Source organism: Miscanthus floridulus, chromosome 4, assembly GCF_019320115.1.
Source record: "Miscanthus floridulus cultivar M001 chromosome 4, ASM1932011v1, whole genome shotgun sequence".
In the NCBI taxonomy this organism is placed as follows: domain Eukaryota; kingdom Viridiplantae; phylum Streptophyta; class Magnoliopsida; order Poales; family Poaceae; genus Miscanthus; species Miscanthus floridulus.
In genome coordinates, this window is record NC_089583.1 from 112,651,111 (window position 1) to 112,712,058 (window position 60,948).

At 50.3% G+C, this 60,948-nt stretch overlaps 2 protein-coding genes and 1 pseudogene across 2 annotated transcripts; 2 read left to right on the plus strand and 1 right to left on the minus strand.

The window, feature by feature from the left end:
* Positions 1 to 32,425: 32,425 nt before the first annotated feature.
* On the minus strand, positions 32,426 to 34,645 carry LOC136552658 (uncharacterized). The gene has a single exon (XM_066544215.1). It carries the CDS (start codon positions 34,643 to 34,645, stop codon positions 32,426 to 32,428), a length of 2,220 nt encoding a protein of 739 aa, XP_066400312.1.
* A 460-nt stretch (positions 34,646 to 35,105) lies between these two features.
* Positions 35,106 to 39,299, plus strand: LOC136550361 (protein transport protein SEC23 B-like; annotated as a pseudogene).
* On the plus strand, positions 36,089 to 36,777 carry LOC136549100 (protein transport protein SEC23 E-like). The gene is made up of 2 exons (XM_066540399.1): positions 36,089 to 36,412; positions 36,703 to 36,777. The coding sequence occupies exons 1-2, from the start codon at positions 36,089 to 36,091 to the stop codon at positions 36,775 to 36,777; spliced, it is 399 nt and encodes a 132-aa protein (XP_066396496.1).
* Positions 39,300 to 60,948: the final 21,649 nt, after the last annotated feature.

Consider the following 60,948-nt stretch of genomic DNA (forward strand, 5'->3'; position numbering starts at 1 on the left):
GCGTAGGTGCTGGAGAGCGAGGGAGGGAGGATGGGGTGCTCAGAGGGAGTGAGTGGGAGTGGAGGGGGAGCCTCTGGCACCACACCAGCAAGAGGAGGAGATAGGAGCATGAGACACGTAGCAGGGCACGCATCGACAATGGCAGGGCGTGCGGCGTCCATGCATGGCGCCACGTCGGCATTCGGTCGAGCAGGTGGCGGGCGCCGGAGTGGACATGGTGGGGAGCCGATTTGGGCCGTCTCAGGTGCGAATTGGACTTTGGGCCTAAAATGAAGTTTGAAGGCCATGAACTGATCTTCATTTTTCATTTACAGACCATGGTCATTAGAGCTCTTCATCAGTGGGTAATTAAGCTACAAATTGCTAGTGTCAGCGTATTGACAGCGACAAGCAAACATTCAAATTCATGGTGAAAACAAGGTCAAACTGGTACCATCTTTTTACATGCTCTTTTCCATGAACTTAGCTCCAACTTTTATTTTGGTGTCAAGTCAAGTTGCTTAACGAAATTTGGAGAACGCAGAATGCCAATGTCAACGATGAGTCAACGATGAATTCCAGACTTAGAAAATTTCTAAGTACCAAAAACAGCTGTCGATTCAACGTTTGAGCCTCGATTCGCCTTAGTTCTAAGTTTATCTGGATCTTGGTCCAAAAACCAAGTTTGTTCTACTCTACTCAAACTTCAACTTTGATTTAAGGTGCAACTCCATGCAAGCACTGTAAGTGATTGGTCAACATAGATCAAAGTAGCATCACGGTAAAGCTTAAATCTGAGTTTTAGACCGATTGATGTATTTTCTTGTCCTCCGCTCAACACGAACCCTTCATGACTTTTGTTGTAGAGTTCAATTAGAGTCATTTGGGCAAGTTTTCAAAGTTTGGTTGATGATTTAGAATTCCATTCACTTTATAAAACAATTCAGGCAAGAACATAACTTGTCATTTCATGTGACTTCTTGATTCCAAACTTCACGAAACTTTTCCATCAATCAATATAGATGGATATTGATGTGAGATGCATGAAACAAGTACATCCAGCATTACTCAAGCATACTTTTTAGAAAGGGCAACATGTAAGCAATGGTGCATGGTCCAAGTTTAAGTGGTGGCTCATTTTCATATGTTTGACCTAACATCTCTATCACCACTTAACATGTCATGGTTGAGCTCAACTAGTAACAAACACTTGGGGTGTTACAGTACATGTAGGCGAGCTGCTCAAGAGATAACACCTGCTCTGTGTGGATCCTGTCTCTCTAAAGGTCCTCCTCTGAGAAGCCAAGAAAAGCTACAAAGGCGTCGTAGTCAACACTGTACCACTGGCCTTCAAGCATCCAATGCATACGCCTCAGCTCCTCTTCCACAAATAGAGTGGCATAAAACTATGCAATGACTTTAGAGTTTCAATCATGCACAAACTCCATGAGCATGTGTACACCTGTGCGCTGACAAGTGGCAATAACATAGTCAATGGAGGACTTCTGTAGCTCTCTAACATGTTTCTAATCTATCCACTAAGACTTGGCTACCATAGGATTCCTAGCAAGTATCACACTAGTATAATAATCTAGATGGAACATAGTGTGAAAACGATGATCGTACTGAATCCTAGGTAAACCCCTAGGACCAATCCTCCTCTGATCTCTTGCTCTCATAGTCATACCCTTTCCTTTGTAGTTGACTCTAACAACATAGTTGGGTAAAATAGGAGCATGTACTTCAAGAAGGCCATAGTCCATGCCCTGACCTGGGTGGTGCACTGGAGGTGCTTGCTGCTCCTCTATCTCCTCAGAGCTATCACCATTATCTAACTCTTTGTTTGAGTCTCTGTCAGTGCTCTTCCTTTTCCTGTGCTCAAGTCTGTAATCCTCAGTTTTATCACCAGAAGAGGGGCTGCTATCACCATCACCACCCTCTCTATACTGTGGAGCGCCCCTAGTGGCTCTAGAGGGTCTCCTGCTACTGCCCTGCTCCTATTGACTAAATCTAGGATGCATGTCCTGCCTTGCCTTCTTGTGTTTCTCCAAAGCTGGATCATGCCTATGCTTGGACCTAGGCTCCTGTCTTCCGCTCATGATTATTGTCCTATATCCAAAGACTTGCAAGGAATTTTAGATACATGCCCAAACTATAGCTTATTTTGGTTGAAATATAGAAATAAGAATAATTATCCTATGCTTTGAAATCACCTCAACCAAACTAGGTCAAAAGGTTCACAAAATACAATAGACAATTAAACTTAGTCCTAAAAATCAACCACTAAGAAGATTGAAACAAGGGAGCAAAATATGCTCTGTTGTCCCATACTAGACACGCATACCAAACACGTCCAATATGAGTGGACAGCGACCCTAACCAGAATCCTTGGCTCAATCTACAACCAATCCAATCCAAACTATGGACATTGCTAGACAGGTAATGTAGCATCTCTATCGAAGGAATTCCAAAATCATGCCCTAACCGCTTAGATCGGATGAGGTCCGGGATTAGGGTACCTTGTGAGAGTGAATGAAGATGCGATTGGAAATCCAAATTTCATTCACTTAATTCTAATCCCCTTCTCTATTATTTCTTGATCCAAAAACATGTATGTCCTTGATCCAAATAAGGTGTAATTACTTTTCTTATCCAAATGCCATGAGTATCACTTCTCTTTTCCAAATATTTGGCATATATAGATTTTGATTACTTGAGAGAGAGATAGTGAGACATAGTAGATTATGGACTTAAGAAAGCCATGTCATGTATAATTAGCCAATCAAACAATTAAGGGGAGCTATAACTATCACATGACAAGGCTAGGTCACAAAGACCAAGATTCAAATAGTTTTTCAAATTCACACCACCTACACATGCTAGTTATGGGTTTAGAAAAACATCTCTCCTATGTCACACAAATGCACATTCTAACATGTAAAGGGCCTTAGATGTACTTACAATGCATGTATGTAAATACATATCTTTGCCTTGAGCCCATAAGAATTCCACTAAGAAGATATATAGCATGATAGTCTTTATGTTGACCTTAATTGCTAGATAAATTTGTTAGTCTACAAGGTGCAAAATAGAAACTGAGCTCCCCCAAAATAAGTGATTTAAGTAATTTGAATGACTTTTAACTAGCACTTTATTCTATTAAGAATTTGGGGTCAATTTTCTATTTTGAACCACAACCAAATAATTTGCCATATTTAAATTTGAGTTTAAGAGATGCTCATAATCCACTTAGATTTGGTAAACCACAAGCTTCTGAGTAAATTAAGGATATATGAAAATATATGGATCAAAGACTCAGTTGTAATCCTATTAGTGTTCTGGTTTCTACAATACCAGACATGTCCGGAATACGCAAAACAGAAACACTTTCTTTCTGTCCTTGGCCATATCGGACACGTCCAATAGTAATACCGGACACGTCCGATAGGTGCAGGATAGAAACAAATAATTCGCTGCTTGTGATTTTTGGTTTAGCTTTATTATTTATTGTATACCTACATCTCAACAAATGAATTGCTCTACTAGATAACTATTAAAAGCACCATATGGTAAACATGATAATTATCAAGTAAAACTAATTAGCCACTTTTAATTTTTCACAAATATGCCTATTTGTGAGTCATTGAGCACAAAACAAATAAAGTGGCTATCCTATAAGATTTAGGTACTTGTTACCAATGGTGAAGATGAAGTAAATGATATATTCATTAAATTATCTTCGGGTCAACCATATAAGAGATTATGATAAGAATTGGTTGATAGATTGAGTGGATATTTTTAATTTACTTGCTCAACCACACCGAAGGCTTCATTTCATCACCAAGTACCTACATCATTAACCTAAGCACACTTTGGTACCCAAATCTTGTTGGGTCCTTTTGGGTTAGTCAACAAGTGCTTAGGCATCCAAATGGCTTTAGCACTAGTTTGTGGTGAACACATCACCTTGCTAGTGCTAACTCCATTTGTGGTCTTCCTAAGCATATCATTATAAATAAATGTGTTTGGCTTAGGAGTGTTACTATTTGGGCATTCATAGCTTAGATGCCCCTTTCTTCTATAAGCATAGCATATGTGGCCTTTGTTTGCTCTATGCTTGTTTTGCTTGTATGGACATGTATCAATCTTGTGGCCCATCTTATTGCATCCATAGCATCTTCTTGTTGTAACTTGGGCTTTCTTTCTTGCCTCTTTGTACATTGGGCATTTCTTGGTAGGATTCCCCAATTTCTTGCTCATGAGACAAGTGCTTTGTCCATCATTTTTCTTTTGGTTGGCCAACTTGTTTGAGGCCTTTTGTTCGGCCACTTCACACTTGTTGGCCCAACTCTTATGTGGACACATGGCCCACTCATGTCCATATAATCCACAACCATAGCATAACCTTTTCCATATTTCTTGCTCTTGGTTGTGTTGGCCTTGCTTGAGATGTGATTCTTTTGTTAGGTTTTGGAGGAAGCAAGGTTTGAACCCTTCTCAAGCTTCTTCACCATGTTATCACGGTTATCTTGAGAAGGTTGTGCTTTCTCCTTACCCTTCAACCAAATCACATCTTTCTTTAATCTTTCCACCTCTTCTTTGAGCTCTATGTTTTCTATGAGATTTAGCTCAATCGAAGATTGGCTTGCTTGAGGAGCACATTCATTAGTACAAGAAATATTTAATTGAGATGGTGTACTAGTGAGTGAATGTGTGAGAGGTTGAGAAAATTTTACCGATGTGATCACAACCTCATAAGCCACCTCAAGCATGATGCTTGATTCTACTACTTCATCATGAGAGCACTTTAGACGAACATAGTTTGCTTGTAGCACATTGTACTTGCTTGATAGTTCATCTAGCCTTGCCTTGAGCTCTAAGTTTTCCTTCTCTAGTTGTGAAACACTAGAAGAGGAGTTAGTAACTAAAGCATGCTCAATTGACAATTTTTCATACCTTTCACTTAGAGCCTTTAGTTCTTCCATCTTGGAGATGAGAAACAATTCTTGCTTTTGAAGTGATTGCTCTTGCTTCTCAATGTCTTCTTCAAGCTCATCATTCTTTTCAACTATCTTTATGATGATGAACTTATCTTTGCAATTAAGATGATCAAGTTTGTAGTTGTCTTCAACTTTGACATCACTCTCATCTTGATCATCTACTTGTGCTTTCTCCTTTTCTTGATCTTTCTTGTTACTCTTCTTCTTGCTTTTCTTGGCCATGAGACACAAGTGATGAGTATCATGAGATACTGAGGTTGACTCATCACTTGGTCGCCATCGGGCTTGAGCATCGTTGCAAACAGCTGCTTGCTGTTCTGCTGCCTCGGCCATACTGGACACATCCAGTAGGCATACCGAACATGTCCGATATGTGCAGGTAGATAGCAGGTCATGCGCTGCTTGCACTTCTTGCTCTGACTCGGTGCTCTTGAGGTCTTGTGAGGCTTCTTCATTGTGTGAAGACACAATGGACATACTTTCCATTGACTCGATCTCAAGTGCATCGTCACATTTGACTTTTCCATATAAATCAAAAAGTCTAGTTTAAATAAGATGTGCACCCTTCGAAGGTGGTTATCCATTGAAGATTGCCTCATCTTGAACCTCTACACTTAATGTACTCAAAATGACATTAATAGCTTGAGCATTGAGTTGCACGCATATCTCTTCCTCTTTTAATAAATTTTTGTAGTTCCTCCAATCAACTATAGAAAGAGGTATGCCTGCATCCACAATATGCTCAACAAGAGGGCTAATATCTCTAAAAGCATTGAGTACATAAATTGACCAAGGTAGGAAGTTTGAACCATCATTTTGAAGAAGCATCGGCTCCAACTCGATAGGCGTTGACATCCTTTTCTCATGGCGGTGAAGCTTTAGGTGAGAACCTCGCTCTGATACCAATTGAAAGGACCTAGGATGCCGCCTAGAGGGGGGGTGAATAGGCATTTCTAAAAATTAACACCTTTAAATGCGGAAACAATTAGAAAACTGAGTTTCCAAAATGGAAACTCTAAATTAAGAGTAATGCCACCCCTCACAAGTTAGCCACAGAGTAAATAAGGTATAAACAATATATCTAGAAGCTACAACCCTACAACACAAAGCTAGAACAGAAATCAAATAATATTTAGCCCTGAGCTCTAATACCGGACGTGTCTGGTATGAATACCGAACGTTTCTGGTATACACGATTTCTATGGATCAGCCCCGAACTTGCTCCTTTCGATTTCTATCTTCAAACCAAACTGCAGGCGCCTACTAGAGATGACAATATACATAGAGAACCTGCACAAAAGCTGGAGCAACACAAATATCAAATAAAATGCGAATTCAGACATGATATTTATTTTACCAAAATTTAGACTCGTTTGAGTCCTACTCTCCATTAAGGGGGTTATGGGCGACCCAATGAAGATTAGCCCTAGAGGGTACCATGAAGGTCACTCTAGTCAGAGTCTTTTTCAACTCCTTTTCCTCCTTCCACTAGTTGATTCCGAGGCGGCGGAATCGACCGTTACAAACTTTCCAAGGCATACCACAATCTCTCGGGTGCTCTCTGGCGACGCCTAACCATCTAGGACCGAAGAGTCCAAGAGTAACAAATGTGAATCATGAGATTGACAATATGCACAAGTGCTCAAGTGGTTGGATTGCTCTCTTTTTGAATTTCTCTCAACCCACAATTTGATTTGACAAATTTAATCAAACACTCACTAAGAGAGGGTTGGGAGAGTTGGCAAAGCTCAAAAACATGCTAGAGGATTAGCAGAATCAATAACCTCCAAAGGTAGAGGCTTGGGGGTATTTATAGCCCCCTTGAAAAAACTAGCCATTTTATAGCCGTTGCCATACCGGACACGTCCAGTATGACTTACACTGCACCAACAGTAACTAAGTTACAATGTCAATGTGAGTTGTCGGAACTCCTGATGAATGCTAGAACTCCTAACCATCGGAACTCCTGACTCATGTTGGAACTCCCGACCCTCAGCATATTTGAAAACTAAGTAACTAAGTTGAAGTTTGTGATGTGTCAGAACTCCCGACGCATGCCGGAACTCCCAACCCTCAAGACATTTGAAAACTAGATGTTGGCCTCTGGTCATTCATACCAGACACGTCCAGTATGACCAGGATAGTGAACCATCTAAATCAGTTAAGCGCGACACGTCGGAACTCCCGACCATTATCGGAACTCTCGACCGTTGGAACTTCCAATTCACATCGAAACTCCCGAAGAACTAACCCGAGAACAACAAGAATTTTATCGTTGTTGGGCACATACTGGACATGTCCGGTATCAATATCGGACACGTCTGGTATTGCCAGATCAGCAAAACACAGGTTAGCTCATTTGTCTCTCAAACACTCAAAGCTCACATGGGTTGGCTTGAGCACTTATGAAATATTATCTATCAACATGATGCATCCCTCTTAATAGTACGACATTCCTATTAACTCAAATTTAAAAGTATAACAAATTTAAACCTTTTGAGTTGATCTCTTTCAACCAAAGCCATGTATTCTAATCTTCATCAAGTGAGGGTGCCAACATTACAACTTTGATCTTTTTCACTTGAGCATAGCCATCTTGAGCACGTGACTTGATTCCATTCATTAAATTCTTGAATAATCCTAAATGTATCAAGTCACTTTCATCAAACACTCCAATAGTGATTTGATCCTTCACATTAACATGACCATCATAGCTTGATTAGTACCTCAACTAAATGCAAGTACTTCCTTCTTCACCCTAGCTAGGTTCTTTAGCCACCAAGCCATCGCTTGCCCTTGACCCTTGCTTAGTACCTCGAAGCCTTTCCTTGCTATCTTCACCATCTCAAGGCATCAAGTCACATCTTGTGTTGAATCATCCATTCATTTGTATTGTTATCTTTTTTATTTCAATTTAGCAAGCTTCAAATATGAGACCATTCCATATGCAATCCCTTATGTCTCATCAACTAATTTTTACTAGGCTTGCTTTCACATAGTACATGGGAATCCCACAATAACTAAGCCTTTGCATGAATTCTCTTTGCATTGTTGTCTTGTGCTTGAACTAGATTGTTTATACAACAACACATCATTTTGGCTTTCATTAAGTACCTATGAGATAACCTATTACCTATCCACACTTAGCAAATGGGTTAGACCTTTAATCACATTGTCATTCAATCATCCAAAACCCACTAAAGGGCTAGATGCACTTTCACCTCTCCTCGATGTTGATTCCGTCGGTGGGTCCCTTTGAATCCTTCTAGGGAAGGCGGAGGCTAAAGCTCGGGGTGCGGGGACAAAAACTCTGATCGCGCTGGTGAGTAGAAATGCCATAGCTGCTAGGGCATAGGTTTCTAGCGGTCCGACCAGTTTTACTCAGAGTTTGTTTCCGCACACCTTGCCTCTATGTTTTAGTGCGAGAAAGGGGCTGGGCATCGAGAATGTCTACCAAATAGACACTCTTGCCAGCCCCCGAGCGAGACCCGACCCCTTGCCGTTGCTAGGGTCAGGGGCTCGATAGCGAAATTAATGCACGTAAAGTAAGGGTGACCCGTCTCTCGGTATTGGCCCAAATCATTCGATCGACTTGGGTGGCCCGCTGGCATAGGACTTACCTCAGTGGCACGATTGACGAGTTTAGGGAGCTCTTACTGGATATGTTCAAGCAGAATCCAGGTCTGTTGTTCATAACAGGGTCAGCATAACCCGTGTGGGGCATCCTACGGCTCCCTACCTATCCCTCGGCAGCGGCTAAGATGTCCGGTCACTCATATTGCCCTGCTAGGATAGGACTTACCTATAGAGATAGAGGATGAGAACATGTCACGCAAGAATTTAGTTAGGCAGATAAGCCATGCGTCGAACTTGTAATAAATGGACAAGCTCTTAAATTTCGTTATAGCCAAACAACTTTTTAGCCCTTCTCCCCTTTTCGTATAAAAAGGTTGGTGCGCTCCAACCCTTTTCGTCGTTAAGGCCATAAAGCTCGGAGTGCAGGTGAACAAATTCGGATCACATAGGTGAGCAAAGACGTTGTAGCCACCAAGGCATATGTTTCTCATAGTCCGACCAGTTTTACTCAGAGTTTATTTTCGTATCCCTAGCTTCTAGGTCTTAATGTGAGAGGGGGTTAGGCATAGAGAAAGTTCACCAGGCGGATAGACTCTTAAACGTGTCCGACTCTTTTTCATGGCTAAGGCTAAAAAGTCTAGGGTGTGAAAAAAACTCTGATCATGATGGTGAGCAAAGGCGCCATAGCCACTGAGGCGTAGGTTTCTCGCAGTCCGACCAGTTTTACTCAGCGTTTGTTTCTTCAAACTTCACTTCTGGGTCTTAGTCATGAGAAAGGGTCAGACATTAAGACTGTCTATCGGATAGATACGTTCTTATTAGCCCCCGAGTGAGGCCTGACCCCCCACCATTGCTGGGGTCAGGTGTCACTAAAGGTCAGGGAGTTTGATAGCAAAACTGATAAGAGAACATGTGCGTTTATTAAGGGTAAAAGCGACATAGCTGCCCGATGTTCTAGGCATTGATAAAGACCTCAACGTCGATGGTCTTGAGCTTGTAGGTGCCTAGCCGGAGCACCTCCACGACGATGTCCAGTCCCTCCCATGGCGGAGAGAGCTTGTGGCGGTCCTTGATGCTCTGGACGAGGTGGAGGACCAGATCTTCGACGTTGAAGGCCCGACCTCGCACTCGACGGCTATGGTACCATCTCAATGCTTGAGTAGAGGAGGACAACATTGGTGCTTCATCTAGCTGGTCCATGGCATCCTTGAGGGATGCCTCGGCTCCCTATTTGTCATAGGCCCTGACCCTTGGTTCTCCATAGTCGAGGTTGGTCGGGAGGATAGCCTCGGAACTGTAGACTATGAAGAATGGTGTGTAGCCAGTGGCCCAACTAGGGGTCATCCTCAGGCTCCAGAGCACCATGAGAAGCTCTACGACACATAGTCTGCCAAACTTGTTCAACTAGTTGAAGATCCTAGGCTTGAGGCCCTATAGGATCATGTCGTTTGCATGCTCGACCTGCCCGTTCATGCGGGGGTGCGCTACGGCAGCCCAATCGACGCTGATGTGATATTCATCGTAGAAATGGAGGAACTTCTTCTCGATGAACTACGTGCCATTGTCCATGATAATGGAGTTTGGTACTCTAAAGCGATGGACGATATCAAGGAAGAACAGCATGGCTTGCTCGGACTTGATCGTAGAGATCGGTCGAGCCTCTATCCACTTTGTAAACTTGTCTATGGTGACAAGCAAGTGGGTATAGCCCCCGAGTGCTCTTTGGAGAGGTCCAACTAGATCAAGCCCCAGACCACGAATGACCACATGATGGGGATCGTATGGAGTGCTTGGGCTGGCAGGTGGGTCTACCGAGCGTAGTACTGACACCCTTCATAGGTGTGCACAATTTGTTTGATGTTGACTACTACAGTCAGCTAGTAGAAGCCTTGACAGAATGCATTTCCGACCAGGGTTCTAGGCATGGCATTTTGACTGTAGATCCCACCATGGATATCACTCAGCAACCGCTTCCCTTGTTTGATGGGGATGCAGCGCTGTAGGATCCTAGTGTGGCTTCGCTTGCAGAGTTCGCCCTCAACAAGGACAAAAGACTTGGCATGACACACGAGCTGCTGAGCCTCTGTCTTGTCCATCGATAGTGCCTCTAAGAGAAGGTAGTCGAGGTAAGGCATCCTCTAGTCGACCAAAGGGTCAAGCTCTATCGCTGGATCCTTGTTAAGCTCCATGACCTTAGGGTCAGATAGAGCCGATGGCTGGTTAGCTCCCGAGCCCAGGGTAGGTGGCCCGTTATCAGCTTGTTCTAGCTCCTCATAGTGGATCAAGGGTTTGTGCTGATCCTTGGTAAAGACGCCTGTCAGTACCAGCTCTCGGCCAGACGTCGCCTTTGCTAGTGCATCGGCTACCTCATTGAGACGCCTCGGGATGTGATTGAGCTCGAGGCCGTCGAACTTGTCCTCCAGCTAGCGGACTTCTTAGCAGTATGCAACCATCTTGGCATCATGGTAGCTTGACTCCTTCATGACTTGGTCGATGACCAGCTAGGGGTCACCCTAGACGTCAAGGTGTCGGATACCCAACTCGATGACGATGCGTAGGCCATTGATGAGCGCCTCATATTTGGCCACATTGTTGGAGGAGGGGAAATGGATGCAAACCATGTACCTCATGCATACCCCAAGGGGTGAAATGAAGACTAGCCATGTGCTAGCGCCTTTCTTCATCAGTGATCCATTGAAGTACATCATCTTGCTCTCCTGGTCGATGACTGCTAGCGGCATTTGGACCTCAATCCACTCTACAACAAAATCAGCCAGCACTTGGGACTTGATGACCGTCCATGAGGCATACGAGATGCCTTGTCCCAGTAGCTCGAGTGCCCACTTCGTGATTCTTCCCATGGCATCCTGGTTTTAGATGACCTCACTGAGGGGAAATGACATCATGACCATCACCGGATGTGACTCGAAGTAGTGACATAGCTTCCTCTTGGTGATGAGGATGGCATACAGGAGCTTCTAGATTTGAGGCTAGTGAGTCCTAGAATCGAACAGGACCTCATTAATGAAGTACACAGGTGAAAGCTCTAGTTTAGTTTTGGTGAATTGATGAAACCCTAAGTCCTAACCTAGTTTATCAAAGTGATTATGAGATAGGTAGCACTACTCCAAGTGGTGAAGCAAATGAAGATCATGACATGATGATGGTGATGGCATGGTGATGATCAAATGCTTAGACTTGGAAAAGAAGAAAGAAAAACAAAAAGCTCAAGGCAAAGGTGAACTTGATAGGAGCTTTTTTGTTTTGGTGAGTGTGATCACATTTAGAATCGATAGCCGTACTATTAAGAGGGGTGAAACTTATATCAAAATATGGTTATCAAAGTGCCACTAGATGCTCTAACTCATTGCATAAGCATTTAGGATCTAGTGGAGTGCTAACACCCTTGAAAACATTTGTGAAAATATGCTAACACATGTGCACAAGGTGATACACTTGGTGGTTGGCACATTTGAGCAAGGGTAAAGAAGATAGAGTTGAAAAGGAGTTAGTTGCGCTGGTCACAAAGTGACTGGACGTGTCTGGTGTGGCTACCAGACGCATCCGGTATTTTATCCAGACTTCGGGTAGTTAGATGGAAGTGATCGGACACATCCGGTGTGGCTATCGGATGTGTCTGATATTTGGACACGAGGTGAGCAACTAAGTGAAAGTGACCAAACTCTGGCCCAGTGGAGTGACTGGACGCTGATGAGTTACTGTTCAGCGCCAGGTCAAATTGATATAGTCCGAAATAGGATTGAAGACAGTGACCAGACGCTACGACTAGAGCAGCGATCGAACGTGTTCGGTCGCCACACCGAACACATCTAGTGTGAACCAACAAGTCTCGGGTTACAACACTATAATTGATCGGGAGCTAGGAGCGTCCGGTCCGGTGTGACCGGACGCATTCTATCGGCCTAGAGTGGCTCTAGGAGTTCTCTAGACTTGACCAAACATAGGTTGCGTCTCCTACGTTCGGTCAGGTGTGACCAGATGTGTCTGGTTGGCGCAGAGCGGCTCTAGAAGCTCTCTGGACTCGACCGAATGTTGTGTCTCCCACGTCCAGTCGTTTTCTAATAGTGCATTTGATCACATAGTATTATTGTGCGTGGATAAACAATTTGAAAGGGATACATGGCAGTCAGGCTACGATCGGACATAGCGATTGGATGTGTCTGGTCACAACACCGGACGCATCCGGTGCACACGACCTATGTGTCCGATCGTCCCGCAGTCAGCCCAATAATTGAGCCAAAGGCTCTATTGTTTGGGGGTGTCTATAAATATCATTTGGCCAGCTCTAGCTCACTCTCTTGGCCATTTGTATTGACATAGCAACCTTGTGAGCTTAGCCAAAGCCCTCCCACTCATCTCCATCATTAATTCATCATCTTTGTGAGATTGGAAGAGAATCCAAGTGCATTGCTTAAGTATTTGCATCTAGAGGCACTTGGTGTTCATGTGTCGCTGTGGGATTCACTTGTTACTCTTGGTGGTTGCTGCCACCTAGATGACTTGGAGTAGCTAGGACCATCGAGCAGAGGTTGGTGATTGTCTTTGGCTTCGATCGTGGTGATTGTGAGGGCTTCTTGACCTTTCCCCGATGGAGAGACAATAGGTACTCTAGTAAATTGCTCGTGGCTTGTGTGATCCTCATCTTATGTTGGTTGTGCGGCACCCTATTGAGGGTTTAGCGTGTGATGCCAATTAGCACGTGAACCTCCAAGTGATTGAATCGCCACAATGAGGACTAGCTTGCCGGCAAGCAAGTGAACCTCGGTAAAAAATCATTGTGTCATCATTTAATTCCGAGGTGATTGGTCTTCATTGGTATTCACTCTTGTGATTAATTGGTTCATTCCTCAACTCGACGGTATAATCAACTTGTTCTCTCTCTTTACATTACCGCAAACTAGTTATCAAGCTCTTTAGTATAGCTAGTGATGAGAGCTTGTTAGTTTGGTTTGTGTGGCTCTTTAATTAGCCTTTGAGAGCATACTAACTTAGTGTAGTGACATAGCCATTGTTGTGATATACTAGTGATCATAGAAAATAGAATTGAGTAGGTGGCTTGCAACCCCAAGTATAGAGCTAGCACAAAATTCGCTTTGCCATCTTATTGACTAATAATTTGTCTTAGTGTTGTTGTAGAAAATTTTAATAGGCTATTCACCCCCTCTAGCCATTAGGACCTTTCAATGGGGTGCTGTACTTTGAGGGCGTGTCCCTCTTCTTCTCGCTCCACCACTAGGGCGGCGCTGACCACTTGTGTGGTGGCCGCAATGTAGAGCAGAAGCAGTTCTCTGTCGGTCGGAGGAACTAGGATCAAAGCCTTCATCTAGAGCTGTTTGACCGTGTCAAGCGCCTCCTAGGCCTTGGGCATCCATTCGAAATGGTCGGTCTTCTTCAGAAGCCGATAGAGGGGAGACCTCATTCATCGAGGGACGAGATGAAGCAGCTAAGTGCGACGAGACACCCTGTAACTCGTTGTACCCCCTTCATGTTCTGAATTGGGCCCATCCCTGTGATGGCTGAGATCTTCTCTAGGTTGGTTTCAATGCCACACTCAGAGATGATGAAACAAAGCAGCATACCCCTCAGGACCCCAAAAGCACACTTCTCGGGGTTGAGCTTAATGTCGTTTGCTCAGAGTTTTGTGAAGGTCTGCTCAAGGTCGGCTACGACCTGGTTAGCCCATTTGGACTTGACCACGATGTCATCCACATAGGCCTCAACTGTTCACCCGATGAGGTCCCCGAAACACTTGAGCATACAACGCTAGTATGTAGCCCTTGTGTTCTTTAGACTGAACGACATTGTGACATAGCAGAATAATCCGAACGGGGTGATAAAAGATGTCGTGAGCTGGTTGGACTCTTTCATCATGATTTGATGGTACCCAGAGTACGCATCAAGGAAATAAAGGGTTTCACTCCCTGAGGTAGAGTTGACTACTTGGTCTATGCATGGCAAAGAAAATGGATCCTTTGGACACGCTTTGTTGAGACCCATATAGTCAACACATATTTTCCATTTGCCACTCTTCTTTCATATAAGGACATGATTGGCTAACCACTCAAGGTGGTATACTTCCTTGATGAACCTTGCTGCCAACAGTTCATGATCTCCTCGCCGATGGCCCTGCGTTTCCCCTCGTCGAAGCGATGTAAGCGCTATTTCACTGGCTTGGAGCCTAGCCTAATCTTTAAGGCATGCTCGGTGACTTCTCTCAAAATGCCTGACATGTCCGAGGGTTTCCATACAAAGATGTCTCTATTGGCATGGAGAAAGCCGACGAGCGCGTTTTCCTATTTGGAGGAAAGTGTGGTGCCAATGCGCACCGCTTTGCCTTTAGAGCCACTAGGGTCTATGATGACCTCCTTAGTGCCCTCTACTAGCTCGAAAGACCTGGGCAACCACTTGGGGTCGGGTGCTTCCTCGGCAACCTCCTTCTCAATGGCCGCAAGCTCTTTGGAGGCGACGATTGCCGTGGCGTTATCGCAACACTCGACCTCGCATTCGTAGGCACGGTGGAGGGAGGTGCCGATGGTGATGACCCCACACGGTCCTGGCATCTTCAACTTTAGATAGGTATAGTTGGGGACAGCCATGAACTTCGCGTAGCATGGATATCCCAGGATGGCGTGGTAGGTTCCATGGAACTCGACCACCTCGAAGGTGAGGGTCTCCATCCTATAGTTGGATAGATCCCCAAAGGTGATGGGCAGATCGATCTACCCCAGTGACATGGCCTACTTTCCAAGCACGATGCCATGGAAAGGCGCTCTAGTCAGTCGGACATGCGATCGATCAATGCCCATGGAGTCTAGTGTTTTGGCGTACATGATGTTGAGGCCATTGCCTCCATCCATCATACCTTGGTGAGCCACTTTGTGCCGATGATCGGGTCGACCATGAGCGGATATCTCCCTGGTTGTGGGACGCTCTCTAGGTGGTTGGTCCGATCAAAGGTTATGACGGACTCCAACCACCGAAGGAAGATAGGCGTGGCTAGTTCGGTCGTATAGACCTCACAATGCGTGAGCTTTTGGCGATGCTTGGAGTCATAGGCCATCGACCCTCTAAAGATCATGAGGCAGCCATCCAGTGTTGGAAAGTCACCATCCCTCCCCTCGGTGTTGTCCATGGTCGGCTTAGGGTCCTTCCCATGCCCTCCCTTGTTCAAGCCTCCAGACAAGAACCGCTTCATGAGGACATAGTCCTTGTATAGATGCTTGACGGGAAAGGAATGGTTCGGGCATGGTCCTTCGAGTAGCTTCTTGAAGTGGTTTGAGGTACCCTTGGCGGGCTTCTGACCCCCTTTGCGGTCGGCAGCGGACACGAGCGAGCCCTCGCGTAGCTGCCTATTCTTCTTCTTGCCAGAACGGTTGGAGGCGCCCTCGCTAGCGTCTTTGTCCCGCTTTGCCTTGCCTTTGAGGCGGTCAAAGATCACTCTGACCGCCTCCTCGCCCGAGGCATGGCTGGTGGCGATATCGAGGAGCTCCTTGGTGGTTCACGGGCCCTTACATCCTAGCTTATGAACTAGGGACTCCTAGGTGGTCCTAGACAGTGTCGATGAAATATGGTTGGCAGTCTACCTAGGGGTATGCCCAAGGTAGTAGATTATCGGTAGACAGATGCGCAAGCCCCAAACAAGACGGTGACGCAAGACAGACACGAGGTTTTATCCAGGTTCGGCCGCCAAGAAGGCGTAATACCTACGTCCTGCGTCTGATTTGTATTGCTGTATGTCAATGAGAGATATTTTTTAGAGGGGTCCCTTGCCCGCCTTATATAGTCCGGGGGGCAGGGTTACAGATCTGGAAACTAATCCTAGTCAGTTACAATTGCCATATGTGGCCGGATAAGGATTCCTATTCTAACCGACCAGGATCCTGCTTGGTCGCCAAATCCGTCTTGATTCCTTATGCAGGACTCCGACCAGATTAACTAGGCCGCACGTCATCTTTCGGGTGGACTGAACCCATTGATCCGGGCCAGCCCAAGCTTAGCCGTAAGGGTATAGGGGTTAATACCCCCACAGCTAGTCCCCGAGCATCATGTATTATGCTGCGACACGCCATTTTAACCTTCTCCGATAAGCGAGGCTTAAATCCTTGATGCCTCCGACCACCGTCATCATCGGAGAAGTAGGTTGTCCGAAGAATGTATGGTGCTCTTAAGAAAAAAGAAAAAGATTCCTGTCCTGAGAAGTGTGCCCACTTGTATTTCTGAAAAGAAATGTAAGTGGTCTTGAAGCATAGCATCCCTAAACATCAGAAGCATAGGGGTCGAAAAATAAACACATTCACCGCAAGGTGAAGTGTGCCCACTTAGTCCCCGAGCCTAGTAGTAGGTGACGTAGGCACGTGGTGCCAGGGTCTAAAAAAGAAATTCCACTGAAGTTAAGAATCCAATTGCCATACAGGCAAAACAAGATACACCAGCAGGTGCATCGTACCGACGTAGTACCCGAGCTTGCTGGAAGGCAAAGTATGAGCCTTGTAGTGAGGTCTAAAGAAAAGTCTCTTAACTGTATGTGAGTACAGATCACATGTAGCCAAGGAGAACCATTATTCAAGCAGTGGTCGGGGCAGTCCCCTGGCGCGGCCGTGGTCGGAGCGGACCCCGAGCACAAAAGTGGTCTGGGCAGTATCCAAGCACAGTAGTGGTCTGGGCAGTCCCCGAGCACATTAGTGGTCTGGGCAGTCCCCGAGCACAAAAGTGGTCTGGGCAGTCCCCGAGCACAGTAGTGGTCTGGGCAGTCCCCGAGCACATTAGTGGTCTGGGCAGTCCCCGAGCACATTAATGGTCAAGGCAAATCCACGATCACTTGCGCTGCTTGTACTATTATTTGGTGTACTTATTTTTCTCTATTCTCTGCCAAGGCCAATCTGACACGTCTGGTCAAAAAAGTAAATAGGTATAGTACGTCATTCTATCTTCTCTTTTTTTTTGCAAACAGTCGGTTGACACCTGTATTGAGGTGTGTCAGTGTGGGCCCCCTTACACCATCAACGAAGAGGCACGTACACTGTTAACGAAGGAGCGCGTTTATTGGCGCAGATTTCAAGGTTGTGTGAACAACCGTCTGCGGCGCGTGCGCACGACTCCCAATATTCTCGGGCGAACGAAATGACGGTGCTCCTTGTTTTATATAATGCAGATCTGGTAAGTTACTCATACCGTTCCCCATTGTCATCCGCCGCTGCAACCTTCTTCTTCCTCCTGCCGAACCCTATTCCCCCAAAAATCATCACCAATCCCCTTAGTCTCCCGCATCCACCCACTTAGTAAGGACGAACTAATGGCGAAGAGAGACGCCCAGAAGAAAGGCAGGGTCATGGCGAAGGAATGGTGGAAATCACAGAGCAATGAGCAGACCATCGAGGACCTCGTCGCCATGGGAGTGCTCCACAACAAGGCACTTGCGGGATGGCGTGCACCAGAAGGAGAAAGCTTCCCCGATCCACAACCAGGTGAGATTGTGGTCTTTGAAGATTTCTTCAAACGGGGTTTTGGGATTCCAGTGCACCCTTTCCTTCAGGGTCTCTGCTTGTACTACGAGATTGGGATTTGCAATCTGCATCCCAACTCGATTCTTCTTGTCTCCACCTTCATCCATCTCTGCAAGGCTTATGGTGGCTTCCAGCCCCATTTCGACCTCTTTCGCCACCTATTCTGTCTTCGGAAGAAAGGGAGCGGTGGCTCGAAGATCGCCGGAGGCGTCTACCTGAACCTACGTGACGGCATGAAGGCTCAATACCTGCACTGCCCCTGGAACACCTCATTGGACGAGTGGTACAAGAAGTGGTTCTACATCCATGAAGAGCCGAACACCATCACTCTGTGCGATGTGGGACTGATTCCAGAGAAGAAGAGCAGCTGGTCAGAGAGGCCTGAGAACTTAGAGCAGATCACCGAACTGCTCGGGATGATCCCGTGGGGAAGGCTTGATGGCCCGAGCGTTGTCGGCAACTTTATCAGCCGAAGAATTCAGCCCTGCTAGAAAAGGATTCACCCTGGGTTCGAGTACCAAGGAGGCGCTGATCCGACGAGGACCAGGAAGGAGCCGCTCGACAAGATGGAAATCAAGGCCAGGATTGGAGAGCTGTTCAACCTGGCCGATCCCAATTATGTTGCACTAAGCGCCATCGAACACGCCTTCAAGCTGGCTCGACCTCCCCCAAAGGTAAATGATGCCTCCTTTTAACTGTAGAGTCATGTTGTATCAAGAAAATAACTGTCTTTTCCTTCATTTTGTGTCTCAGTGTAATGGCTGTGACCGGGCTACAGTGTTCGTGTCGCCTCCCCCCGGTGTAGAATGGCCGCAATCTACCGGGCCAGCCGCCCAGACCAGCGCCAGGACTGACGATGTTCACTGGGCGGTACTCGAGACCGTAGAGGACGCCTCGACCAGAGCCGCTGGCAAGCGTCCGGCTGCCAGCAAACATCGTCAAGCCATCTTCCCCCTGTCGGACGATGAAGCAGAGGATGCGGACATCTTCCAGCTCATCCCCCGAAAGAGGAGAAGGTAGGTGGGACCGACGGAGCAGGGTGGCTCCTCTGGGCCAGCAGTGGTCACAGCACCGACCACTGCAGCACAGAGGACAGACGAAGGGAACATGCCGCATCATACTCCGACGCCCGTACCGGAGGAAGAACAAGTCCCGGTGGAAACTGCCGAGCAAGCGGAGCAGGGGCGGTCGAGGAGACGTTCCTTCACCACGTCCTTCCGCAAGTCAAAACTGTAAGTATCTATATTCTTGATGCAAGCTTTGCATTTTGCATTGGATGCTATTATCTTCTGAATTTGTCTCTGAATGCATTAGATCAGCGTCCACCGAAAGCCCCGACCAGCTAGCTGGGTGCGGAACGTCCTCACCAACAACGGTAGGACAAACTGCTCAGCAACCAGCCATGGAGGAGCCCATGGTAGGGACTCTGCCTGGGCCTCAGCAGGCGGACGACCAGGCGCCAGTCCCCGAGCAGCTGGTCGAGAAGACAACCGAGCAGAATACAAGTGCTCCAAGCACGAACCCTGATGAGGCAGATACCACGGCACCAAGGGAGCTGGATCCACCTGAGGGGCAGCAGCCAAAAGTTGCCCGGAACATGGCTGCCGACGCGACGGCTCGTGGGAAAGCCCTGGTGGTCGTGGAGTCTACGAACTCTAGACCAGTGCCGCCTCCCAAACAGGAGGCTGAAGAGGATGAAGTGGAAGAAATCCTGGGCCATCCCCAAGATAGGCGACAACATGTATATGTGTCGCGCTATCGGAACGACGAATGGGTCATGCACGAGGAAATCCCAGAGGTCGAAGAGATCTTAAGAGTCGAACGGGCGGCCAAGCGCCTGATGACAGAAGTCCAGGTATATTTGGCTTTAGTCCTTGACCCTGTTGTGTAGTCGAACTGTCTAACGTAGCTTGTCTGTATGCAGGACTTGATGAAAACTGCAAGATACCGAAAAAGGTGTTTCGACCAGATAGAAGGAATCATGACGACCAATAAGGAGCTGACGGCTGAAGTGGAACGCCTACGGCGCCAACTTGAAGCCGCCGACCAGGAGAGGACAGACCAAGAGGCACAGAACCAAAACCTGGTCGGCCAGCTCATAAACAAAGAGCGGGAGAAAACAGGTAAGTTTTCACCGTAACATAGCAAGCGCGGGACTTTGTGTTATTTTGTTCTTGGCAGTAATAGCTGTAATGCAGGTTTAGAAGCTGAAGTGACCCGCCTCCAGGGGGAGAACAGCCGTGCGCTTGCAGAATGTGGTCGCCTGAAGGAGGACAACGAGAAACTGGCACGCCGCCAGTCGGAACTCCAAGACCATACTAACAGAATGAAGGACGACCTGAAGAGTAAGCATTCCAGACCACCATTCTCATTCGATTGCCCACATTGCCTTGTCGTGTCATCACGTTTTATGTCCTGTACTGTTTGCAGTTTTGAAAGTCAATGCCAAGAGGCACCTGGAGGCCGTGATCAAGGAGCGTGACGACTGGAAAGCACAATGCCTTAAGGCCACCGAGGAATGGGACACGTGGAACAAGCGGTGCCAAGAAATGGCAACTGGCATTGTGCCTGTCCTCGACCTTATCGATCCGGCGCTCACAGAGGAAGAGCTAAGGACGCCTCAGCTCGGACTGGTCGAGAGATGCAAGCAAGCATGGGGATGGTTCCAAGACTTCGTGAAGGAGGCGGGTGAGTACACGGGTGCCCATGTGCTAAGCATGGTGCGTGCTCACTACCCCCTGATCAATCTCAAACGCTTGGAAGCTGGGTACCCAAAGGAGATAGACCCAGACAAGGCCGAAGAGCTTCGGACGGCCCAGCTAGACTTGTCGTCAAAGATAATTGGCGATATTAACCTGTGCGGAGGTGGGACAGCACCTGTGCAGGGTATGCCATCGACAAGCCAGCTGGAAATGCCATCAGCTGCAAGCCAACCAACGAAGCCTGCGGTCTCGACCAGCCAGGCACCGGCGGGGCCATCCCCTTCAGCTTGACTAGCTCAAAAGTCCCCGAGACTCGAGTAGGATATCAGAGGCGGCGAGCAGTAAATGCCATGCGCCCCGACCAGCCAATGTAATAGGCTTAGAGCTGTAGAAGGAGGACATAGTTGTGTTATTGTAAACTTGAGCCTTTTCAGGCAAGCTTATAATAACGTAACTGTATATCATTGTAAGCTTGTTTGTTTATACAAAACGCACTTTAAGCTTGAAATTTTTTGTTGGTGTAACTAAGTGGGAACGTGTTAACGTTCTGTTTAGTTGTACTGTTTTGCTCGACACGTCATCCTGAAAAGTTTGTGCGGCCCTAGTCTGGCATGTGGTCGGAGTATGAGGTGCTATGACCTGTGCACATGTGGACGCAGACAAGTCAGACTAGGGGGGACCTGCCGATCACCCGCAACGTAGAGAGCGGATCCCGTGCACGTGTTGGGAGGAACCGGAGACAGGGCCTGCTCTGAAAACCGTAGAAGGAGTGGTGGTCGGCTTGTACTGGCTTAAGTTAGAATGACCATAAAATTCGGAGTGACACATTAGAGTGGTCGGAAAAATCATAGTTGCTTTAGTAAAGTAAATCGAAAATACAAGTAGAGTACATATCTCAGTAGTTAAGCATAGAAGCGTCTAAGCTTGTCGATGTGCCATGAGTTCGGTACGTCCGTGCCGTCTAGATGAGCTAACCTGTAAGACGTTGGACGTGTGACTTCCTTGATCATGAAGGGTCCCTCCCATGGGGTTGCGAGTTTGTGGACACCAGCCTGGTTCATCTTCCACTTCAGGACAAAGTCCCCGACCATGAAGAAACGCTCTTTAACGTTTTTGTTGTAGTACCTGCGCAAAACAGCAAGGTATTTGGCCGTGCGTACGCAAGAATCAAGCCTTTTCTCTTCTGCGCTGTTGACTTCTAGCTCCCGTACTTTGTTGACCTTGCCTTCATCGAAGTTCTCTACCCGTGCTGATCTGAAAGCTATATCTGGTGGGAGGACTACCTCAGCGCCGTAAACCATAAAGTATGGTGAGATGCCGGTGTTACGACTGGGCTGAGTTTAGAGGCCCCAGACAACGGCTGGTAACTCCTTGAGCCATCTTCTAGGAGCTTTATCATTTTCTCTATACATCCTCTTCTTCAATGCGTCCAAGATCATGCCATTTGCCCACTCGACTTGTCCATTAGCTCTAGGATGCGCCACCGAGACGTATTTTACAACTATGCTCCTTTCATCGCAGAAGTCCCAAAAAGCGTTCCCGGTGAACTGAGTTCCCAGATCAGTAATGATGCTGTTGGGCACGCCGAAACGGTGGATGACCTGGTCGATGAATGTGACAGCTTTCTCTGAGGATGCCTTTACCAGAGGCATGTATTCTATCTACTTAGAAAACTTATCAATTAGCACGAAGACGCATGTAAATTTCCCAGGAGCTAGTTTGAAAGGCCCGATCATGTCCAGTCCCCAGCATGCGAAGGGCCAAGAGGCTGGAATCGTCTGGATCTCATGTGCTGGTATATGGATTCTCTTGGAGAAGAACTGACAACCCTCACAGCGGTGGACTAGCTTCTCTGCGTTGGCCACTGCTGACGGCCAATAGAAACCTGCTCGGAAAGCCTTACCGACCAGTGTTCTTGAGGCCGAGTGGTTGCCGCAGGAGCCAGAGTGGATTTGGTCTAGGAGATGCTCACCTTCCTCCTGGGTTATACACTTCATCAAGATTTCCTCCTTAGCGTTTTTGCGCCATAACTTGCCATCGACGAGCAGATACTGCTTACTACGACGCATCAGGCGCTCATTTTCTGTTCGATCGACATAACCGCTACCATCTGTCAAGTACTTGATGAAAGGCGTTCTCCAGTCCGGCTCATGAGTGGTCGGAAGCGGCTCGGTTGTGGTCGGCACTAGAACCGTAGCCACTAATTGCTGGTCTGAAACTTTGTCGGTTGTTGAATCTTTATCTTCAATGGAAGGCGTGAGCAGGTCTTGGACGAATACGCCATGTGGGATTTTGGCTCGGGATGATCCTAACTTTGACAACGCATCCGCTGCCTGGTTCTTGTCCCGGACCACGTGTATGTACTCGATGCCATAGAACCTGCCTTCCAGCTTTCTTATCAATTTGCAATATGCGTCCATCTTTTCACTGGTCGTGTCCCAGTCCTTGTTGAGTTGGTTGATGACCAAAGCCGAATCTCCATAGACATAGAGACGTTTAACTCCAAGCTCAACCGCAATGCGTAGACCATGCAGGCATGCTTCATACTTGGCGGCATTATTAGATGCTGGGAAATAAATCCTGAGGACGTACCGGAGCTGCTCCTTGGATGGTGATACGAAAAGAACTCCTGCTCCCGCACCGTCAATGTTGAGAGAACCGTCGAAGTATATCGTCCAATATTCGTCGGATCCCGGAGAGGCAGGCGTGCTTAAGTCTATCCACTCGACGATGAAATCGACGAGTGCCTGAGACTTGATTGTAGTACGGCTTGCAAATTCCAAGGAAAGGGAGCATAGCTCCATTGCCCATTTGACGATGCGCCCGTTCGCATCCTTATTGCGAATGATGTCCCCCAAAGGATACTCGGTCATGACCACCACACAATATCCGTCGAAGTAATGTCTCAACTTTCGGGATGTTATCAGTATGGCGTAGAGCAGTTTCTGAATCTGTGGGTACCTGGTCTTGGATTCATTGAGTACCTCACTAATGAAATAAATTGGCCGTTGTACCTTGTAGGCGTGGCCCGGCTCGTCGCGCTCGACCACCAGTGTAGTGGAAACCACCCGATCGGTTGCCGCAATGTAAAGTAGGAGAGTTTCGTCTTCTCTGGGAGCGGTAAGTACCAGAGGTGATGTGAGGTATTGTTTCAGCTGCGTGAAGGCAGCGTCTGCTTCCTCCGACCACTCAAACTTCTCGGACGCTTTGAGCAGTTTGAAGAACGGTAGTCCTTTTTCTCCTAATCTTGATATGAAATGGCTTAGAGCAGCCATGCAGCCAGTGAGCTTCTGGACATCCTTCACCTTTTTTGGGGGCTTCATGTCTAAGACAGCTTTGACTTTCTCCGGGTTAGGGCGTATGCCGTCGTAACTGACGACGTTGCCGAGCAATATGCCAGAAGGGACACCAAAGATACACTTCTTTGGGTTTAGTTTCCATTGGAACGTATTAAGGGCTGCGAAGGTGCGTTCCAGATTGTCAACAAGGGTATGTGCTTCCTTGGTTTTGACAACTACATCGTCGACGTAAGCCTCGACGAGGCCGTCTTTTATCTCGTCGTTGAGGCAGGCCTGTATAGCGCGTTGGTAGGTAGCACCGGCGTTTTTGAGCCCGAACGACATAGTCGTGTAGCAGTAGGCGTCGAAAGGCGTGATGAAAGATGTCTTGATCTGGTCGTCCTTTTTGAGAGCGATCTGGTGATAACCAGAGTAGCAATCAAGAAAGGAAAGCAGCTCGCAACCGGCGGTTGAATCTACGACCTCGTCTATGTGAGGTAAACCAAAGGGGTCCTTAGGGCAATGTTTGTTGAGATCAGTGTAATCAACGCACATTCTCCATTCATTATTCTTTTTGCGTACAAGAACTGGGTTGGCTAACCATTCTGGATGATACACTTCTTTGATAAATCCGGCTGCCAAAAGCCGTGTAACTTCTACCCTAATCGCCTCCTTTTTGTCGCGAGCGAACCGTCGTAGCTTCTGCTTGATTGGTTTGGCTTTGCTGTTGACATTTAAGGAGTGCTCAATCAAGTCCCGAGGTACACCGGGCATGTCGGAAGGTTTCCATGCAAACACATCCACATTGCCCCTCAAGAACCTGACGAGCGCGTCTTCCTATTTAGGATCCAGGTCGGCCCCGATGAGGGCCGTTTTGCTGGGATCGCCCTCGACCAGCTGGATCGTCTTGTGCTCCTTGGATCTGATGTTCTTGCGCGGAGCCTCGAGCTCTGGGATCTCCAGGTGGTCGGCCGGGGTCTTCTTAGCGTCGAGCATGGTCTCGGCCATGCGAATAGAGAGGTCGTGGGCCTCTGCTATTTTGAAGCTATAGTCCTCGTAGGTATAAGCTGCGTATACGTTGCCCCTGAGGGTTAAAACTCCTTTCTCAGTAGGCATCTTGAGCACCAGATACCTGTAATGAGGTATGGCCATGAACTTGGTGAGCGACGGTCAACCAAGAATAGCATGGTAGGTGCCATCGAAATCAGCGACCACAAAGTTGACGTAGTCGGTGCGGAAGTGGTCTGGAGTCCCAAACTGCACAGGTAGCGTGATCTGCCCGAGAGGTGTGGAGCTCTGTCCGGGGAGAACGCCCCAGAACTGTGCCTCGTACGGCTTCAGGTCCGCCTGGGCTATTTTCAGAGCGGGCAGGCTGTTCTTGAATAGTATATCAATGGAGCTACCGCCGTCGATCAGTACCCTGTCGAATTGAACCTTGTTGATACAAGGATCGAGGACCAGGGGAAAATGCCCTAGCTCAGGTATGGCGGCCCATTGGTCCTTCCTGCTGAAGCAGATTTCACGGTGAGACCACGGAGGAAGCCGCGGATCGGTGAGAAGGTTGTCGGTCTTTGCCACGTTCAAACAAGCGCGGGCGAGCAGCTTGCGTTCTCGTTTGGTCTCAATGGACACCTTGCCGCCGATGATGGTGTGCACGCGGTCAGTCGGCTTGACGTATTTATGATGAGGATCTACATCATCATCGTCGTTGTCCTCGTTGCGCTGTTCCCCTGCGTCGTTAGGCTTGTCGGACGTATCCGGAGCCTGTTGACGCGTGTAGATAGTCTTGAGGACGCGGCAATTCTCCATGGTGTGGTTCGACTTGGGATGGAGCTGGCAGGGTCCCTTCAATGCTTTGGCGTAGTTGTCCTCGTAGTTTCTACGTCCGCTGCCCTTTTTCACAGTATTGACCTCGCCGTCGTCTTCCCGAGCGCGCTTGCTCCTGTAATCGTCACGGCGGTTGCGGCGCTGATTACGTTGATCACGGTGGTCGCGGGAGTCGTTGCGGTTGCGGCGGTCAAAATTGTCGTTCCGACCATGATTGCCACGGTAATCGTCGCGGTGTGGGGGGTGGTCGGAGCGTGGAACCCTTGCTGCTTCTTCAACGATTATCTTTTTAGCGTCGTCAGCGTTCGCATATTTCTTAGCGGTGGCCAAAAGTGCTGTGACCGATTCGGGTCTCTTCCGGAGGAGCTTGTCTCTTAGGGCATCGTGGAAGCAGAGGCCGGTGACGAAAGCCTCGATTGCTTCGTTGTCGGATATTGATGGGACCTTGATGCGCATCTCTGAGAAAGGCCGAACGTACTCGCGCAGTGGTTCATCCTTTCGATCTTGGATCCGTTGCAGATCGTACTTGTTGCCGGGCTGTTCACAAGTAGCGATGAAGTTGTCGATGAAGGCCTGCCTGAGCTCCTGCCAAGAGTCAAAATAGTTCGCTGGCAAGCTAACCAGCCATTGGTGACCTGCATGACCAACAGCGACTGGGAAGTAGTTAGACATGACGTGCTCGTCAGCCATGGCTGAGCGGCACGCGGTTTCATAGAGCATGATCCATAATTCGGGGTTTTCCTTGCCATCGTACTTCTGAAGCTTCTCGAGCTTGAAATTCTTGGGCCATATGACTTGGCACAGGTGTGGAGTGAACTGCTTCAGGCCCGGCGGACCGTGGGCGGTGTCATACTCCATACGGCGATAGCTTTCATGGGATGCGCGATCGTCGGCTCTCTGGTTGATGCAAGCACGCAGATCGCGTCTACCGAGGTAATGGCGGAGATCGTTATTGCCATCGCGGCGATCTCGATTGCCATCTGGATTAGCCCTGCGACCGTGGTTATCACGGCGATTGTCGCGGTTATCTCGGCGGTTGTCGCCTCGAACGTCGTGGCGGTTATCCTCCCAGCGGCGGTTGTCGTCCCGACCACCATCATGACCACCGTTTCCGCCTTGACGGTTGTCTGATGGGTCGTTATTGCGTGAGCCATGTTGGTTGAGTGGCTGTGAGCGACTTGAGTATTGGCGACTGTGGCTTGATTCGACAGAAATGGATGGAGCCCGGGCTTGGTTCATCTCTGCGGTCTGAGCCATAGCAGCCGTCAGATAAGCTTGTATGTCATCACGGATTACTTGAGTCTCTAGAGTGTTGGGCAGCCGCTGCATTGTCGCCATGGCTATGGCTACGTTGGCGCTTGGGGTCTTGAAGACTTGTTTATCCCCTACCCTGTCGAAAGCATTGTTGAGGTCACGCGGTTGGAACCTTATGCGTCGTGCCTCCTGGTCTGCTTCAGCTTCGGTTTGCCGGCGATTAAACCGGTCAATATTGTGTGCTTCGCGTGCAGTCTTTTCTTGTTCTGTTTCGCCAACTGCTGGCGGCTCGTCGTTGCTGACAACATGGATCAAATCCCCTCGTCTTGGCGGGAAAGACGGAAATTGGGGGAAACCCGGGGCATGGTCTGGTAGATCCAGATCGTATTTGACGCCTTCATCTTCGTGACGCTGAAGCTCGGTGTGGACAGATGCGTTGGATGCAATGCCGGATGAGGAGCTGGAGTCACCCTCTCGGACTGTGTGGACGGATCCTTCCTGATAATCTTCAATCCGGACCATGTTGACGATGTTGCATGGCTTCGGCCGAGATCGGTGTACAGGACACAGATCCGAGCGGCGTCGCAGGTTGTACGCGTAGCTGGAGGCAGCGTTTTGCAGGCCGTAGGGCTGGACCTGGTGGTTCTTCGTCGGGGCTTCGTACTCATAGAGTCGGAGACCCGTCGCGATGTCTAGCCGATGATGAGCGAAACGCCCCTCAGGAGTTGATACGACCACAAGATCTGTTCCAAGTCGCACAAGACGACTGGTCCGAGCTGGTCGGATAGATCTGTTGTGGAGAGCTGTTACCTGCTCGTTAGGTTGGATTTGAATCGTACTTACCAGAGCCAGGGTTTCAGCGAGTTGGATGCCGACCCGATCAACGGAGTCGAGCAGGTCGGTGTTGTCGATCTGCTTCCCTCTGTAGCAGGGAAGCGGATGACGGGTTGTTGGCGTGGCTGTAGGCGTGGTCGGAGCTAGATGTCCCATGGTCGGAGCCAGGTCCATCGTGGTTGGAGCCGTGTTCACCGTGGTCGGAGCCATGTTCACCGTGGTCGGAGCCGTGTTCACCGTGGTCGGAGCCGTAGCCGATGCAGGTGAAGTAGTCGTCGGCGCAGGCTAAATCCATGCCTCCTCCGCAGTCATGGCGATGGAGTCGTCGGAGCTAGTGGTCTAGGTGATTTGGCCGACGGTGAACGTGAGGCCATTGGGCGTAGCCATGGAGCCGGAGATGATGACCATCTTGTTTGCTTGGAGAGCAGTACGCACACCCCCTACCTGGCACGCCACTGTCGACGAAATATGGTCGGCAGTCTACCTAGGGGTATGCCCAAGGTAGTAGATTATCGGCAGACAGATGCGCAAGCCCCAAACAAGACGGTGACGCAAGACAGACACGAGGTTTTATCCAGGTTCGGCCGCCAAGAAGGCGTAATACCTACGTCCTGCGTCTGATTTGTATTGCTGTATGTCAATGAGAGATATTTTTAGAGGGGTCCCTTGCCCGCCTTATATAGTCCGAGGGGCAGGGTTACAGATCTGGAAACTAATCCTAGTCAGTTACAATTGCCATATGTGGCCGGATAAGGATTCCTATTCTAACCGACCAGGATCCTGCTTGGTCGCCAAATCCGTCTTGATTCCTTGTGCGGGACTCCGACCAGATTAACTGGGCCGCACGTCATCTTTCGGGTGGACTGAACCCATCGATCCGGGCCAGCCCAAGCTTAGCCGTAAGGGTATAGGGGTTAATACCCCCACAGACAGGAAAGCTCCTATAACGTCGGCGTCAGCAACATTAGGCAGCTCATTGCAATGCCAAGAGAAGCGCTAGATGTACCCATGAAGGGTTTCTCTGGCCTTCTATCAGTAGTTTTTGAGATCCTACGGGTTCCTAAGACGCTTGTACGTGCCCTGGAAGTTCTCTACGAAGATCTCTTTCAGGTCCACCCAACTTTGGATTTTATTGGGCGAAAGGTGTTTCAACCATGTTCATGCCGAATCAGCCAATAACAATGGAAGGTTGTGGATAATGAAGTCGTCATTATCAGCTCCACTGGCTTAGAAAGCAAGCCGATAATCATCGAGCCATAGTCTAGGGTTCGTTTCCCTAGAGTATTTTGGGATATTGGTTGGTGGTCGGTACTGTGGCGGGAAGGCGGCGTTGAGGATGTGTCGGTCGAAGGCCTGAGGTCCTAGAAGGCCGAGGCTCGGGCTTCAGTCATCGCCGCTGTCGTAGCGTTTACCATGATGAGGGTGGTAGCCATGGCTAGCCCCCTCCCCCGCATCGCCATGGGTACACTTGCGGGCGTCGAGGGTGTCACGCGCGTCACGGTTGCGGTCAAGACGCTCATGCACCAGGACCACAGTGCGCAGCCTGCCCCCTTGCGGGGCCTAGTGGACTGATGTGCCCTTGTCGGGTCACTCTGAGGGCATACACTGGCTGGTGTTGAGCTCATGTCATCGGGACAACGAGCTTTTGGCTTGCTACGCCACTGCACGCTCGAGTAGCGTGCGAATCTCGCGAAGGGCTCGACGATCTTTGGGCATTGTGGGCCCGAAAGCCCATGGAGCAAGGCCGCCGTAGCAGCGTTGTTCTAGCTTGCTCGGACAAAGTGTGGGAGGGATTCATCATCCTCGATGATACTCTGGTTCACATCGCGGGCCATGACGCATGAGCGCCCACCGTGTCAGTGGTGCTCAATCTCTCGATCGAGCTCTACGTGTTCCTGCTTGAGCTAGAGTTGTGCTTCCTCGAGCTCTTGGTGTTGGGCCTTCAGTTGCTCCATCCGCAAGCAGGGTGGAGCCCTAGTATACCCCTCAACCTCATCGTTGAGGTCGTTTGTCAAGGTAGCCTCCTCCTCGTGGATGCTTTCGACATGTCCCATAGGGGTACCTGCCATAAAACATTCACGAGAGGGGTGATGGCTCTCCCTACTAGAGTAAGAGGCGGAGGGTGACTCTGTTTCTTCTGCGAGGAGGTCATGGAAGGATTCCGCGACATATTCAGTTATCCCTATGAACTCGTCATTCATGGGGAAAGGAGGCACATGTTGTGCCACAAGGTGGCCAACGGTCTCAGCTGCATTGCGAAGATCGAACGGGAGCGCTATCGGGGCGCTCCGGATGGGGTATTCCGGAGAGAGCGGCTCCCCTCCAGCAAGCTGCGCCATGACCTTAGTGAACGAGAAGGTGAGGTGGCGTAGGTCCTCTAGGGTTGGTCGGGGTCCTAGGACGGCGCTGAGCTAGCGCTCTAACCTCCCATAGTCGAAGTCGAGGAGCTGGTCGCTTCCGAGGGCGTGGGCCTCTAGTGCGTGTAGCTGCAGCTCCTTAAGTGCCTCGGTGATCGCATCGAGACCGGCAGAGTGGAGAGGTCGGACGGTGGCGGGAGCCATCACCAACTCTCCCTCCATCGTGACGATGAAGTCTAGGTCCTCGAAGCGCACGTGCACACCCGGGACCCAGCTGAGATTGTCACTAGCCATCTGAGGCCAGGTGTGGATGTCAAGACGCGCAAAAGGCCCCTACCTAGAGCGTCAACTGTCGGTGTTTCGAGTTGCCACCGACTAGTAAATTTCTAATATTGCGCATCTTTCTCGGATGGTGTGCTAAGAGGACACGAGATTTATACTGGATCGGGCAGAATGTCCCTATGTCCAGTTCGTTGCTGCTGCTCATGTTACTAGCACTAAAAGTTCATAGTAGGGGTTACCAATGGTCGAGAGAGGGACGGGTCCCAAGTCTCTGATGAGAGAAGCGAACGGGTGCCGAGAGCTCGGTCGCTTCTCGGCTCTATGCTTGTGTGTTCTGATCGGTTCGGGGTTCGATGGATTCCAGTCCGAATCAATGCTATATGTTGTGATCTGATCGATTCGAGTGTCCCCTTAATGGGACGCCCTGCTTTCCCTTTTATAGGAAGGGAAAGCACGGGTTACAGTCAAGGGGAAAGAGGAGAATGAGAAGGAGAGGAAGTCCTCTAGGATCACCGGGTCCTTTTCCTTCACGCGGGTCCTGTCGACCCTGTAGATGTCAATAGGGATAGCTCCATGTCGTGGCCATGTCCGTCACTGGCGCCATGCGCATGCATCATTTCCCGATCGTGGTGCTCCAGTCTGTCCTGGCGGACATCGTGGTGAACTGACGTGCCTGTCAGCGCTCGTATGAGGGTTCGGCAGAACAGCACCGGTACGACCACGGGTTATATCGGGGCATGCCGATCACCTCTCTGGTGTCAGAGCTTTGACCCAGGCCCATTCGCTTGGACCTAGAGTGGTTGGCGGCAGTATGGGTCTCCGTCGGGCGAGATGGATCCCCCGACCTCAGGGTCGAGCGAGGCAGAGCGCAAGCCCAAGGGTCGGGCGAGGCGGAGCCTGTCCCCAGAGGTCGGGCGAGACGGAGCCTGCCCTCAGAGGTTGGGTGAGGCGGAGCATAAACCCGAGGGTCGGGCGAGGCGGAGCCCGCCCCTAGAGGTCGGGCGAGGCAGAGCCTGCCCCTAGAGGCCGGGTGAGGCAGAGCCAGCCCTTAGAGGCCGGGCGAGGCGGAGCCCGTCCTGAGAGGTCAGATGAGGCGGAGCCAGCCCTCAGAGGTCGGGCGAGGCGGAGTCCGCGATCTCGGTGTCGGGCGAGGCAAAGTCTGCCCTCGGAGGTCGGGCGAGGCGGAGCCCGCCTCTAGAGGTCGAGCGAAGCGGAGCCCGTCCTCAGAGGTCGGGCGAGGCGGAGCCCGTGGCCTCGGTGTCGGGCGAGGCGGAGCCCACCCCTAGAGGTCGGGCGAAGTAGAGCGCAAACCCAAGGGTCGGGCGAGGCGGAACCCACCCTCAGAGGCCGGGCGAGGCGGAGCACAAGCCCAAGGTTCGGGCGAGGCAGAGCCCGCCCCTAGAGGCCAGGAGAGGCGGAGCTAGCCCTCAGAGGTCGGACGAGGTGAAACCCGCGGCCTCGGTGTCGGACGAGGCGGAGCCTGCCCCTAGAGATCGGACGAGGCGGAGCCCGCCCCAAGACGGTGATTCTGCGGAGGAGCTTCTGCAGAGCCACCAACGGCTTCGACCGCCGCGCGCTCATGGTGGCTGGGTGAGGGCAGCTTCGATCTTTGACTAGCCACTACTGTAGCAAAATAGGAGTAAAATGCCTAGAGCTATAAGATTGTTAGGCCAATACATATTACATCCTATATTAAAGCAAATTTCCATTTGTGCATGTGAAAAAGAAGAGGAAATGTAAACAACAATGACCAATATGTATGTACAAGTTTCCCATATCTAAAGCAAGTACAAAAAGAAGAAAGAATCGATTCTAGGCTGAGATATCAGTGCTGTCAGTCTCCGGGCGCCCAACAATGCCAGCGTGACCGAGCAACGCCCACAGCACGGTTATGAACTCGCCACCGTGGTAGAGCGACTTGGAGTGCGAGGTCACGTTCTCCGACGGCGCGAGGTAGAGGATGAGCTCCACCCAGAAGTCGGCGAGCACCTTCCACAACAACGCCTCGTCGCTGACCTCCTCGACCAGCTGCCGCCCGAGCTTGGACGCCTTCCTCAACGTCGCGTTCATGCTCCCACCGAGGCACGTCGCGGCGCGCTCGTACGTCACCACCGGCCCCGCGCAGCGCGCGAGCACCCTCGTCACCTCCTCCACCACTCGCTCGTAGAGCTCCTCCGTCCACGCGCGGTGGTCCGGCAGGAGGGCCGGCTTCAGCGCCACCAGGTAGGCGCAGTAACGGGACAGCCGTGTAGCAACAACCACCACCAGGTCGAGGTCGCTCTCCCCATCTGTGTCATTATTATTGTCGTTGTCGAGTTTGCCACCATGAGCTCCCTCGGAGCGCTTGAGCTCGACCAGCCTCGTGGCGAGATGCCACACGAGAATCTGCTCGGATAGGCTGTCCACGGCATTGTCGTCGCCGGCTTTAATACGGCAAGCCCAGAAGAGGTTGCCCGCGACTCCGTTGCCTTGCAAGGACCGCTCGACGTTGCCGGGCCTACCCTTGTTTGTTCTGAGCGTCACCACAATGGCGGATTTCACCGCCGCGGGCACTGCGACGGTCTTCTTCACGATCCGGTCGACTTGCCGTGAGACGCAGCCGCAGTAGCAGAACCGAAGCTGCAGGATGGACACCTGGCAGAACCGGTCGTCCCATTGCTGCATGGGCCGGAGCCAGAGCAGGCGGCTGAGCTTACGACGCGCCCACGGCGACTTCCGCCACGTCGGCCGTCGCGCGTACTCGCAGATGGCGGACACCTTGATCCAGTCGGAGCAGACGTAGTTGGCAATCTCCCACCCCTCCGTGAACACGATGGAGACGATGAAGGAGACGGAGACGAGTATGTCGAGGCCAACGATGACGTGGAACACCGTGTCGTGGTGCTGCAGGTAGCCCCGGAGGTTCCGGTAGTCCATGGCGAGCGCCGTGCCGGGGTTCGTCATGTCGTGCACGATGGCGCCGCCGGCCGCGAGGCAGCTGATCCACGTGGCAAGCACGAGGATTGAGTTGAGCGCCGGGAACCACCACCCGCCGGCGTAGAAGACGGTGAGCTTCGAGTAGAGGAAGTCGGCGAGGAAGGACAGCTCGGCCTCGACCACCCGGAACACCCTCTCTGGGCTACCACTACCAGCAAGGAGCCCGTCCTGCACGAATGCCATGGCACGGTGGCAGCCGGCCTCGGCGAGTGGGCACCCAATGAACCGCCGGAGCTGCAGCTTGAACAGGGCAAAAGAGAGGCACAGGTCCTTGATCTGCGGGCAGGATGCGAGGAGAGGATCGCCGGACGAGGAAAGCGACCATATCCTATCCACGGTGATGACATGCCCCTCGTTCAGGTCCATGGACAATGACGGCGGAGCTGCAGTAGTCCTGTCAATGTGGTACCCATGCGGCCTAGGTTTGATAGGCAGTTTCTCCTCACCCTTCACAAAGTAAGGAGGGGGCACTTCTAGTCCACCTTGGCGGCCTGCCTGGCCATGCCCATGGAGTTGCTTCATGTAGTCGGCGACGAGGTACGAGTTGAGCCCGACAGCGAATGAGTTCTTGGCGAGCTCGGCAGCGACGAGCCTGTGGATGACCTTGAGGAGGCTGAGCACCCACAGCCACAGCAGGACGCCGGTGAGTAGTGGGCTCCCGGCGGCACCACCACTGCTGATGATGAGGAACGCCACCCACCCCATCCTCGCCAGCTGCTCGACCGACGGCCGGAACTTGCTTCCGTTGGAGCCGCTGCTGCTGATGGTCGAAGTGGAGGAGCGGGCGGTGTCGATGGTGTTGCGCAGGATCTGGAGGAAGACGGTCCAGGCGAGGAGGAGCGGGACGCGCGCTGATGCGTCCCACTTGGCCGCCGCGGAGACGGCGTAGGACACGAGCGGGAGAAAGAGAGTGGACGCGGCCCAGACGAAGAGGCGGAGTGCCGGATGACTGGAGCGGCGGCGGTAGGAGCTCAGCACAACCAGGGTTGCGAGCAGGACAATGCTGACGATGGCCGCCACCTCCATGAGCAGCAGATTCACGAGGCTGGAGGCCATGGGGGTGGCTAGTTCTTTTCCTCCTCCCTTTATCCACCTCTCCTTGTTGGCAATGAGCAAATATGGAGTCATGGAGAGAGAGCTCTGCAGGCTTCAAAGCTAAATGCGGTATATATAACAACACCTTTTGTTTTCATGCATGTGATGGCTTATGGCTGACTACGTTGCAATGAAGGTCAGGTGGATGCATGTGAGGACTGATGAGGAGAAGGGTGGACGGCAAGCCAAGTTAAAGACACGATTCTGTGTGCTACACAAATGCAAAGGCATCGCCTTTTATGATGGATAACAGAGGGTGCTTGCAGCTAGGGGCTAACATACCTACGTGTTGCGAATTTGAAGCTCTGGTCTAGGCTCGCTACCGTACTCCTCCGATGCCATAAAAAAAAGTCGCTATAGTCCCTACAACTAAAAAGAATAAAATATGAATATTTTTTTTTTTGTGTGACAATCGTTTTGGTTCGTCTGCCCACGACCGTGCGATGCCTCGCTCGCTTCGTCGCTCTACCTTCACTTCATCGCACGTGCAGAGTCCAGGGGGCACCACCACCTCTTCCCTCCTTCTACCCCGATCCGCCCGCCCCGCCGCTCGTCGCACCCCGATGTCGGCCGCCGACCCCTCCGTGGCTCCGGCTGTAGCCACGGTCGCCGACCCGGATGGCCCTAACGCCGTGCGGCTTACCTGGAACACCTGGCCATGGTCAAAGGTCGAGGCCAGCCGCTGCGTCGTGCCGCTCGCCGCCACCATCTCGCCCTCTAGCGTCCCGGACCCCTCGGTGGCGTCCCCGCCGCCACTCCCTTACCCTCCGCTCCGCTGCAAGCCTCCCTGCTCCACACTCCTCAACCCCTTCGCGCGCGTCGACTTCGCCGCCAAGATCTAGATCTACCCGCTCTGCTTCTCCCGGAACCACTTTCCCCCGCACTACGCTGCCATATCTGAGTCAGTGAGTCCAACGTCCCCGCCGAGCTCTTCCCGCAGTGCTCCACCGTCGAGTACATCGTTGGTGGAGCCGGCGTCCCCGGGGTTGGCGGCGCGCCGGCGCCCCAGCCGCCCGTATTTCTCTTCGTCATCGACGCCTGCGTCATTGAGGAGGAGCTGGAGTACGTCAAGATGGCCATGCGGAAGGCCGTCGCGCTTCTGCCGGAGCACGCACTCGTGGGCCTCGTCACCTTCGGCACGCAGGTGCATCTGCACGAGCTCGGATTCTCGGATCTCAGCAAGATCTACGTCTTCCGGGGGACCAATGAGATCTCCAAGGACCAGATTTTGGATCAGCTTGGGCTGGCGAGTGCTGGGCGCCCGGGCGGATGCATCCCATCCCACAGCAACCGGGCGGGCCGCAGGTGTATGGGATACATCTCCAAGGGCCGGGCGAGTGCTGGGCCTGTGGACGGCGGATGCATCCCATCCCACAGCAACCGGGCGGGCCGCAGGTGAATGGGATGCATCCGCCGTCCACGGCCGGGGTCAACAGGTTCTTGCTCCCGGTGTCAGAGTGCGAGTGTGCACTCAGCACGGTGAGGGATTTTTGGGTTTTGATCTCGTTGGACTTCGGTTTACTGGAAGCTGATGTAGTTCCTTGTCCCATGCAGTTGCTGGACGAATTGCAGCCTGACCAATGGCCAGTGGAGGCCGGGAACCGTGCGATCCGGTGCACCGGTGTTGCGCTCAGTGTGGCTGCTGGGTTGCTTGGTGCTTGCATGCCTGGGACAGGTGCAAGGATCATTGCATTGCTAGGTGGTCCATGTACCGAGGGCCCTGGAATGGTAAAGATCACTCCTGTTTTACTCCTTATATTAATCTACGTTAACATGATTGTGTTACGATTTTGTGATTCTTGTGAAATCTTCAAGTACATGAATGTTGGCTTGTTTAAGATGTGTTAAAAATTGAAAAATATTGCTGCTGTATGGGTTGTCATGCCTGAAGTGCACTTAGCCTAGCTTCTGTAGGCAAATACGGGACTTATCATGCTCCCCCGTTCATAGCAGATTCTTCTCTATTTAATGTTCATATTTCCTTTAAAATCTTTCTAATACTGTATTCGTGAGTGCAGATTGTTTCAAAAGATTTGTCAGAACCAGTTAGATCACATAAGGATCTTGACAAGGACGCAGCTCCTCACTTCTAGAAAGCCATTAAATTTTATGATGGTCATGCTAAGAAGTTGGTCAGTCAAGGCCACGTGTTAGATGTTTTTGCATCTGCTCTCGGTCAGGTTTGTATAGCACATTGTTTAGCACGGTTTATGCTTGCATTTGCATCAAGATTTCTATTTTCATTATTTCATAAACAGAGAAAATCCTGAATTTATTTTCCAGTGATTTTTTATTATATTAGATCGAATGTTGGGTATTTGGATTCTGGTCGTGCACTGAATTGATGGATAACTAGACAATGTTTGATTTAGTGTTAATCTCGATGAATATATGTTCTTGTTCAACAGATTTTTAATTCCCTAAAGATTCTACTCCCTCCATCCCAAATTATAAGACATTTTGGCTTTTCTAGACACATCTAGATACCTTGCTTTAACTATGTATCTAGACATAGTATATATCTAAGTGGATAGCAAGGGCTATGTATCTAGAAAAGCCAAAACGTCTTATAATTAGCATGGAGGAAGTATTAAATAAGTTTTATGTTGCCTTTCATATTCTAGTGGTGCTTCACTCTTACTATCGTGTATTCATATATATAGATATTCCTATACAATTATACACTGTTATGGGAAAACAGAGCTCTGCTTGGCTAAATTTGGATCCGAATAAATAAATTATGGAATGCATGATATCTGTTAATTTTCATAGTTGTTTGATTTGCTCATTGCGATGTGGTCTTTTATATTCCAGTGGTGCTTCACTTTTACCATCATGTATTCATACATATAGATATTTCTATACAGTTATACGCTGACAACCTCAAAGTACAGTATGCACAGGTTTGAGGCTCTTGCATATGGTGATTTCTCAAATGTAAGGTGCAATTGGTGGCTTCTTAACCACAGTTATATCACTTGATATACTTCCCTCCTTTATTTCTTTTTCCTTTGTTCTCAAATTAATGTTGTGTTCGCCTTTCTCTCAGTATGACCCAGAGCTGTTCCGTTGCTTAATAGACCTTATTTCAGTGACAAACTATATATGCAGGTGAGGTTCATATATAGCTTTTGTTCTCATTCATATCGTACAACATATATCAGTTCCTTGCAGTGATCAGGCAACATAGGACTGCATGCCTGCATCAATATATCATGGTTTCCCAAGTGTTCTGAGTTTATATTTTTAGAACTTCCATCGCACTCCCTATTTTTTGTTTGTTATTAAATTTTTAGCCATATTCATTCTGGTAGCCTTAGATATTTAAGTTGCTTCTCATATTGCTTACATCAATTGTCTGACAGTGAGCTTGGCTTTGAGATCGAACCTGAAAGTCTCATTTAGTTAGGTATAGGTTACTTGGATGCATCTTACAAAGTTTAATAGATTTATGGTCTATTTTTATTTTTTTGGGGTGCAGTTCCATTTTATTGTTTTTATATTTTTGATGCTCCTATAAGAAAATTTACAAGATTCAGTTGCTTTATAGCTGGCTGCTTCCAACACCTATTATTGTACATGTAGTCTGTCTACCATAACTCTGAGTGCCTTCCACATTGAACTTCTGATGTGCAGGTATATGTATATGTGCATTGGATGAATGATTACATTCTATGAACTTGTGATTCACATGTGCTCTATGCTCAGCACACCAATGCTTTTTGTACACTAGGATAAGACTTATTACAAAGAGATGAAATAAGCAGGTATAGTGAACTCAACTCCAGACCCACTTACCATGGCCCTTAGATTTCAATGTGACATTTTTAGATTATATGCGCCTTCTCTATTTATCATATGGAATATCTGCTGGTTTTGAAATTAACATTTTGCATTTTGGTTTATTCTAATTTCATATCAAAGGTTGTTTTGCATTTCAGTTTATTGTAATTTTACGTCTATCACTTTAATTGGACACCATGTATACTATATGACTCCCATACATTTCTTTCTTTAATTAAATGGTATTTTCTTTTCGCACTTACTTTGAGGTTTAAGGTCCCATCGATCATCTTCCTGGTAGTTTTTGTCCTGCAATCTACATGTCGTTGCTCAAAATACCAATTAAGTCCACCTTTACAGTGGTATAGGAAGTTAATCTAAGTGATTTTTTTGTTTCCTTGCAGCCTTGTGATCTGATTTCTTCAACTCAAGATTCCTAAAATTTCATGTTCATTTTCTTCAACTCGGCTTCCAAAACTTGGAGATTTATGACATTCCACAGTAGGTGAATTGTACAGTCATGACAGTTGCAGTTTGTCAATGGTACCTACATTGCCACCACTACAAATAAATAGATTGTACAATACACTTGATTATATATTTTGTTTTCCTGATATATAAAACAATAAACTTAGCTTCAATGTATAATAGTTACTTAAAAAGGCTCTTAAAATGAGTTACCCTACTGTCTATGGTCACTTTTGCGACTACTGCTTATGATTGGCTATAACGCCTGGCATGTAATTCAAAACATTAGATTTATTGTGCTACCTAAGCTGAATCTCAGCTATTACACATTGGTTACATGTTAATCTTAATTACTGATTGATCGTGCCATTCTCCTTGATTGAATATTGCCTGTCATGTGATAGAGGAATCACGATAAAATAGGAAGTAGAAAATTATTGCGCTATCTATATACACATTGCATGTTTGCATGCATCAGCATACATGGCAACGAGCAAAAGAAAAGAGAATTAACACAGAAGGAAAGAGAATTAAAACAAAAGGAAAGAGAGATACTGCTATCAATCCTCTGCTATAAATCCTGTGGCCTTGCCATAGCGCCCACCCTCGCCAGTTGAGCTCGCCCTCGCTCGCACTGGCCTCCGCCCTCGTGCCCTCCCTCGCGCACCGGCTGTGCTTCGTCATAGCGCGTCGCCTGCCGCCTTCGCCGTCTTGTTGTGCCCTCGAGGAGGACTGCGGACTGCATAAAAATACTTTCTGCTGATCCAAGCGGTGAACGCATCAAGGTGACCACCACCATCCCCTTTTTCTGCTCTTTATTTACTTTCCTGCGCATCGGCACAAGCAAGACAACAAGGAAAATGATTATTTTCAATACTTGCTAATTAGAAGAGTGAAAAATACTCAAAACCGAACTGAACTGCTGCTATGCCAAACCGAAATGAACAGCCGCTATATAGCTACACATATATGAGCCGAAACACATGCATATATTTTTAATTGGCAAGAGCAAACAAGGATCAGTACAGAGATTAACTTAAAACTTAACAAGGTATACACATAATACGATGCAGTATCTATCAACTAGCAGCACCATTAAATATGATATAGAATTTGATGTCAAAATGTAACTGCCGTAAGAATAGTTGAGGAAAGCAATGTTCAAAACATAAACAAACATGGTTTCTAGCATAGTATTTTTTGCAAATTTGGTTCATTGCCCAGAATCCTTATAGGGTTGCAGCCTTGACAGTTACCATACAACATAGATAAAACTCTGAATTTTAATGCAGCCTATACTGCTAGAGTACATCAATATATGCAAATCTGAACTTGCATGCCAAAAAAAATTGAACACAATAATTAGCAGCAAGCTAATGAACGCAACATAAAAAGAAATATTATCAAACTCACTTGAATCGGCTATGGATGATACTAGCCGCAAGCTATTTAAAGCAGCGCTTTCAGAGAACATCCAAATAACCAATTCCAGTTAGTAACTGAATTTTGGTTTCTCAGTTGCCAATATGGTTTCTGGGCAGCCCGCTATCCGTCTTTCCCCAAATCAGTTTGTTTCCCACGGCGCAAGAAAGAAATAAAAAAAAAATAGTAGAATGCCTGCGCCCTCCGCGCACGTGGATAAACAAAATATGGCTGTTATATAGACACATGCATAATATGGCTGTTATATAGAAACCTTTGAATTATTACTCTCAATGTTATCCTACTAATTATTGTTCTTTTCTTTTTATTCTTTGGAATGCAGAATTAACGATAAAAGGCCAGGGGCTCAGGGTGTGACTTCAACATTCTTTACTGTGTGGCTAGATCATATAATGATTTATGTGATAGACTTTCTTGACTGTGTGGTTATTCATACACTGATTTATGTGATAGAGTAATAATGAAGTACGTCTTTTAGGTCTCGATGGATAGTTCAGATGCAAATGTTTCGAAGGAAAATGGAGGCCCCTTAGAAGATATTGTACAAACAGAAAATTTCAGTGAGCCTATGGATGATTCTAGATGGTTGCAAGAAAGCATGAGTACAGAAGTTACCCACGAAGCTCTACCAGTTGACCAGGGCTTTAGCACAACCCATGATGAAAAGGCCCTATCAACTTTTGGGGTAGATCCGACGGAAGAAAAAAGGACTTTCGGAAATCATAATCGTACAAAATAAACCTAAAAAATCTATGTCTTCACCGGTTGCCCCAGAAGGTATTGATATTTTTTTGATGGATTAACCTAGAAAAACTGCTAACTATTATTGTATACTTTAATTTAATCCTCTTTTTCAGATTATGTTTGTACCAATACTGATAGAGCCATAATTGAATCTGTCAAAAAAATTCCATCTTCACCTAGAAATGAGGAGCTTGTGCACATAGATGATGTTCTGGTGTCGAGAAACCACATGGAATGTCTTTTTCAGCCATATGAATACTTGTCTGACGAGGTAACAGATGCAAGTCATAATACTCAATCAAACATTGCCAACTTCAATGCTCTTTCTCTCTAATGGCGAAATATATGAAGGTCATAGATGTTTATATTAAACTGCTGAAGGCTCAGGAGGGTTTAAAAAAGAGGCTATGAGGGACAGTCTATCTTAAAACTGGGTGCTTAGTTGCAATCATAAAGTGGGATGGAGAAAAGGATAAGACCATTGAAGCCAATTACCCTAACCGTGGCACTTCACAGCGTCCTGGTTTAGTTCAAAGGGTTTGAAGCATGACATGGTAGCAATTTTTTTAAACGATCTATTGGTCTTTCATTATCAAATTTTTATGCCTGACAAAATGTTTATTGTTTGATTTGATAGGTGTTTCTTCCAATAAATATTACAAATACACATTGGTACCTTGTTGTTATAAATGCCGTCAAACGTGAGATTCAGGTGCTAGACTCTTTGGGCGAGATGTTCGGACGTGTTGACCTCAATAAAATTATGGGTATTTCCTAATAGAGCTATTTGTACACATTTTATATTTTAGAAATGTTGATTGATTCGTTCTTCTATGAACAAATAGCGAGCTGGATTGCGGAAACAAATAGATTTCATATTGGAGGAGACAGGCCCGAAAGAGCACAAATGGCTAGATGTTGAGGTTGATACCTGGCCGGTTAGGAAGATTTTCCGTGGGAAATTATTACAAACAGATGAGTACGTTAGAAATAATGGCATGTCATATAAGTTGAATTTTATGTGTCTTTGCCTTTTTGATCTAATCTGAGCCTGAACCTCTATTAATGTTGTATGTAGTTTTTCATGCGGTTTATTCTTAATAAACTTTATGGAGTATTGGACTGGGAACGATTTGTCAGACAAGTTTAATTAGGTAAACTATGCGTCTTACCACAAGTTATGAGTGTGCACTAGCTGTGGGTTTTTAATTAATAATTAATTAGGTTCATACTATCGTGCAGGATGATATGAAAGAATTTAGATTAAAGCTTACGGCGATCTTGCTATCGTCAGAGTTAAATAAACGAAAGGGTGCTCCATATCTTGATAGGGATGAAAATATTGGAAGCCCAAGCGACTGTGCCATAATAGAGAATCCAAAAATGGCTGATCAAGTGTCCACGAAAAAGAGAAAACATTATGAGCAGGCCGAATGCTTAGTGGTTCAAACGGGCACCCCTCAACACATACAAACTCAGAATAAATCCCTACAAATCCATGCCAACCAAGACCCTGATGAGTTTTGGGCATTTGAGGCCATGAAAGACATGCCAATGAACAAGGAAGAGATGACTGAGTTACTGTGTGATTGCGTCATGGCAATTCAGGATGAAGCGACGTTGAAGTAAGCTACATGCTTATTTTAATTACTTTATTTACTAATAATAGTGTGCTATCTTATATGATGAAAACCATCATCGGTGTCTAATGCTTTGCAGAAAGACTTAGGGTTAAAGGTTTTCATCCCTCCATGATTTCCCTAAGTGTCAAGGACCTACAGAACAATTGAGACATATCTGAGAATTGTTTCAGCTTAGGTGTCCGTTTTTAGGCAGCTCGAGAGTACAATACAATGAAAAAATACAATAGTATTACAAAGCATCATGTCAGGTTCATAAACCCGAGGTCCCTCGCGGACCGACTTCCCCATAAAGGCTCGGCCCAAACAGACAACACGCAACTCATGGGTCGACCCAAGAGTCTAAACAACAGGCTAGAAGGACGATCCAATCACTGACCGGAAGGTCTGGCCGAGGAGGAGCGGCACCCGTTTTTCAACTCCGACCCACGTTTTCGATCGGAGCGCTCGCTCTGACTCCAGCTGCCTTTGGACAGCCACTCTGATCGAAAGGCCTGGCCAAAGCACTACTTTCGACTCTGACCCCACGTCTCCGACCAGAGTACGCAGAAGCCCTGCTCACCGCTTTTCTTTGACTGGCACAACCAGAGCCAACTAGGACCAACCGACTGGGGACGCCCGCCCGGAAAGGACCAGGGAACAAATGGAGAAAGCAAGGCAAGGCGCACAAGTCAAACAACGATACCAGGGATCATACCCTATCACCTGCAGAAATAGTACTCTACAACTGCCTTGACAAGAACAGTATTGTCGGGGACCTAATACCAAGGTGCCCCAGAAGGTGGAACCAATAACCACCGAACGTAAAGAACTTCTGGACGTATAAGGGCGCCATTTCATCCCTTGTTCGAGTAATAGGAGTTTGGTTCCGCCTCGCCCAACGCCTTTGGGAGATGACTCTGCCTCGCCCGAGGGCTCAAGGTTAATCTTCGTCTCGCCCGACGCCATTGGGACAGGCTCGGTCTCGCCCGAGGGCCAAGGGATAAACTCCATCTCGCCCGATGCCTTGAGGGCGGGCTCAGTCTCGCCCGAGGGCTGAGGGATAGATTCCGCCTCGCCCGACCCCGGAGGGGCGAGGTCGGTCTCACCCGAGAGATAGGAATTGGTCTCTGTTTCGCCCGATGGCAAGGAACGAGTCTCACCCTGCTCCATATCTAAAGATTGGATTCATCCTACCTAGCAACTTCTCCCCATTCCCTCAAGATGATAAGTACAGGGCATGACAAGACGTTCGGGTCAACCATGGCTCCAAGGACCATACCCTGCGCCCTAGCAGGAAAAGTACTGCCAGGGAATGACAGGACAGGTGCTTTAGACCCTTCTGGGCGCCGCAGAGCCCGAAAGGTTGTACAGGTGCGTGTTCCTCACCCTATAGAGTTGTAGGCGCCGCCTTCAGCCCTAGGACACGTAACCCGACGAAGATATACGACAACCGCTACGCTCCAGAAAAGGACTTAATATCTCCACGCACGATGGACATTCTGTCACCACGCTATGGACCCGAGGGAGCGGCACCCGCTTCTCGACCCCTTAGGTCCACCAAGTCAGAAGGCCTTGACCACGTCGTTGCTCCGGACCCCGACCCTCGTCCCTCCGACGAAGACTCACGGGAACCAGAAGGCGTGCGGAGCAAGGCTGGAAGAGGCCAATAAGTCAAAACCACTATACTACAGCCCACACCCTACACAGGGTAGCATTCTATAATCAACCTGACATTCTACAGAGACATCAACAGTATTGTAGGCGCTTATCTTCCTTCGTACTCATCAAAATGAAGAACGAAGCCAGGTAGACGTGAGCCACAAGACTAACTAGAGTATACATCCTAAACCCTCGCCCTTGTAAAAGCCACCCCTTCCTCTATAAAAGGGGATGCGCTTCCTCCATCAGACGGATGAACTCTTGAGACCGAACAATACGACACTCAGATACACACAGTCAAGTGGTTTCGAACCTCTTGACCTCCCTTCAACCCTTCCATCAGAGACTTGGGACCAGTCCCTCTCTCGATCGTTTGTACCCCTTACTACAAACCGTTCACGGTGCTAATAACACGAGCAGCAACAAACTGGACGTAGGGACTTTTGGCCCGAACCAGTATAAATCTTGTATCCTTTAGCGCACCATCCAAGCCTAATGCGCATTACTATAAATTTACTTGCCGGTGCTTGTACGAAACACCGACAGTTGGCGCGCCAGGTAGGGGAGCTTGCGTGTTCCAAATCAGGCCTCGGATGGCCACCCACCCAATCACCTGGGCCCCGGGCGCACACGTGCATTTCGGCGAACTAGATTTCATCATCACACTAGGAGGAGAGCTGGCGCTGACTCACTCAGCCGCCCCATCTCCCCCTTCCATCAACCTCAGCCGTCTTAGGCTTGAGGGCTCACCGGGCAACTCCCGGGGAGTCCCATCATCAAAGGAGGCCTCTCACAATGCCACCCTATGTCCGGAAGGGTCCGTACGGAGCGCCCTAATAGCGTTTCCGTTCAGTCTCCGCAACGCTGCGGCAACCGCTGGCCGCCTTCTGGCGCTATGTATGGTTCAATCACCCATGGACATCGAGTTCGTGGGGGCAATTGAGCAGGATACGGAGACCCTCTATGAGCTCCTCAATGAGGAGCCAGGATCGTTCTCTAGCTCGGATTCCAGTAGGGGGAGCCACCACCCTTCCCGGGAGTGCTTCATGATGCAGACCCCCGAAGGTAACGTCGAAAGCGCCTCCAGGGAAGAGGTCACCCCTACAAACAACCCTGACAGCAGATCCGGGGAAGAGATGATAGCCCCATCTCACCTAAGGATGGAGCAGCTGAGGGCCCGTCAGCAAGAGATCGATGAGGCCGTGCAAGGGCTCGTCCGGGAATACGCGGACATCAATCGCGAGATTGAACGCCGCAAAGACGGGGGGCGCGCGCGCGCCACGGCCCGCACCGTACATCAAAGGATCCTCACCGACGATGGGGCCCTTCCTCACTTTGCCCGAGCCAGCCAGAACATCGCCGCAGCAACCACCTTGCTGCATGGCCTTCCGAAGGCCACGATGTCCGAGGATCGCCGCGCTCGCCGGGAGATTCGCACGTTGCTCGAGCGTGCAGCGGCGTAGCAGGCGGAAAGTTCGTTGTCTCGACGACGTGAACCCGACACCAGCCAGTGCATGCCCTCAATGCATCCCACCAAGGACGCGTCTGTTCACCAAACACCGCCAGCCGGCGGGCAGCCCTCCGTCGTCCTAGTACATCAACGCCTCGGTCATGGCCGCAACGTACGCAGCATCATCGATGCTCGGAGACGTGCCCACGGTGACGATGGAGAAGCAGCATGCCACGGCTATCATCCCCGACGTGGCGGATGCTACGACAGCAACGAGGACTGAAGCCCAAGCCCCGGCCTGCCAGGCCCTCAGGCCTTCGGCCGACACATCCTCAATGCTGCGTTCCCCTAAGGTATCGACTGCCTACCAACATCCCTAAATATTCTGGCAAAACAAATCCTGGGCTTTGGCTCGAAGACTATCGGCTTGCATGTTAGGCCGGTGGTGCGAGTGATGACAATTTCATTATTCGCAATCTCCCGCTGTTCTTGGGTGACTCGGTGCGAGCATGGCTAGAGCACCTACCATCCAATGCTATTTAGAGTTGGGCGGATCTGACGGAGATCTTCGTGGGCAACTTCCAGGGCACATACAAACACCCTGGAAACCCATGGGACCTCAAGAACTGCCGCCAGAAGACCGATGAAACCCTTTGCGGGTACATTCAGTGCTTCTCTCGACAGTGCAATGAGCTCCCTAACGTCGCCAACTCCGACGTGATAGGAGCCTTTCTGTCCGGAACAACCTACGAATCCCTGGTCCACAAGTTAGGACGCAGGGGCCCACAAACTACTAAGGAACTCCTGGACATCGCCACCAGTCACACCTCTAGAGAGGAGGCGGTCGGAGCCATCTTTGATCGCTCCGATGGAAAGATGAGGCAGGACGAGGACGCCGGCGAAGGCGCCTCCAACCGTCCCGCCAAAAAGAAAAATAAGAAGCAACGGCGCAACAACTCGCTCGTGGCCGCTGCCGACCGCAAAGGTGGCCGGAAGCCCGCGGAAGGCACTCCAAACCACTTCGAGAAAATGCTCGAGGGGCCATGCCCAAACCACGCCTTCCCGGCCAAGCATCTATACAAGGATTGCGGCCTCATACGCAAGTACTTGGTCGGGGGCCTCAACAAAGGGGAGCAAGGGAAGGAACCTGTTCCCACCACAGATGGCGTAGAGGAGAAGGACGACACCTTCCCAACGCCGACCGGCGCCCTCATGATCTTCAGAGGATCAACGGTCTATGACTCCAAGCGTCGCCAGAAGCTCGAACACCGCGAGGTCTATACCGCCGGACCAGCCACGCCAGCCTTCCTCCGATGGTCGGAATCTGCCATAACCTTCGATCGGACCGACCATCCAGATGCCGTCCCACACCCGAGAAGGTACCCGCTTGTCGTCGATCTGATCGTCGGTCCAAAGCGGCTCACCAAAGTACTGATGGATGGGGGCAGCGGCCTCAACATCATGTACGCCAAAACGCTCGACGAGATGGGCGTCGACCGAACGAACCTCCGTCCCATCCGAGCACCTTTCCATGGTGTCGTGCCTGGGAGGCAAGCCATACCATTGGGGCAGATCGATCTGCCCATCACTTTTGGGGATCGGTCCAACTACCGGACTGAGACCCTCACCTTCGATGTAGTGGGGTTCCCGGGGACTTTCCACGCCATCCTGGGGTGACCATGCTACGCAAAGTTCATGGCCGTTCCCAATTATACGTACCTGAAGCTGAAGATGTCGGGCCCCTACGGGGTCATCACCATCGGCACCTCCTTCCAGCGCGCTTACAAGTGCGAGGTCGAATGCTACGGACACGCATCCACAGTCATCGCCTCCGAAGAGCTCGCCACCCTTAGGGAGAAGGTCATCGAAGAGGCACCCGACGCAAAGAAATCAACCGGGTCGTTCGAATCGGTAGAAGGCTCTAGGGAGGTCCTCTTGGATCCCAGCAGCTCCGAGGGCAAAAAAGTCCGTATCAGGACCGCGCTCTCCTCCGAATAGGAAAACGCGCTCGTCGACTTCCTCCGCGCCAACAAAGACATCTTTACGTGGAGACCCTCGGATATGCCGAGCATCCCAAGGGAGGTCGCCGAGCATACTCTCTAGATCCTCCCGGGCTCCAAGCCGGTGAAGCAACGCCTATGCCGCTTCGACGAGGAGAAACACAGGGCCATCGGCGAAGAGATAGCCAAACTACTGGCCGCAGGATTCATTAAGGAAGTATACCACCCAGAGTGGTTAGCAAATCCTATTCTTGTCTAAAAAAAGAGTGGGAAATGGAGAATGTGTGTCGATTATACTGGCCTCAACAAAGCGTGTCCAAAGGATCTGTTTCCTTTACCACGAATAGATCAAATAGTCGATTCCACCTCAGGGTGCGAAACCCTCTACTTCCTTGACGCATACTCTGGCTACCATCAAATCATGATGAAAGAGTCCGACCAGCTTGCGACATCTTTTATCACCCCCTTCGGATCGTTTTGCTACGTTTCAATGACATTCGGTCTAAAGAATGCTGGGGTAACATACCAGCGTTGTATGCTCAATTGCTTCAGAGACCTCATTGGATGAACCATTGAGGCCTATGTCGATGACATTGTAGTCAAAACCAAATGAGCTAACCACCTGGTCGCCGACCTTGAGCAAACCTTTGCGAAACTCTGGGCAAACGACATCAAACTCAATCCCAAAAAATGTGTTTTCGGGGTCCCGAGAGGCATGCTGCTTGGCTTCATCGTCTCCGAGCGTGGCATCGAAGCCAACCCAGAGAAGATATTAGCCATCACAAGGATGGGCCCGATCCAAAACATAAAGGGGGTTCAGCGGATCACAGGGTGCCTCACCGCTCTCAGCCGATTCATTTCACGCCTCGATGAATGAGGACTCCCCCTTTATCGGCTCCTAAAGAAAGCTGACCGCTTTGAGTGGACGGCCGAGGCTCAGGAGGCGCTTGACATGGTTAAGCGATTTCTAACTAAACCACCGGTCTTAGTTCCTCCATGCAACGGAGAATCCCTCCTACTGTATATATCAGCCACCACCCAAGTGGCTAGCTCCACCTTAGTAGTAGAGCGAGAGGAAGAGGGGCATGCCTTCAAGGTGCAGCGCCCTGTGTATTTCATCAGCGAGGTGTTATCCGACTCCAAAACCCGCTACTCCCAAATCCAGAAACTGCTCTACGCCATCCTCATCACCAAAAGGAAGCTACGCCACTACTTTGAGTCACACCCTATGACAGTAGTGACGTCGTTCCCCCTCGGTGAGGTAGTCCATAGCCATGATGCTACGGGAAGAACCACAAAGTGGGCACTCGAGCTGATGGATCAGGGCATTTTTTATGCCCCCCAAACAGCGATCAAATCTCAGGTACTGGCTGACTTCATCGCGGAGTGGACCGAGGTCCAGATGCCACCAGCAGCCGTCGATCAAGAGTACTGGACAATGTACTTCGACGGATCGCTGATGAAGAAGGGCGCCGGAGCAGGACTAGTCTTTGTATCTCCCCTTGGGGTCCACATGAGGTACATGGTTCGGCTCCATTTCCCCTCATCAAACAATACTACGGAATACGAAGCGCTCATCAACGGCCTACGAATCGCCATTGAGCTGGGCATCTGATGCCTCGACGTCAGGGGCGACTCTCAGGTGGTCGTCAACCAGGTCATGAAAGAGTCTTGCTGCCATGATGCCAAGATGGAGGCATACTGTCAAGAAGTCCGATGGCTGGAGGACAAATTCGCCAGCCTCGAACTCAATCACATCCCCAGGCGCCTCAACGAAGCGGCCGACACGCTTGCAAAAGCAGCATCCGGCCGAGAGCCAATCCCAACAGGCATCTTTGCCAGTGATCAACACAAACCCTTGGTACGCTACGTGGGGTCAGAACAAGCCGACGATGGCCCTTCTAGTCCGACCTTCGGGGCCGATCCACCGACTGCTCTGCCCGACCCCGAGGTCATGGAGCTTGAAGAGGACCCAGCAGTGGAGTCCGACCCTCCCGATGACTGGAGAATGCTTTACCTCAACTACTTCCTTCACGACATGCTACCAGCAGACAAGACAGAAGCCCAACGGCTCGCACGACATGCCAAGTCCTTCGTTCTTGTAGAGGGCGAACTCTACAAACGAAGTCACATCGGAATTCTGCAACTCTGTATCCCTGGCGAACAGGGAAAACTCCTGCTGGGCGACATCCACGGTGGAGTCTACGGTCATCATGCCGCACCAAGAACCTTGGTTGGGAATGCATTCCGACAAGGTTTCTACTGGCCCACCGCAGTAGCCGATGCCGAGCAAATTGTACGCACCTACGAAGGGTGCCAGTACTACGCTCGACAAACACACCTCCTAGCCCAGGCTCTCCAGATGATCCCCATCACGTGGCCCTTCGCGGTCTGGGGGCTCGACCTAGTTGGGCCACTCAAAAAGGCGCTCGGGGGCTTTACCCACCTGCTTGTCACCATAGACAAGTTTACAAAATGGATTGAAGCTCGACCAATATCCACGATCAAATCCGAGCAAGTCGTGTTGTTCTTCCTCGATATCGTCCATCGCTTTGGAGTACCGAACTCCATCATCACGGACAACGGCACGCAGTTCACCAGTAGGAAATTCGTTCGATTATGTGATGAACAACACATCTGGATCGATTGGGCAGCCGTTGCACACCCCCGGACGAACGGGCAGGTCACGCGTGCAAACAGCATGCTTCTTCAAGGCCTCAAACCTAGAATTTTCAACCGATTGAACAAATTCGGCGCACGCTGGCTAGCTCAGCTCCCGGCCGTGCTCTAGAGCCTAAGGACAACTCCTAGCCAGGCCACCGGCTACACACCTTTCTTCATGGTCTATGGTTCCGAGGCCGTTCTCCCAATGGACCTCGACTACGGAGCACCAAGAATCAGAGCATACGATGAACAGGGGGCCGAAGCATCTCACCAAGACGCCATGGACCAGCTAGATGAAGCCCGCGACATCGCCCTCCTCCGTTCGGCTAAATACCAGCAGGCGCTGCGATGGTACCACAGCCGACGGGTGCGGGGTCGAGCCTTCAACGTCAGAGACCTCGTCCTCCGTCTTGTGCAGAGCAACAAGGACCGCCACAAACTCTCCCTGCCCTTGGAAGGGCCCTACGTCATCGCGGAAGTACTTCACCCAGGCGCCTACCGGTTGAAAACCATCAACGGCGAGGTCTTCACCAACGCCTGGAACATCGAGCAGCTACGTCGTTTCTATCCTTAAAATAAGCTTACACTTCTTCCTTATCAGATTTTGTCATAACAAAACCCTGATCCTTAGTGACTTCCGACCCCTGCAAATCGTGAGGGGACAGACCTCACTCGGGGGCTGGCATGTGATCGTAACATATGACATATGTAATACAAGTATTACGCTTGCAAAAAACTCATGTGTTATACTTATAAACATTCTCTAAGTTTTCCATTCGCCTCATAAACGAGTCCCAAGGGCTAAGATTTTGGGAACCAATTCCAAATACAACTGGTAGGACTGCGAGACACCCACGCCCCAGCGGCTGCAACCTCTTTGCTCACCAGTTCAATCAGAATTAGTTCACCCACGTTCCTAGCTTCTTATGACTTAGACCATGAGAAGGGTCGGAAAGCACTAAAATCATTCCTATAGAAAGGAGAAAGATAAAAAATTGCTTGCCATAAGCAAAGGATGTAATTTTGTTCATTTTTTGCACAAATTTGTCACTTACAAAGCGATTTCATTACAAAAAGGAACAATATACTTATAAATTCAGAGGACTGTTTACTCGGGGGCTTCCCCACAAAGTTATTTCATTACAGTCTCTGCTTAGCTCTACTACAAGTACTACTGTGGTCGCCGTGCCACGCTCTCCATCGACGACGCCCGGGGCATGTACATGGGCCTGCTCGTCTACTGCGGTCGCCGCGCCACGCTCTCCATCGGCGACGCCCGGGGCATGTACACAGGCCAGCTCATCTACTGCGGTCGCCGTGCCACGCTCTCCATTGGCGACATCCTGATATCCCACCGCTTCGCTGGATCCTCAAAGGCGCCACCATCTGCGACGCCTCCACCAGAGCGTCCGGGGACTACGCCATTGTCGTCAGCCGCAACCCCGACAGCGACGCCTCCGCCGGAGCATCCGGGGACTATGCCATCGTCATCAGCCGCAACCTCGACAGCGATGCCACCACCAGGGTGTCTAGGGACTATGCCATCATCCCCAGCCATAACCCTAACAATGGCGTATGGGCAGGAAACGCCTCCCGCCAAAGGAGGAGCACAGCGGACGACGGCGCAGTCGACAACGTACGACGCCCACCGGTGCCTCTTCTCCTTCGGCAGCAGCGACTCCTCAGCAAGGGCAGCACGCACCATCTCATCTACGTTGGATAACCTCCGGCTCGACATCACGCACCAGACTCGCGAGCAAATTTGTGAGTTCTCTCTCTCTCTAGCATTACTCTTCCTCACTCAGGAACTGCCATGACGCACGGACGCGTTCGGTGGAAAAGAAGAAGAAGCAGAGATAGCGGCTCAGAGGTAGAAGAGGAGGTGGGATGAGAACTCCTCTCCCCCTCCCTATTTAAAGAGGAGGTGCGGTAGCTAAGGAAAGGCGAAAGGTTGGATGAAAAACCCTCTCCCTTCCCCTCTTTAAATACGGAATCAATGCTGATTGATATCTGAGGAGATGCGCCAGAACTGACAGGATGCACCCCGGTCGACGAGGCGTCCCTCTTTGGTCAAACTAAGCACTGCTTGGGTATGGCCCGCTACTGACCCACTCCGGACGTGGCAATTAAGGCGCCCACATAGGCAGACAACCCTTCACCTCCCCATGCAGGACCACGGACGATCCGACGACAGGACCTTTTGGATCTCCTGGGCCATCCGTTCGGCCCAGAAGACACGACGAACGAACGTCCAAAGAAAGATAAGCATCTCAGCTTTCTTACTTTATGCATTAAAATTCATTCACGAGCTTCTGACCCCGTCAAACGGCGGGGACACGAACATCACTCGGGGGCTGCCGAGGATGACTACCAGTCTAGACATCCTCTTCACCCGACCCCTCCGTACGCTTGAAACCAGGAGTACGGAATACGGGCATAGAACTTTGAGTAAAACTGGACGAACTGGCAGACCCTACGCCTCGGTGGCTATGGTGTTTCCGTTCACCAGAAAAACCATGCTCAAACGCCCCTCGCGTCTCCGACTTCAACGTCTGCCTTCTCAAGAAGGGTTCAGAGGGGTCCGCCTACAGAGTCTCTCCCAAAGGAGAAGCTGTCAGGTTCCCCAAGTTAATTAAATGGCTCGGATCACCACCGAGATACGAAAAACAAAGAATAGCAATTCTTATGCAGGTTACTCCAACCTCATCGTGAACATCAGGGTCTGAACCCTGCGCGGACACATTTGGTAGGAGCTTTTCGTCACTCATACCGCCACGGTAATGTTACCGACCCCGCCTTCATTTCAATTATATTATACATATGCAAAAACATCCCAACGCTTCGAGTTGCATCGCGAAATGGCCATCGCCTCATTCGATATAGACGACCACAGGCCGAGGTTCGAAGGTCGGTCCGCGAAGGGCTCGAGGCTGCCTCATGCCAAATAGAGCCAGGGAGAAATAACCGAGACAAGCCCCAGCGGCCCTGCCTGACTCCACTCAGAAGCAGACAGGGACGTCTCGACCTTTTCTTGTTTGATTTTAACCCCGAGCCAAACCCACAGAATCTCCATCGAGGAGAGGCCATCGGGCCACCGGAGCCTATCGAACGGCTCGGGCATCTGCCGGGAGGCGGGTTAAGAAGTAGTGGAGTGCCACCAGAGGGCTCTGCCGACCCCATCAGCAAATGATGGACCCAGATTCCACACGAACATACCTGTTAGTGAGGTCGTTGAGCGCGATACTCAAGCCGTCAAGGCAAGTGTCGTTCACTCAGCCCCTCTGATTGCGAAAACCGAGGACAGGGTAACACGCAAATAACGGCCGACCCCTATCAGACCCTAATAAGGCTCGGGGGTTCGATCCAATCAATATAGGGACACAGGTTCGAAGGCCCCACCTTGCCGAGCCCATAGAGTCCCTAGTTGGGGATCTTTGTTGGAAGATAGGGCGGGGAATATTATGATGCCATCCATGGACTTCGTCGACCCTGTCATCAAAACCACAGCTCCGATCTCCAGTAACCCCCGACCCCAGCAAATGCAGGGGGTCGGACCTTACTCGGGGGCTGGTTAAGGTACGGCTACCTCCTTTCTTTCTTTCCAAACAATCTCCTCACATCATTCACAAAACCAAAACGAAATTCAGGGGAACAGATTGGTAAGATCGTAAAAAATCAAACAAAATGAAATTACGACGCAAAATCACAAAAAAGCGTCCAGACTCGAAAAATACCGACACTTGTCCACATATTACATATAAGTTATTCTCAAAATTGTTCGACTAATTACTCCCGTGGAGGGAGAACCATCTCTTTCAGATTGTCTGCCAGGTTTTTCGCAAGGGGAGCAACCATCTCCTCCATTTCCTCCAGCTCTTCATCCTCGTAGGTGGACGGCAAGCCTTCGCTCATCACCTTCAGGTTGATTTCCTTCTCGTAATGAGCGTGGGCGATGGTAAAGGCCTGGGTAATCCCGGCGTGAAAGGCACCCTCCTCAAGCTAGCCCACCCAAGCCATGATACCTGCGACACGAGCCACGAGCGGGCTGGTCTCCACCGGCTCTGTCACATTCAGGGCATTAAGGACCACCCCGACCGTAGCTTGTAGAAGATCGTGCTCATCGCTCTCAACCTGAAGGGCCCTTCGTGCATAGGCAGCCTCTTTTTCTAGCTTGACGGAGACGTTTTTAGTGCTCAACCTTTGATTCACCGCATCATCGAGCTCCGCCTGGAGAGAGCGAACCACCTCAATGTCCTCATCCACCTTCTACTGGAGGGCCGTGGCCCTACTCTTGGCCTCTCACCAGAGTTCTCGCTCCATTTCCAGCTCCTTCAGGACTTCACCGGCCTTCTCATAGGCCACAGCATTCCTCTGTAGCAGCTCGTCTTGCTCTTTTTGGAGCCTGGCAATCTCCTCCCCATCTAGCTTAGACCTCGCCGATAGATCCTCGAACATCCCGTGGGCCTCCTCCACGTCCTGACGTGCCTGGGCCTCCCGCTCCTGGGCGGTAGCAAGCTAGGCGGCCATGTCTGCTCGCAGCCGGGCCTCCTCGGAGAGGCGATCCCACTCCACCTTCTGCTCGCGGAGGAATTGGGATTTATTCCAGCTATAAGCAACAAGAACCTGAAGAGGAAGAAGACTGGTATCAGAAATGCGAAAACACAAAAACATGCAAAGAAAGAAGAAAGCCCAGAAAATACCTGAGTAGTAGGGATAACGATCTCACGGAGGGCTCCTCTGGCCTGGTCCAGGGCGTTCAGCATGGTCGAGATCCCAATGTCAAGACCCTCCTGCTCCATGCTCTCAGAATGATCATCGAGCGAGAAAAGAGCCGACGTCGGGTCCTGAGCGGCCATCCACTGGAGCGACGGCTCCCCCCACGTAGGGGAGCGGCTTCCTCCCAACAAAGGGGCTGGGGGCAGCTCCCTCCAAACGCTGTGCGGCACCACCGCCGCACTCAAGGACCCTCCAGCTGGACCCTCCTCCATCTGGGCTGCTTCGAGCGCCACGGGTGGATCCACCTGGGCCCCTGGTGGCACGGATTGCACTACGCCCTCGGGCGCCACCACGACCATGCCCGGCTGATCCTGGCTTGGCGCGGTCACGACCACCTCCACCAGCGGTATACGGCCCTTGGCCGGCTGTTCCACGTCCGCCATGGAGGAGGCTGCTCGCTCAGTAACCTCCGCGGGCGTGGGAGCCACCACAGGCGCTGTTGGGTTGACCAACGCGGCCCCGACGTCGGCACCACTCCTGCCCAAAATGGGGGTGACTCCAGGCGACGCCGTTTGTCCTACTTGAAGGGCGAGACTCTTCTTGGGCGCCAGCCCTAGGGGGTGACCCGTCCGCAAGAACCTGCACAAAGGTAATAACCATTAAATCAAAATAGAAATGGAAAAAGGATGAAAACAGGGGAATCAACAGCTTACGTTGACGTCCTCGGCCGGCAGAAGCATTTTGGGGACGGATCCCTAGATCCCTGCCCCGACTCATCTAGGCAGGACCGTTTCAAGCCTGCCCCCTGCTCCGGGGTAGGGGGGTTCATCTCGTTAGGCGCGGCACCAGAGTCGCTCTCCTCCATCGTCTCGTCGAGCGCGGCACCGGAGCCGCCCCCCTCCATTGTCTCACGAGGTGCGGCACCGGAGCCGCTCCTCTCCATCGTATCGTCGGGCGCGGCACTGGAGCCGCCCCCCTCCATCGTCTCATGGGGTGCAACACCAGAGCTGCTCCCCTCCATCGTTGCCTCAGGGTTGGTGGCAGCAAGCCCGCCCTCCCCCATCCACCGATCGTCGGCTGGCATGCCCTGCGAAGCGGCAGACTCGTCGGCCTCCACTGACCTCATCGATTCACTTCCCTCCATGTGGAAAGGGAAAGGCCCCTGCATGGATGGGTGGCCACTTGTCAGCGTGTCCTCGTCCTCCAGGACGCCCCAATCCACGACAACGGCTACCTCGTCATCGTCGTCATCATCATCGTCATCGTCGTCGTCCTCACTGCTCACGTCCTCTCCCCGATCCCGTGCCTCCTGCTTCAGTCGTTTCGCCTTCTTCATCTCCTCCCTTGCTTTCTTGTCCCGCTCGGCCGTGAGTCGATTCGCCGCTGCCACGACCTTGTCCTTCGGCAGTGGAACCGAACTATCCTTGAAGACCATCCCCCTCGGCTGGTCCCAACGTCATAAAGCAAGTGTTAAAAAATGGAGATCTAGGAAAAAGAAAAGAGCATGGGAGAAGAGGGCTTACGAATTCAAAGAATCCAGGCTCCGGCCGCATTGGGGGTGTCCGGGCACCGGATACACAATGTCGAGGACCCTACCTGCAGAATCCTTCGTTGGCTCCATCGCCTCCTTGATGCGTTGCGCCACTTCCGAGTAAGGGAGCACCTCGTCAACGAGCACCGTCCCCTCGAACGATATCCCAGGCATCATCCGATCTAGGGGAAGCACACGCGCCATCAGGGGTGCCACCCTCCTCGCATGGTAGGCACCGATAATCCCCGTCCCCTTTACACCCCGATCCTTTAGGGTTTGGAGGGCGGAAAGAAGGTCGGAGATGTGTTTCTTGTCTTTGGACTGGACGTCCCATCCCCACGACTCCAGAACGTCCACAATAAGACGTCCAGTATACTTCGGTAGGGTGGCACTCACATCATCCCTAACATAAAACCACTGCGAGTGCCATCCCTTGTTGGATGTCGCCAGATGCATGTATGGGTAACCCCTCGACCGGGTATGGCGTAGATGAATGCTGGCACATCCCATCGGCGCGTTCACATCTTTCCCTCCAATCTTCCTCTTTGACAAACTAATGTTAAAGAAATACCGCCACAGATCAAAATGGGGATCGATCCCTAGGAAACCCTCGCATAGGGCAACAAACGCTGCCATGTGTTGAATCCCATTGGGAGTTAGATGCTGCAGCTCTACCTCATAGTAATCCAGCAGCCCCCAAAGGAATCTATGCGCGGGTACCCTAAATCCCCGCTCATGGAAGATGGCAAAAGAGACGACATACCCTTTAGGCGGCACCGGCTCACCCACGTCGCCAGGTAGCAGCCACTCCTAGACGGCGGACAGTGGGCGAAGAAGGCCACGGCGGACGAGGCCCTCCAGACGCTAAGAGGTGATGCTTGATCTACCATTAAAGCAGTAGGGGGGAGGGCAGGCGTGAGCTTGACGGCGGCTACAACACGAACGCAAGCCGGTTGATGGTGGCGATGCGGGCACAGGAGGCTGGGATGATTGGCGGTGGATGTTTTAGAATGCAAAGCCAGGGGAGCAAAATACGAAACCTTGGGGGTGAACCCCGTGGTTTTATAGGGGGCGACGGACACGAGAAGGGCAACCATCCACCTCGATCTCCGGGCCTGCCACGCGTGCCACCGCATCACGTCGCGGGACACGCGCCCGTAGTCCCTATCCTCTCACCCCAAAAATCTCGGCGGACGGTTCGCCTTCCCTAAGCGAATCCAGACTCTCTACCCACCTGGGAAACGCAAGCCACGAAGGCCTGTTCTTTTTTCTTTGGCCCACCTAGGGCCTAGAAGCTCGCCGGCCAGCCCAACTAAGGAAGGATCCGCAAACGATCCGAAATCAAGGGCAGAAGCACCAGTTAGGTCAGCCCCGAATTAGTTCCCAGCGAACGGGATGCCACGACCCACTCGGAAAAACATCCAGTTGATAAAAAACTAAGTCCTTCAGCCTTACCCACGAAGGGACCGATACAACCCCCCGGGCGACTCTACTCGAATCACCCGGGGGCTCGGGGGCTACACCCATTGGGTGCGCTCACGCGCACCCTCTGGCAAAGTAACTTCGACGAAGTCAGGAAACACCCTCCAGGCGGTTCTACTCGAATCACCTAGAGGCTCGGGGGCTACTGTCGGGGACCTAATACCGGGGTGCCCCAGAAGGTGGAACCAATAACCACCGAACGTAAAAAACTTCTAGACGCATAAGGGCGCCATTTCATCCCTTGTTCGAGTAATAGGAGTTTGGTTCTGCCTCACCTGACGCCTTTGGGAGATGACTCTGCCTCGCTCGAGGGCTCAAGGTTAATCTCTGTCTCGCCCGACGCCATTGGGACAGGCTCGGTCTCGCCCGAGGGCCAAGGGATAAACTCCGTCTCACCCGATGCCTTGAGGACGGGCTCGGTCTCGCCCGAGGGCTGAGGGATAGATTCCGCCTCGCCCGACCCCGGAGGGGCAAGGTCGGTCTCACCCGAGAGATAGGAATTGGTCTATGTTTCACCCAATGGCAAGGAACGAGTCTCACCCTGCTCCATATCTAAAGATTGGATTCATCCTACCTGACAACTTCTCCCCATTCCCTCAAGATGATAAGTACAGGGCATGACAAGATGTTCGGGTCAACCATGGCTCCAAGGACCATACCCTGCGCCCTGGCAGGAAAAGTACTGCTAGGGAATGACAGGACAGGTGCTTTACACCCTTTCGGGCGCCGCAGAGCCCGAAAGGTTGTACAGGTGTGTGTTCCTCGCCCTGTAGAGTTGTAGGCGTCGCCTTTAGCCCTGGGACACGTAACCCGACGAAGATATACGACAACCGCTATGCTCCAGAAAAGGACTTAATATCTCCACACACGACGGACATTCTGTCACCACGCTATGGACCCGAGGGAGCGGCACCCGCTTCCTGACCCCTCAGGTCCGCCAAGTCAGAAGGCCTTGACCACGTCGTCGCTCCGGACCCTGACCCCTCGTCCCTCCGACGAAGACTCATGGGAACCAGAAGGCATGCAGAGCAAGGCTAGGAGAGGCCAATAAGTTAAAACCACTGTACTACAGCCCACACCCTGCATAGGGCAGCATTCTGTAATCAACCTGACATTCTATAGAGACATCAACAGTATTGTAGGCACTTATCTTCCTTCGTACTCATCAAAATGAAGAACGAAGCCAGGTAGACGTGAGCCACAAGACTAACTAGAGTATACATCCTAAACCCTCGCCCTTGTAAAAGCCACCCCCTTCCTCTATAAAAGGGGATGCGCTTCCTCCATCAGACGGATGAACTCTTGAGACCGAACAATACGACACTCAGATACACACAGTCAAGTGGTTTCGAACCTCTTGACCTCCCTTCAACCCTTCCATCAGAGACTTAGGACCAGTCCCTCTCTCGATCGTTTGTACCCCTTACTACAAACCATTCACGGTGCTAATAACACGAGCAGCAACAAAACTGGACGTAGGGACTTTTGGCCCGAACCAGTATAAATCTTGTGTCCTTTAGCGCACCATCCGAGCCTAACGCGCATTACTATAAATTTACTTGCCAGTGCTTGTACGAAACACCGACAAGTATTGTAGGCGTCGACTTTTTACCTACAGTATTATGGGCGCCATCAAACTCCCATACGGTAAGGCCCCCCACATGCCTCTAGGCATCGACAATGTTGTGGGCGCTGGAATTTACCGTACCGAGTGAACATGGTGAAACTCCTCACATGCCTCTGGGCATCAACAGTATATGCAGGTACCGACATCTGCCATACCTGAACAGAGATGACATAACCTCCCACATGCATCAGACATCCAACAGTGTTGTGGGTGCCTACCATCATCCTGTACCCACCGGCATCGGCAACAAGGCTTAGAAGCAAACATACTCCTTCCCTCTCACTTGTAAGGCCATCCCCTTCATCTATAAAAGAGGATGCCCTCTCTCTCAAGTTGATTCAAGTTCATACAAGTTATTACAGATCCATTATATTGACCAAGTTCACTAGTACACAAACCACAGAACCGCCAGGTTTGGACCTCAAGCACACGCTTGAACACATAGCTCATAGCGGAGCTCCTGTCACTCTCGGCCCTTCCGACCGGAGCCGACCAGACCTCTTGTATACTCCATCTTTCTCCTTCTCGTTTGTAACCCCACTGCAAACTTCGAGCACCTAGGCTCAGGAATAAAGTCACTGACCGACTCAAACTAGACGTAGGGCACGTTGCCTGAATCAGTATAAACCCTGTGTCATTGAGTGCTAGACCACCTCCGATCACAACGTATGGCAAAACTACAAATATTTACTAGTTGGTCACTTTCTGCACCGACAGTTGACGCCGTCCATGGGAAAGACGTTGTACGTTCAACACTTTTTGGTCATCGGATGGCTGACTTTTCCACCACCTTCGCCATGGCAGGCTCAGGCGATACGATTCGCTTCAGCTCACTGGAGTTTCCTGCACTCCCACCTATTGGGATGTGGGTTCCACCCATCTTTGAGCAATCCCAGGCCTTCCTCCTCGGAAGCTTGGACTTCATCGCCGACCGGCTCGGCGTACTACACCTCCATGAGGAGGAACTCGTTCTGGCACCCGTTGGAGGGGCGTCCTCCGTCGGCTCCAGGACGCACGACAACTTCAACGATGCGGCATCTACGCTTCATTTTGACCAAACTCTTTGCTCAAACTG

Excerpts from the sequence above, each read along its gene's own strand:
- LOC136552658 (XM_066544215.1), bottom strand. The coding sequence starts at position 34,645 with ATGGCCTCCAGCCTCGTGAATCTGCTGCTCATGGAGGTGGCGGCCATC.
- LOC136549100 (XM_066540399.1), top strand. The coding sequence starts at position 36,089 with ATGCATCCGCCGTCCACGGCCGGGGTCAACAGGTTCTTGCTCCCGGTG. Across the intron at positions 36,413-36,702 it reads GTACCGAGGGCCCTGGAATG|ATTGTTTCAAAAGATTTGTC; the intron begins GTAAAGATCACT and ends TCGTGAGTGCAG.